The 71,733-nt window shown below is 30.9% G+C and overlaps 6 protein-coding genes, 1 non-coding gene and 1 pseudogene across 17 annotated transcripts in view; 4 read left to right on the top strand and 4 right to left on the bottom strand.

The window, feature by feature from the left end:
- LOC7493512 (L-Ala-D/L-amino acid epimerase) overlaps window positions 1–3,216 on the bottom strand; it is a 6,294-nt gene extending 3,078 nt beyond the window's left edge. For 8 of the 9 annotated variants that reach the window (XM_024582901.2, XM_052446036.1, XM_052446038.1 and 5 more), the window contains exons 1-6: window positions 2,588–3,216; window positions 1,780–1,890; window positions 1,208–1,424; window positions 689–1,022; window positions 469–530; window positions 280–352 (exon numbers count right to left, since the gene is read on the bottom strand). In XM_024582901.2, coding sequence (XP_024438669.2) covers window positions 280–352; window positions 469–530; window positions 689–1,022; window positions 1,208–1,424; window positions 1,780–1,890; window positions 2,588–3,055 — 1,265 coding nt within the window. In that variant the 5' untranslated portion in view covers window positions 3,056–3,216. The remainder of the gene's footprint in view (window positions 1–279; window positions 353–468; window positions 531–688; window positions 1,023–1,207; window positions 1,425–1,779; window positions 1,891–2,587) is intronic. The other variant, XM_052446037.1, reaches the window with a different exon arrangement.
- A 2,573-nt stretch (window positions 3,217–5,789) lies between these two features.
- On the top strand, window positions 5,790–7,361 carry LOC7493511 (reticulon-like protein B9). Its single transcript, XM_002318502.3, has 5 exons — window positions 5,790–5,975; window positions 6,313–6,493; window positions 6,605–6,746; window positions 6,864–6,933; window positions 7,048–7,361. The coding sequence occupies exons 1-5, from the start codon at window positions 5,876–5,878 to the stop codon at window positions 7,218–7,220; spliced, it is 666 nt and encodes a 221-aa protein (XP_002318538.1). The 5' UTR covers window positions 5,790–5,875; the 3' UTR covers window positions 7,221–7,361.
- Window positions 7,362–15,230: 7,869 nt separating this feature from the next.
- On the top strand, window positions 15,231–18,039 carry LOC7493510 (uncharacterized; annotated as a pseudogene).
- Window positions 16,703–16,783, top strand: TRNAL-CAG (transfer RNA leucine (anticodon CAG)). Its single transcript has one exon. It is a non-coding gene; the product is annotated as a tRNA-Leu (tRNA).
- Window positions 18,040–35,587: 17,548 nt separating the features above from the next.
- LOC7486755 (uncharacterized) lies at window positions 35,588–39,840 on the top strand. The gene is made up of 5 exons (XM_002318499.4): window positions 35,588–36,356; window positions 37,803–37,958; window positions 38,751–38,840; window positions 39,116–39,271; window positions 39,415–39,840. The coding sequence occupies exons 1-5, from the start codon at window positions 35,724–35,726 to the stop codon at window positions 39,547–39,549; spliced, it is 1,170 nt and encodes a 389-aa protein (XP_002318535.1). The 5' UTR covers window positions 35,588–35,723; the 3' UTR covers window positions 39,550–39,840.
- Window positions 39,841–41,411: 1,571 nt separating this feature from the next.
- LOC7486754 (uncharacterized) lies at window positions 41,412–46,181 on the bottom strand. 2 transcript variants are annotated; one of them, XM_006376673.3, is made up of 11 exons: window positions 45,844–46,180; window positions 45,668–45,745; window positions 45,150–45,249; window positions 44,942–45,067; window positions 44,642–44,850; window positions 44,434–44,536; window positions 43,351–43,451; window positions 43,083–43,257; window positions 42,216–42,386; window positions 42,006–42,109; window positions 41,412–41,844 (listed from the first exon to the last, which is right to left on the bottom strand). In XM_006376673.3, exons 1-11 carry the CDS (start codon window positions 46,132–46,134, stop codon window positions 41,788–41,790), a joined length of 1,515 nt encoding a protein of 504 aa, XP_006376735.1. In that variant the 5' UTR covers window positions 46,135–46,180; the 3' UTR covers window positions 41,412–41,787. The 2 variants fall into 2 exon arrangements, with proteins under 2 accessions (XP_006376735.1, XP_024437596.1); XM_024581828.2 differs by having other exon boundaries at window positions 41,412–42,109; window positions 45,844–46,181.
- A 9,940-nt stretch (window positions 46,182–56,121) lies between these two features.
- On the bottom strand, window positions 56,122–60,938 carry LOC7486753 (uncharacterized). Of its 2 annotated transcripts, none has more exons than XM_024582036.2 (5): window positions 60,713–60,938; window positions 59,781–60,629; window positions 58,806–58,914; window positions 57,455–57,590; window positions 56,122–56,511 (listed from the first exon to the last, which is right to left on the bottom strand). In XM_024582036.2, the coding sequence occupies exons 1-5, from the start codon at window positions 60,823–60,825 to the stop codon at window positions 56,492–56,494; spliced, it is 1,227 nt and encodes a 408-aa protein (XP_024437804.1). In that variant the 5' UTR covers window positions 60,826–60,938; the 3' UTR covers window positions 56,122–56,491. The 2 variants fall into 2 exon arrangements, with proteins under 2 accessions (XP_024437804.1, XP_002317900.2); XM_002317864.4 differs by having other exon boundaries at window positions 56,122–56,506.
- A 9,403-nt stretch (window positions 60,939–70,341) lies between these two features.
- LOC7493508 (uncharacterized) overlaps window positions 70,342–71,733 on the bottom strand; it is a 2,534-nt gene continuing 1,142 nt past the window's right edge. The window contains exons 1-2 of the mRNA XM_002317863.3: window positions 71,648–71,733; window positions 70,342–71,325 (exon numbers count right to left, since the gene is read on the bottom strand). The exon at window positions 71,648–71,733 is cut by the window's right edge and continues 1,142 nt beyond it. Of these exons, the coding sequence (XP_002317899.1) occupies window positions 70,509–71,325; window positions 71,648–71,733 (903 nt within the window). The 3' untranslated portion in view covers window positions 70,342–70,508. The remainder of the gene's footprint in view (window positions 71,326–71,647) is intronic.

Genomic DNA, 71,733 nt, shown 5'->3' with positions numbered 1-71,733 from the left:
ATCATATACCTGGCACTTGCTTCTAAGAGAATTTCATTGAAGGAACTAAAACTATCCATATTTTGATAGATTTTGCCAAATGCTCATATGTAACACAGCAATATTAGAGACAACTGTAAAATTGGAGACAGATAACTGACCATCATCCTCTTAACATTATCTGGATGATAATGCGATTCACTGATATTCCAAAGTATAAAACATTCTAAATATTAGTGATAAAGTATGTCACTTTTGTTCAGGTGAATTGGAGGGTCAAGATGGTAATATGAAACTTACCACAAAACATTGTCCCAGTCAAGGAAACCAGCATGCCCTTGAGCATCTGTGAATTTGTAAACAGCACCCGATACTGAACAAATCAAAAGAAAAAAAATTAAAGCACCATCAAAAACATTAATTTCAAGAATTAAAAGCTGAACATAGAAACCAAAATGATTCACATTATGTAGTTGAACAGTAAGGTACCTTCATAACCCTCAAGGACAGGATCTTCTGACAGTAAAAGGGGTGTGTCCAAATCAATGAACCTTCATAAAAGGTTTTGGAATTCAATCAACCAAAAAGAAAGTATTTAAAATTGAGTATCATGCAGCTAAAATAAGAAGCAGAAGTGATGGTCACTCGGAAAAAATAAACTAATTATGTAAATTTTTTCAACAAAGGATCATAACCACATATTTCTCACTTGAAACAGCCAAAGCCAGCAGCAAGATGACCAGCAAAGCCCATGGCTAGTCTGGTCTCAACCATTCCACCAATCATCAGATCCAATCCTGATGTCCTTGCCTCCTCAATAATTTCAAGTCCCCCAACAACACCAACTTTAGCAAGCTTAATGTTAATGACATCTGCAAGATTTCCTTTTATTATTCTCTTTGCATCAACTAAGCTACGACAACTCTCATCTGCTGCAACAGATACCCCATATTTGCCTTTTGCGATATGAGTAACATGACCAAGACCTTCCCAATCATCTCTATGAACTGGTTGTTCAAAAAGAATGGGAGTTACCCCCATTTCTGAAGAAACAAGATAATATAAATTAGTTTCACCAATCAGAGAAGCCTAAATTCTTGAAATTGAAATTAGATGAATTGTAATTATATATGTGACGGGGGAGTTCAGATATAATCCAATTATCTCCTCTTCTGATCTAGTTAGTTGATAAGCTAGCATACAGAAGTCAACATCACTAAGTAATTACTGTGCAATTCTTCAAGAACTTCAATAGCTTCCTCTGGTTTATAACCCTCATTAGCATCCAAGATAAATAAGCAATCAGGATGGACCGCACGTATAGCTTGAAGAACTTCTATGTCCTCCTTAAGGTTCTTTCCCACCTTCAACTTTAAAGTTTGGAATCCTTGTTTCCGATACTTTGAAGCCAATTCAGCAGCTTCTGCAGAAGATACAATTGGAATCTGCATATATGTAATATGTATAAGCCCACATTTCATAGCAAATGCATTAAGTATGCCAAAGCCACAAATTGCAGTACGAGTCTATTTGGCATGTGCTCCAAAATGGACATGATGCAGCAAAGATCTGTATTGCACACACCAAAACATCAAAAACCACTTCCTTTCACAACACATCAAGTAAACCAGAGAATCAGGAACAGGAGACTTAACACTCCCTTCCCCACTTTTCAGATGAGCTCAAAATGGCTTTAGAAGTGAAATGTATTATAAAAGGAAGAAAGGACATTGGTGAAATCATTAATAGCCAAAAGAATAAGCATCTATTAAGGTATAATCACCGAGAAGTGAACTGAACTGTTATATCAGTTGTTATGCTATCAGAAGCTCCACCAAATAATATCCATAAAGGTACATTGATGCTTTTAGCCACTGCATCAATCAATGCCATCTCGACTCCTGCTCTAACCTTCAATTGCAGAAGAAAGTTCAATAATCAGTAGAAATCCCTTTTATCTTAAAAATGAAGATTCTAGCAGATAAAACAGAAATGACAGTTTCTACCAGACTGTTATCAAGTGTAATTTGCAGACAAGCTTCACATATCCGCTGGATGTTTAACCAAACTTAAAACGAGTACACAGGTATCATTAAATGCATTACCAAAATTGTAATTCAACAAAAAGAACTACAACCTATCAGAAGCAGCAGGGATTACCAGACTATATAATTATGCTCCTCATGTACTACAATTCCAGCCTCTATTACTTTTCTCAAATGTTGGGAATTTTCAGCACAAGGAGATGATTATTTCAGATATGGAATGTCCATAAAAATACTCGGGAAGCTGCACCAATAACCTAGCATTATTTAGTCTCAATTTAACCACATATTTGTATTTTAACATCACCAAAGCATGGCGCAAAATTTATTTTTATTTTTTTTCATAGATTAACAAAGACATCACATAAACCCAATATAAAAAAAAATCAGGAAACCATAGAGTCCACATCCTAATTAAAAGACTCAATAAAACAAGCAGTCACCAAATTAACAAAACCATAAATAACTAATGATAAAAAATAATAAAAAAAAAAAAACCCACAGGTAGTTCAAATCCCAAATACCCAAAAGAAAAAACAACTAAAACCCTGAATTCTACTCACAGAAGCAAACTCATGTCCGGGAAGAATCTCAGAAACTCTCTCCAAAACCAAGCCCAACTTCATCGATGAACTGTTCTTCAGCAACTCACAAGCCTCTCTAGCCTTAATCATAGCAGTGGACTGATCCTCTGCAGTAACAAATGGCAATATCGGTGCCTCACCCCACCCCACACAACCATCACTCAATTCAATCCTAATTGCCACGTTCTCCACTTTGTCAAGCCTTGATGAAGCTATTGTAAAAGGTGCAATCAATGGCACATTCAATGGCCTATTTTCTGCCCTCTTAACATCCACCGCAAAAGTCTCCATCAAATCCCTAAACTCAAAGGTTGAAACTTGTTTGGGGTTTGATCCAGCCATTGCTTTAGTTGCATAAATCTTGCGAATGGGTTTAGGGGTTTTAGAGGGTTTTAGAGGTTTTGGAGTAGTTCCGAGAGAGAGACAGAGAGACCCAATTGAAAGCATTTGCAGATTTCAGGGAGGTTTTGATTAGATTTTGAAAGACGAATAGGAGGATCAACCATTGCTGTTCAAACTTCAAAGTGTTTGATGTTGAAGAGAAAGCTGAGTTGGTGGTTTTTTTTTTTAATTCAAGGAACCTTATTTTTTGCTGCTTGCTCTATCTTTGTTTCTTCTTTTTGTCGTTGGTTCATCTGTTTGTTTTACTTTTCTGTCCTGTTGCATAAAGTTTTCTTAAGTGTTTATTGTTTAGAAATCATTTCACTTTAGTCCTTCAAGTTTTCGATTCCTTGATGTTACCTCTCAATTTAATAAATTAGCATCGTATTATACCCAATTAAAGATTAAATCGTTCTTAAAGAAATGAATTACATAAGAGAGGATTATCCCATGATATAGTTCGTTCAAGATTCCATGGACCGACCTTCTAAGCTCAAAGAAATTAAGAAAAATCAAAGGCATGATGTATGAATTCAATTTTATTATTTGGGATTTTTTGTTCATATTGAGTTCCATCATACAGAATCTAGGCAGGCAGATGCTCTTTGATAAGCTTTGGTTAGGCTATAAAATGTTTGGGCATTTTTTTAGCCCGCGCTTTTTTTTTATTGGTTAAAAAGAAAATGCTTCAGCCATGCTGGTATTTTTTAAAAAAAAATATGACTTGCATTGAACTGAGAAAAAAATTAAATATAATTTAATCACATAATAAAAAAAAATAACAGTTCATGAACTAATTTAAATAAAAAAAATGATAGAAACTTGAAAAAAAAGTCACCAAGAAAAAAAAAACAAAGCTAAGATTTCATCAATCAAATAAAAAATAAAAAATAAAAAAGATATTAGCTAACCTAATAGATCATTCCAAATATACATACCACGTCATAAAATTAGGATAAATTAATAAAAACAAATCTAAAAAAACAACCAACAAACTAAGCAAGCCAATATTCATATGCGGCCTAGATCTAGTAAATGAAATAACTAAGTAGAAAGTAAACTAAAAGAGATTATCAAGTTTAATTTTAAAACAATTCAATGTTAAATGATGCAATGTAAATAAAAAATATTAATTCTAAAAAAATAATCCTAAAAAAGTCTAAGTTAATCCAGACTAACCCGCCAAACTTTCAATGTGAGTGATGAGACTAGGATAGACGAATAGAAAGAAAATTGAAGAAAATCACAAAACTCAATATCAAAAAACTCTAATCTTAAAGGATGGAACTAGAGAAGAAATTTAATTTTCAACCAATATAATGCTGAAGGATTAAATAAAAAAATATCAATTTAAAAGATTTGTTAAAGTAAATTAAACAAAGAATAACAAATAATAATAACCGAGATAAAACAAGTGATTTTTAAAATTAAAAAAAAAATTCTATAGAAACAAACAAATAAAAATAACACAACTCAATCTCCAATTAAATAAATATTGAAGTCGAAAATTGAAAAAAAAATTAACTTAAAATAAGGAGAAAAAAATAAGCAAACCTAAGCGAATCTTCTAAACCCGAGTTAATCTCTAAAATTCACAACCCATGAAATTCTAGACCCGAACTAGATCAAGAAGCTCAATTCCCAACTAATTTAATGTTGAATGATGAAATCATAAAAAAATAAATTAAAAATTTCAAAGTGAAAAAAAAATTACAATCAAAAGAATAAAGATCAAATTTGATAGTAAAAAAACTAGAGGATGAAATTGTAAAAAAAATCAATTTTAAAAATTATCTCAAATAAAATATATAGAAATAAAAAGAATAGAGACCAAACTTGAAATATAAAAAAAAATTAAAAGGGGATAAAATTGAAAAACCATTTCAAATTTATAAATATTCTAAATAAAACAAATAATAATTAAAAAAAAGAAACCAAATCTAAAGGAATAACAAATTGAATGACTAATTTTATATAAAGGGGCAAACATGAAATTTAAGGAGGTCACCAGTGCCAAACCGAATTGTCATTGGCCACAAGCGTCAACTCATCACAGAGAGGAGCCATAACGATTCAATTACCGGAATGAAATGTGGTGTTTCGTCACAAGACAGCCTCACACACATTGCTCAAAGATGGTCTACATGTTGTTGTGTACAACGCACATGTCAACAACTTTTTTTTAATAATATTTAGATTTATAAAATTATAATATTGCCTCTATACCAACCTTATAATAACAAAAAGTATAAAAATACAACAATGCTCCTTAACGGAAGCCCAAGAAAATTCATCGTTTAATAGCATTCAAGTCATTTAACTATTTTTAAAAAATTAAAAATATGAAAATGTCCCTAGACTCAAGATTAATAATTTTTTGCTTTTAAGAATAATTAAGTGATTATACTGTAAAAAACATAAAAAGACCAAGATATCCCTAATTAAATCTAAAATGACTAAGGGACCATATAAAAAGACTCGATTACCTCTAATAAACTTAGATTTTTTAGAAAAATAAAATAATAATTTTACTATTTCAATCCGAAGTAAATTAAGATTTTTTTACCTTACTTATCTCACATGTTTAGATTTTAATGTAATTAAAAAAACCGAGATGACTCTTCGCAAGTCATATTTCTTTTTTTATAATAGGAGTAGCTGCCATGCAAAGAAACCTTCAAGGCCAAGCTCCAAGCCATACCTTACTTGTTTATGTCCACCTTACTTTACCGCTAAGCTTAGAACCACTTCTATCATGCGTACCTATAAATAAGCATCTTCTGCAAATTTCATCAACACATATTTATTAATTATTTTACATGTTCGACCATAGAAAAGAAGAGCAGACAAAGAAAGTTTCGTTTTCAGCTCTAAGAATCAATAAGCATGCCGATTTATTCTTCGGATTCGGACAATGAAACAACGCCACGGACAAAGCTTTTCGGGCGGCAGAGACCAATACGATCTGTTCTAGGAGGAGGACAAGGTACAGCGTGTATATTTTTATGTGTCCACTCTAGCTTGTAGTAGGTCGATAAATTCATGTTAGATTACACAACCAAGTTGTATATATATATATATATATATATATATATATATATATATATATATATTCTCCGTTCTGCATTTACTCTATTGTTTCATAGCAAAAAGTTTGCTAATTTTGCATTTTATTACTAATTTTAATTGCCAAGCAGCCTCTTAATTTCTTGGGAGCACCGCAGAATTTGGATTATTTTTTTTACAATGATGATTGAATTCCAGATGTAGTGAATCAAGATTAGGTACATGTTTCTTATAAACTTTGCTGCTGGAATTTGCAGTTGCTGGTGTGTTACTATGGGAAAACAAAAAAGTGTCAGCAGCACTTTCTTTCGGAATGACAATATTATGGTTTCTCTTTGAGGTTGCTGAGTACAATTTTGTGACTCTCTTCAGTCACATCTCCATCACAGCAATGCTCATTGTCTTCATATGGTGCACCAGCGCAGAATTTTTCAATTGGTAGCTGTTAATCTCCCATAATTATGATTTTGCTTATAGCAGAAAGATTGTTTTCTGGATCGATCACAGATTTGCGGATTCCTCTTGGATTGAAACACAACTATTTTTCAGGAATCCTCCCGCGATCCCAAGAAGTATTTTAGACAAATCTACATTCCATGAATTTGCTCTCACCTTCCATGAAAGATTCAATCAGGCCTTGTCAAGTTTCGTTGACATTGCATGTGGAAAACAACCAGCACTCTTCTTCGTGGTAAATTTACCATTCGCTAATAATAACCATGACAACTCTAGTTTTGAAATAAATGCTTGATTGCCGAGAACACTAACACTAATTAATCTCTCTTCTCTTTTCTGCATCTGCTGCCAGGCAATATTTTGTCTCTACATATTATCTGTGATTGGAAACTATTTCACGTTCTTGAATTTCCTTTATCTATGTGAGTAAGATTGCTGGCAGCTACCTACCTGCTTAATTAAACATACGCTTGCCCATCCATGCATGATTTTGAGCTTATGGGACTAATGGATTAATTGATTTCTTGTGTATCAAGGTTTTGTTTGCTTGCAAACTCTGCCATTTCTCTATAATAAATACGAGGATGAGGTGGAGAGGTACGCTGGTAAATTGACCCGAGAAGTCAAGAAAATGTACAGAAGGTTTGATTCCAATGTTCTTAACAAGATACCAAGAGGAGTACCGGTGAAGGAGAAGAAAGGCAGATGAAATTTTATTTTAAAGATGCAAATGTGTAAGAATCGAATGTAAATGAAAAGGTGCTTAGTTTATGCATGTAGAAGCTTGTCATGCAAAGCTGATTCCATGTGTTAATATGAACAAGAATAAAATTTCAAATTGATAGGCGTAGTAGGATTTACACCGCTCATGAAAACATGAGGTAAGCCCTAAGCCCAAATTCTAGTAAGTCATGGAATGAATCAAGGGTTCAAAGCCCGCCTTTGTGGATCCAGGTCCATGCGACTCAACACTCCACTAGATCTATGATAGATGACACAATCTCCAAAAATCTAACCTTACCTCATTTGCTCATAATCAAAATAAAAGGATAGCTAATATCGGTCAGTTTTTCACTTTACATAACACTAACTATATTGTGGATTATAATAGTATAATAATTATTTTGTTATTTTAGAAAGAAAAAAAAAGAATTAGCTATTAGGGTTAATATGATATTTTTACAATGATTCATTAGTTATTTTTAGATTGATAGGGGACAAATTAGTTTTTTCATATTTTTAAAACATATGTAGTAAAATAACTAAATTACACATAAAAGCAAATTTTATTTAACTGAAAGCTAGGGCTTTTTCAAATTTTTACTTTTTAAATCACAATAAAATGACTAAATTACTCTTAAAAGTAAAAAAAAAAATTGAACTAGTATTCAAGGTTTTTTTTATAACTGCATCCTAGTTTTTTTTTTGTTATAACCAAGTTGATTGAGGAGGCAACGCATGAGGTGTTTCCCGATAGATAAACACCGCCTTTCATGAAGGTATTGAAAGCATCTCAACATCCTTTTTATAGTGGTGGGCAAACGTGTGTGCACGACGGAGTAACTATTAGGCTTCGGTGAACTTTTTTTTTTCTCTCTCTTTTCTCTCCCTTTTAAAAATTAAATGTGTTTTGTTAGTTTGTATTTCTATCAATTTTGATCCTAATTATTTTTATTATAGTTTATTTAGCTTTTAAGTTGATTTGGTTTTTCGATTTTGTCCTCCAGCATTTGATTTCATTTAATTTTTGTATCCAATTTGGTTCTTTTTTATTTTCATAACTATTGTTTTGTTTTTTTTATCATTTTCTTGATTTTTTTTATTTTTAATTTCATCCATCATTTTTTATTAGATTTAATCCTCAATATTTTGATTTCTATTTTTTTTAATCCTTTTATTAATTGATTTTCTTCAGCTCTTTCCCTAGATATTTGAATGAATGAGGATTTTTATTTGTGATTTGTTTTTGTTTTTGTTTTTGCTTGTATGGGATAATCCTGGTCTCATGACCTAGGTCACAAGTTTTGAAAATTAACCTGATTTGACTTCAATTTTTTTTAGATTCTTTTTAAAATTGATTTTTTTTTTTCAATTTTATCCTTCTACATTATGTTATTAAACCTTGATTTTCATTTTTTTTGCTTTTTTTTATATGAAGTTATCTCGATCTCGTAATGTCCTAGGTCGTGGATTAATTGATTTAACTCGGCTTGACTCTGGTTTCTTTTATGTCTTTTTAATTGATTTTTTAATCCTTTTATTAAATTATCTTCTTCAATTTTATCTCTTGATATTTGGATTATTGAAAATTCTGCTTTGTGATTTATTTATTTTTTCCTTCTATGGGATAATCCTTGTTGCATGACTTGAGTCACGAGTTTTGAAAATTAACCTGATTTAACTTCAGTCTCTTTCTAGGTTCTTTTTTAAAATTATTTTTTTTCAATTTCATCCTTCTGCATTATGTTATTAGGCCTTGATCTTCATGATTTTCTTGCTTTTATTTTTATGAAGTTAATTATCTCGATCTCATGTCCTAGGTTATGGATTAATCGAGTTAACTTGGGTTAACTTTATTTTTTATGTTTTTCAATTGATTTTTCTTTTAGTTCGCTTTTTATCATTTAGTTTACTTGAAAGTTGACCTTCATTATTTTATTCAATTTTTTTATGGGGTTATCCTGATCTCATGACCGAGCTGCGAATTCAGCGTGATAACTCGAATCATATATTTTTTTTTAAATTGATTTTTTTTTAATTTCTCCTTCAGTGTTTGATTTGCTGGTGATTGAGCTTTGAATTTTGTTTTCTCTTTTTAAGGTTATCTCGTTCTCATCTAATTTTTGTTTTGTTATCAAATAAAATTGTTGAGACATGTTAAAAATATTTAGAAAGTATCTTTTTATAATATTTGCAAGCGTTCAATTTTTTCCACTAGTCATTGTCTTTTTTTAGTTTTTTTTTATTATCATTGCCTTTTTTACCTTTAAAAATGCTAACATTACCCGAACATTTTTTTTTTTTACTTTAGGATAAATTTGTTCTGGCATGCAGCGTAGCGTGAACCATCTATCTAGTAGTCTCTAAGATGGGTCTAGGGTCTCCCACCTAGCCCACCAAGACAACGCACCTAGGATAGAATCTTGATCCTATCTCTATATAGATGGTATTTTGCATTAATGCTTCCACACCCTCCTATCATAATTAGACCCATATAATAGTGTTAAGGATAACCATACCTAGTAGATGGCCAATATGAAAACATCATTTCTACTCAATAATGCACCACCAACCATTAAGGATTGATACCTTAAATGATTGCTATTAAATCAGGTATCATAATATTTTTCTCAATGTATCCTTTTTTCCATACAAGTTGGTGTGATTCATGATTATATAAACATCCATAAACCACGAGTTAAGGCAAGTTCTACTCTGTAATTTCTAATTATAATTCTTTAGTGTATACTTTTATCATCTTATTGATTCTATATCTGCGAACAAAAACATTGTATGACCTTAAAAGCTTCATTACACTTATATCTTTATTAATTTAAGTATTGGAGGTCCCCTAAGCCCAATAAAATTTTATTTTATAAGTGATCATGATTCCTAGTAATCTCCTAGTCCAACCATCCATCTTTGACGCCTTGTTCTATTTATTGACTTTGAAAAGAACTTGATTTATTTGAGTTTCTCTTGGAACATACTCACTTATATACTTAATGTGTCCAGGAGAGTTACTAGTTTGCATCTCGTGCTATGTTTCAAGTAAAATTTTAAGTTAATTTTTAAAGTAAGAGAAGAAGGTGTCAAATTATGTTTTTTGTTTTCGTGTACCATGCTTTTACTAAACTAACAAGTGGGAAAATGTTGTTCGTGCTTAACAAAAAAAAATAAAAAAAAATATATGAAATGATAAACTGAGAAAGAATTGTTAATGTTAATTACATGCTAAAATAAAAGGCTAATTTTTCTCCTAAAAGTAACAGATAAATGAGTACACGAGTATTTAATCTCAACTTTTCTTTTTCATTAATACATTTTTATTTACTTTATCTTAGAGGTTAATTTTTTTACAAAGAATAAATAATTTTTATTTATATAAATGCATCATGAAAATATAATTTATTTATATAAAAGAAAAAAGAAAAAATCTCAAGATAAATTACAATAATATTTTTAAAACATTATAAAATTGAAAAGTAATTAAAACATAACTACTATTTTTTAAAAGCAAGTGGACTAAACACTTTTGAAAATAAGAAAGCGTATGAATTAAAATTTAAATAAAAAATTAATGCAAAGTAAAAAATACATAAAAATAAGGAGGGTGTTAATTAAAATTTAAAAAAAAAAAAAAAAAAAAGAGGTCAGACGTTATTGGGCTTAGTGGACAAGGTCCGTGCACATGTCCAATAATCCAAAAGCCCTGACCTATGAACCTAGGCTGATTTTTTTTTTACCGGATAATGCGTTGTAAGCTCCAGTTTTTTTTTATAATGGACATTAGGTCCTTCGTTGTGGCAAATGACATGTTGTCTTCTGCACTAGTTTTGTAATTCAAAAACCTTTTTTCCAGCATTTGTTTTCCACCTAAAAACACTTTAAAAACACCTTAGAAACCTTTATAAACATGCTTCCAATGTAAAACAAAAGGCTTTCAATCTCTCTAAAAATAATATAAAAAAAATTGAAAAACAAAATTTAATAGCCTTGGTCCACGTTTTCTGTCATAGTTAGGTGGGCACCACCTCCATTAAACTTATCTCAAAAAACAAATTTATTGACACCATGATTACCCTTTTAATTATCACCCTCATATTTTTCTACAACTTTATGTCTCCTCTATCAACATCTAGAAACCGAAACATAATAAAAATAAAGTTTGGAACCGAAATGTAAAATGCTAAATGAATAGGGACCAAGTAATAGGAAACCACAAACTATATGGATCAAATTTAAGTTTTTTGTATCAATATCAAAACAGCGTCAAGTTTAATTTTGAAAATTTGTATTTAATATATCACCAAGACATCTTGAGAATTGGTATTTAATTCATCACCAAGACATCTGCGAACACTTTGTATATGTGAAAAAATAAAGATAAATTAGTAATGGTCGAAACAGAAGAAAAAATAATTACACACTATTCATATGAACATTGAACACCCATAGTATATTTGTTAATGTTATTGTTAATTAATTTATAGTAATTTAGTTATTTACTAGTATATTGGCTCGTGCTCCGCAGCGGGTCAATATCAATTTTTTATTAAATGTAAAAAAATATTAAAAGTATAGAGAATATTTTAAGAGCCTTAAGTTTGGTAGGTATGTTAAACCCAAGTCTGAGCAGGTGATAATTAAAATATTGAGACTTATATTTATTTATTTTTATATAAGAAAAAACATTAAACTATCCATGAATTATCATAAACAGAAATTCAAGTTTAGAAATTATTTATAAACAACTAATCATCATAAAAATTCAATTTAACATTTTAAATCTAAAAATTCAAATCATACATTCCTAGTGAATAATTTATTTTTTATGTTTATGAATTTATTATTCATTCAATAGAAATTATATCTTCTCTTTTTTTTCTCTTTCTTCTTGTTTTCTATGCTTTAACTATATTTTTTTTAACTCAATGCCTTAATCTGGCAACCATGTTAGACCCAATCAATGAACAGGTGATAATTAAAATGTTGAGACTTATGATTTTTTTATTTTTTATAAAAAAATTTTTAATTATTCTTAAAATATCCTAAACAGAAATCCAAGTTCAGAAATTATTTATAAACAACAAATCATCATAAAAATCTAATTTAACATTTTAGTTCTAAAAATTCAAATCATATCTTCCTATTGAAACAATTTATTTTTTACGTTTATGAATTTGTTATTCCTTCAATAGAAATTCTCTCTTCTCTTTTTTTCTCTTTTTTTTTATGAATTTTTATTTTTATATTTTTTTAATCAAACTCAATGCAAAAAAATATTTATTTAATGGGTGGTCCTTTGTGATTTTTCACCTATGACAATATTATTTTATATCTTTTTTAACAATACTGGAATATATATGTGTTTAGTTTTATGATATATATTTTCATCCACAATGCACACAAAAAAGAGACGTTTATTTTTTAAGACTTGAAATAAATCACTTAGAACTCAACATTTTTATTTCATTCTTTCCTCTTTGAATATAACAAATTTATAAAATAAGTTGCATAAACAAAAAAGAGTTTGCAGTTAAGTTCTACTGCATATGAATGAAAAATCCTACTTGAATGAGGCAGTGTTTGTTTTTGCAGTCCAATTAAGCTTTTGAAAAATTTTCAATTTTCAATTTTTTGCAGTCCAATCATGTTTTTTTGGGTCTGGCAAAAAAGTCTGGTAGACCCGCACATGGGTCTGGCAACCATGCCAGACCCAACTATGGTTGTAAGACCCAAGACACTTGGATCTGACATGGTTGTCAGACTCATGATGTTTGTGGGTTTGATATTTTTGCTAGACCCAAATACCTTAGATCTGGCATGGTTGTGTCAACCAAGCTAGATCCAAGGCACTAAAGTGGCAAAGAAGAAAAGAAAAACTAGAAAAAAATCTCGTAAAAAAAATTAAAAATAAAACTACTATTATAATTTACAATAATTTTTTTTTCCATCTATAGTAATCTTTCTGTATTATTTAGCTAATGTTATAATAAGAGAATTTGTTGAGGGAGTACCTAGCTATTGTGTTGTTTCACGACGGTATCTCTTAGAATGATGCTTCGTGTAAGATTAGCATACAAGAGGTCTTAGAGGTGCATGGTTCAGAGAATGTTTCTTGATTTTTTGTCGTAATTGTTCAATCGAGAAAGTGATTTGCGGTGTATCATATTTGCAGCTTCATGGAGAACTATGAAGGTATTTATTACTTCATATAACCTTTTTTTTTTTTAATATAATTTTGGTTGTTGTTTTGAAATTTAGATAGCGGTTCAGGGGCGAAATTAAGGAGGCCGGGCAGGGCATTGGGCATATATGGAAAAATTATTTTTTTAGCTCTTTTCTTTTAATAAATTAGATTTTTTATCTTAAAAATAAAAAAATTTACCCCCTCTAAAATATTTTCTCTAATTTGACCCTCCCAAATTAAAATTCCTAGCTTCGCCCCTCACGGTAGCAATAATCTAGGTGAAAAGAATGAATGTTTGGTTGAATTTTTTTTCCAAGTTGTCAACAAGTATAATATCTTGAGAAATATTGCATTAATTGATACTATAGTAACTCCAAAGTGCTTGAAAAATATTTGCAGACTCTGAAAGATCACAAGCTTGTAGGAACTCCAAAATGACAAATCCTGCTGTGGATTAATATAGTGGTGCCACTCATAACTTCTCTGGGATATACATCTAACATTATGAGAATGGTGCTTGTATTGATGCCATAGAGTCACAATACAAGTGGGTAGGGTTAATTTATTTATTTTAATGTAATAAAAAATATGAAAGTCATAAAAAAAACCATTTAATATTGTTAATAAATATAGCTCAAAGGAATCAATATTGAAATTTATCAATGAAATTAAACCGTATGACAGTTGTTTCGATATGACCCAATCAACTTGATCAATCTAAAAGTAACACAACAGATCGGTAAAAACAAGTCTAAGAATGAAATTTAAAAAAATAATAACATTAAAAAAAACATCTCAACTCAACTTCTTGCTTAACCCGGGTTTAAAATTAAACTGAGTAAAAGTTACTCTAACGTGATTTAGTCGACTTAACTGGTCCAAAAGCAATCCAACCTACTGGTAAAAAAAATTTAAAGATGAAAATGAGAAAAAGAAATGATGAAATTGACAGGAAAAAAAATATATTAATCCGACTCCTTATCTTAACCAAGTTTAAAATTAAATTACATAAAAGTTTTTTTTAGCGTGATCTAATCGATTTGGTCAATCCAAAAGTGACCCAGATGTTGACTATTAAAGAAAATATAAGGATGAAATGAAAAAAAAATTAAAAAAAATAATAGAAGTCAGAGGAAGAAAAAAAATGTATTCTTAGTCTTTTAGAATAGTAGGGTAATGTAGAAAACCAACATTTTTTTGAGTATTTCAATGATGATGGAAGGGAACGAACCCATTTGGCGTCCACAAGCAATATATTAGTTAAAAGTATTGTTTTATTTATGGTTTAATTAGTAATAAGCTGGATATGAATAGGGCTCCACTAATGAGGCCAGTAGTTGCAACCTTCCCTAGTCAATATTACTAAAAGGCAATTTCAAAGTCTTTTTATACATAAATTACTATGAAGTAGCTAGTGAAAGTTGATGCCCATTTTGCAGGAGGACAAGTGGAGGCCACAGACCTCACTTTGAATGCACGATGAGGATTTAGCTGTCGCATATTTCTGTGGCTATTTTGCTGTGATGCTAGTTCTTGAGGCCAATAATTTTAATGCCAACAAAGAGTGGGAGGAGCATATGCAAGACCATTGTTCATGGCTTATAGTGGCTGCTGTGTTGACCCACTATCTTCTTCCTTGTTAAGATTCTCTTCGTTTGCCTGCCAACTATTTATGTAATTTACTTAGAGAATCACATAAAGCTAAATCCCAAAGTACTTCTAGTGTATAAGTACCCCTCCCTCTCCGTGCTGTGTGCTCTCAGCTCGCACTTCCCACACCTTGTATTTTTTCGCATTGAGAGATCGATGGTGAGGCCTTTGAAAGAGGTGCTCGCCGTGGTTGGAAGTGGTGGTGGTGTTCACGGTTCATGTCTAGTACTCTTGTGGGCAGTTTTGCTAACCCTCTGTCTGCTTTCAGCCATAGTCTTTTCTTGTGCTGAAGGGGTATCGAAGGACAAAACATCTGAAGCTGATTCGACCCTTTACGGTGGAGGATGCGCCGCTGGATGCGGTGCAGCCTGTGGTGGATGACAGCATTTCTTCCTTCTCCTACTACAATACAAACTTAGCTTGAAAACGTTCCGCCCTTTGACAGGCTGCAGGTGGCTTCAGCTTTTGTACACTGAAGAGGTGAATTAATTGGCTCTTCAGAAATTCAAAGCAACGGTTCTTTGCTGTCTTGTTGATGTTACAGATATATTCTGCTAATCATGGAAGACAATGTAGAACAGCATTTTGTAACCGCTTTATCCAATAATTGTAACTTTGGAATTATTCTCAATTGCATACACAAGCATCTCTCCCCAATGCAGTACAATGTACATCCACCTAGCACTGTCATAAAGTTTGTCAACGATATGCAAACAACATTTCATAAAAATTTAATTTTTTTTATTTAATATTAATTTTTTAAAAAAAAATTATGGTAATGCATTACCAAATAAAAAACACTTTGAAAAACAATTGCTACTACATTCTCAAACACCATCTAAAACCACAAAACCTTAGCCAACAACTGTGACCCCGTTTGTTTCATAGGAAGTGGTTTTCTAGAAATTACTTTCCAAACTTTTTTGTATTTATTTATCATTAAAAAATTGATCAACGGAAAATACTTTCTAGTTAAAGAAAAATTTGACTTGGTTTTCAGGAAAGTGTTTTTCATAAAAGTTATGGAAAATTCATAAATAAATTTTTATTTGTTAATTATATCATATATGATCTCTATTCTTTTTATTACTATTTATTTTTATTTGAAATAATTCATGAAATTATAATTATTTTTAATTTCATCATCTTTCAACTTTTTTATTTGTCATATTTGATTTTATTATTTTAATTATTATTTATTTTATTTGAAATAAATTATAAAATTATATTTTTTTAATTTCATCCTCCAACTTTTTTATTTATCAGATTTAGTTCTCATTCTCTTAGTAAAATTGAAAAAAAACATAAAAAATTAATAAGTTATTTCTCAGCTTATTTTCTATTTAATCAAATACTAAAAAAAAATTTCTAACTTATTTTTCATGACACTATTAAATATTTAAAAATAATTTACTTTTAAAAATTTATTTTTCAAGAAAACCACTAAAAAACCTATTTTCCTAGAAATATCTTTATAGTGCTATTTAAAATAAATAATGGATTTGAAGTTTGAACTACAATTTACGGTAATGGAGGATTATTTCTCGTTGTTTGTGGCATGGGTTAGTAACTCTATGTTGGCTAAGTAATTTAGTTATATATCGTCTATAATGAGGAAAATCAGCAATGTCAAGATGGCCGAGCTGGTCTAAGGCGCCAGTTTCAGGTACTGGTCCGAAAGGGCATGGGTTCGAATCCCATTCTTGACAATATGTTTTTTTCCGATTTATTTTATATTTTCCCTTTAACTCCTCTAAATAAAAGGATTCATAACATTTATATTATTTCTTCTGATAAACCCTAGTAATAATAAAAAACCAAATCGACATTAATCAATTGGAACCAAAGTTTTCAAGTATATTTTTATTTTCTTGCATTAATTTTTCTTTTTTTAGTAAAAGAGTTCATAAATATAAATGCAAAGTTCGGTTTCATACAACACAACTCATCCATGTATAATTTTGTTGCAAGTGAGCTAGCTAAATCATTCAATAAGAATTTGTGTGATTTGTTGGAAAAGATGATGCTATGAAGCCTACAAGAATCTGTGTAATTTAAAAAAAAGTTCATCTTATCTCCAAGCCTACAAGAATCCCCTTGGAAAGGCTCGCTTAAGTCTTGAAGTTCAGTGGCTATGAAGTGTTCAAAATTGTTGATTTATCGTTTTGGTTGAACAAATGATGAGATTCAAAATATGGTGAGTATGGGCTTGGCAATGCTGATAAAAACTTGTCCACACTCGATATGCAATTTCCACTTGTTGTGAAGAAGACATCATTAAGAGATGTGTAGAAAGAAAATAGAATTCCCAAATCTGTTGGAAATTCTCCATTATCAGAGGATGGTGGGTAGACTATGAATGGCATTAAGGCTTCTGGAGCCGAGAGACCATTCTCCATTATCAAATGCTATGAATCTTCTATCAGTGGTGCTCTAGATTTTTGTCTTGTTTATTATGCCTGTGGGAAATCTGAAGCTGAAGTCGGCAAGCTTAACCAAAGCGTCCCAAGATAAAGGAGTCAACGGTCTCTTCTTTTCCAGCATTGGCACCTATGCTTGTGGCTCCTCCAATAATCTCATCTGGAAAACCTTTAGTTCCTCTTACTCCTGGACAATCTAGCGCAAGGTTTTCACCAGCAGGATCCAGTTATCATCCGGCTGGTTCTATTGTCCCTTCATCTAATCTAAAGGGACAGAAAAATATGCTTTGGGAAGAGCGGTATCATCAATTGTAGATTTCTTTGAAAAAAATTGATGAATCTGATCTAGACGAATACGTCTAAATGCTTCAGTCATTTTCCTCGGTTGAGCTTAGCAAGCATGCTATCGAGTTGGAAAAGAGATCAATTCAACTTTCACTGGAGGAAGCAAGAAGGTGCAATGAGTTGCGATTTTAAATTTCTTAGGGAAATTCTTGAAGAATTTCAAAGCACCCTCAGCTCATCAAAGCCAATTAGAGAAATAAAAGGGATGTTTGAATACCTTGCTTTGTTATATACTCTTTGACTAAAGAAGGGTAAAAAGAGAGAGAAATGTCTGCACTTATTTTAACTAGACACCAGCAGCACCCCTCACAAACCAAAACCACCTGTGACAGTCCCTCCTCCCTTTCCAACATTTCCACACCGCCAAACCTAGCAAGCAATCCACAGCCTCTCCTCTCTCCATGGATTAACAATCAAACTCCCATCATCCAACCTCTCTCAGCTGCCATATTCCACAAACACACTGTGATCACCGTCCCCACTTTCATCCTCTCCATTCCCGCCATAGCAACCCCTCCCAAAACAGCAGCCCAAACTTTTCCCTTTTCATCATTAGACCTCTCTCTTAGTTAAGCCCATAAGCTGCCAATTCAAAACTAAAAATTACAATTTCAAATATATGAATGGATATAATCTATGTAATATACTCTTTCAAAAGAATAAGACAATCCTCTGATTCTTCCCTTGGATTTGATGTATGGTGACTTGATTTATTTAAGAAATCAAGTCAAGATTTGTGCTTTGCAAAAACACGAATTTGGACATGTATTGCGAAGCAAGATGTTGTGATTTGATGCTTTGAAGAGTATATTGATTTGTCTTCAAAGTGTTGTTGAATAACTCTTATGGAGCGTTTTAACTTGATCCAACAGAGCTTTGTTTTTTGTAGACTTCAAGCATAGATGAAGGAGGCTTGAGAACTCTTTAAGAGAGAGCTTCCTTGCTTGAAGAGAGAGAGAGAGAGAGCTTCCTTACTTAAAGAGCTTGTATTGAAGGAAATTTGTATCTCCCGGAATCCCCTTCCTTTTAGGTTGAGACCCTCTATTTATAGAGATTTGTAGGGGCTCTCAGGTCCTTTTCCAATGCCACATGACATAATTTTATTGGTTGATATTTATTGACGGGATCTTGCATTTATGACAAGATATCTTGAATATCTTATCCCAAGTGTCAACTTTTCATTGGTCAAGAAATAAATGAAGACTTATTTATTTTCCATGTCATTTATTTCAATTTTATTTTATCCTTTCTTTTAAAGAATAAAATAACACATGGTGAAATTTGATTGGTAGAAAATTTGTGTTTCTACAATAATATCTATTGCTTTCATGAATTTCCAACTCATATAGTTTTGTTTTGATGCATGGTTGGTCTATGAACAGATGAAAATCAGGAAACATCATGGCAAAATTTAAGAGCTTGATATCAAAACATAGGAAGATCAGGGTAAAAGAAGTGATGCTAGTTGTACAGCAAGCTTAACAAGCTTAACGTCATCAACGAAACAATACTAAGAGAGTGTTTGGCAGTGTAGTAGCGGTTGCTTTTCAAATAGCTTTTCGTGCCGAAATACATGCCAATGATGTTTTTTCATTTTTTAAAAATCATTTTTGACATCAGCACATCAAAACGATCCAAAAAGTACAAACCGCACTCAATTTTAGCAAAAAAAAAAATTCAAAATTTGATGAAACGCAGTTACAAACGCAATGCCAACCGGTCTCCAAGTAATGGCATGTCAAGATTGAAGCAGCCAATATATAAGCAAATTGTAAGATTTTTGTGGAGGAGATGGATGACAAGTTGATAACCCAACAAGAAGTTTTTTTTTTTCAAAGAAAAAAAAAATCAAACACAGAAATAAGCAACTAAAATAATCCATCAAATTAAAAATTACAAAACATAGCCATGAACACACTCCAAAGTCAAGTAGGATTTTGGTTTAAAAACGTAACAACCACCACAGCTTAGCTCAGAAAGACGCAAAGGAGAAAAATTTACATCTTGATGATTATGAAGCTCACCAAGCATTTTGCCTTGTATTTAAACCACATTGATTAACCTTTATCTTTTCACCTTGTTTTTGTCATTAGTTCTTGTTAGTGTGACAAGTACAGAATTTTTCCTGCAAAGCATTAGACCTGTTATTGACTCCATTTTCAGCTACTTCCTGATCATGAACAACAATGACCTTTTTGGGTGAAGAAGAAAGAGGCCATGCGTCATCATTTAACATTTCTTTTCTGGGTCATGAAAAAGTGAAGGACAGAAGCTGGAGTCCCTCATCAAGATTGTGTCCTTCTCTAATGTTTTAGAATTATAGTGCTTAACTGCTTGTTGCTACTTTGTTTTTTTCTTGCTACTTTGTTTTTTTCTTTAATGACCTATATTTAGTCATACAATTTATTATATATGGTATCGGAAGATCATCCATCTAAAGTGAGATTTATGAAATGAAGCACTAGTAATTCTATTATCTCTGTCTATGACATTCTAATACGTTGCACAGAACTACTAAGAAAAGCTAATCCTTTTCCAGTCACCAATTTTTTTGCTGCAACTCTGCACATAATAATAATAATGATCTCTTCTTTTTTTCTTTCTCCCCCCTTGTTTTCTTGTTTTTGATAAACCAATAATGCTATCTATTTAATTTAATGTCAAGTGGAGTGGTTTCTTGTCTATTGCAACCAGCTCATAAACCAAGTAGGATTTTGGTTTAGACATTTTTACAAACAGTTGACAAGCATCAATTAAACAAAAAAAAACAGATGATTAAAGCTAAACTATACAGTTACAAGATACAGAATAAGAAATTACGTAGTAACAACAACAATGGTGATAATAACAATCAAGATGTAATATGCGAAACGAGAAAAAGGAATAAATAAATAAAAATAAAAAAGAGAGGAAAGACAATGACATACAGTTCCGATAGCAAGAGCAACATCTTCGTTAGTGTGATGATCATCAACGTGAATATCAACAGTTGCTCTTACAGTTCATGAAATTAATCGAAATTTACGCAAAAAAATCTCACAACAATTAAAAAAAAAAATTGCCCTCACATGCACATAAAAAAAACTCATGCGAAGAAAGTTGCTAAGAGAGGGCATAAAATCTCACAGTAACAAGAAACTAGATCCAAAAAAAAAAAAAAAAGATTACTAACATCTAACATGAGATGGAGAAAGGGAATGCCAGTAGAAGAATCAGAAATTCCAGTTCCATCCAAACCAATAATGGTGGGCCATGAATGGTGTGAGAATTATATCTATATTATTTTTAACGCACTGATACGATCTCTATATTAACAAAGCAAAGTGTTTTTCTTTTTCATCACTATTGGAGAATATGGATGGGTATATATAAAGGAAATGACTTCTCTTTGTAATTACTTATCTGAACGACACTCTTTTAATTCAATCACAGGAGATAATTTTCTGCTATAGAAGTTCAATTCCATGCAAATTAAGTCTATCATTGCATAATTTATGGTGATGTACTTATCATTTGGACTTAATTTTGTTAGTAATTTTTGGACTTTGAATTGAAATTGAAGAGGAAATTGAGAAAAATGCTTAACTTGATTTAATTTGACTAAGTTCAAACAAATAGTCAAATTAGAAATCAATTAAGAGCGTGATTGAAGAAATAAATTGAGATTAAAAGCCAATTTGGTTTTAAAATGAAGAATTGAAGAGATTTGGACTGATACGAGAGATATGGAAACATTAGAGGGCACATTGTAATTCGGTTAAGGTGAAAATTGAGATAAATTAAGAGAAATAGTAGACAATTGACCGAAAATAAGAGGATTGGAAGTCCAAGGACCAAATCACAAAATGTGTTTAAATATAGGGATTAAGGTGAAGTCTGACATGATTTTAAATGGGAAAACTAATTCTAATTGAGGCCAAAATGATGTTGTTTTCATATTAAGTGAAACGGTGCATTTTAGCTGGGGAAAAACATGCTATGAAGATTCAAAGCAAACAACGTCGTTTTATTCCTTTAATCTGAAGATTTTCTGGGTAGAAAATGGTTGAATCTCATGCTATCTTCAAGCTTAATTTTCAATTCTAATTAATCCTATTGACAACGCAAAAACACAAGAAACATGCGCTCCAACATTTCAGCTGCAATTATGGTGCAAAGGATCTCAATTTAAACCCTTGAATCCACTCTAGAATTCATGCCAAATGCACTCCCAGACAGCCTACCTTCAAAACCATGTTTGTTCAAAATCCAGTTTTCAAACCTTTGACTCACTCCCCCAAATCCAAGCAAAATACCATGGTTTTAGCTAAGATTTCTAGCCTAATCTTGTGCCTAAAAATTGATGGATAATAAAGGTGAGGCAGCTGACAAATTTTCATAGGGGGGACGATTGAGGTGTATCAAAGGGCAGAAGTGATATCTTCAAGGCAGCTACAGAATTTGTTCTCATAATTATAGTGCATTCATTTTTCCCATCAACAAACCAGAACATTTGGCTCTGCAAAACCAAGTGTTTGTCGTTATGAATGGTTCTCATCATTAAAAATTTGTGTGATCATTCCCTTTTTTTTCACGTTTAGATAACATGATTCATATCACTATGGAATGTGGAATTAAGCATAATTGGATCTGCAGATAAGTGAAAAAATGGATGCATCGTATGGTTTTCAAAACTTCAAATTACATCCTCTATCTCAATGGGCTTCTTTCCACTTTTACAGGGAAAAAAAAATCACGTTTACAAAGTTTGTGTTCATGAGATAATATATTTGCGAATACAAGTTTTATTTGCAGAACTCATAAACTTTTTAGTCCAGCTGATGTTGTGAGAAGAAATAGATTAGAACACAAGATCGTTTGTTTAGGAGAGTTCATCACTTGGCTTGAGATTTATTAACTTATGATGTGGTGAGGGGCTAAAGGTTTGGTTTTCTAGGGTGTCGTTTGCTTTTTTTTTTCATTTTACTGTCATGAGTTTCGGCTAGTCAATATATACACATTGTCCACTAGTTAGTTTGTTTACGGCCCAAGTTTTTTTAATATATATATATATATATATATATATATATATATATATATATATATATATATATATATATATAAGCATTTGCCTTTTAGTTTTTCATTTAAAAAAATAACAATCCAAAAAATATTTTTTACATTTTAGCATTTTTGACAAAAATATTTGTTTTAGTATTTTCATAAAAAACAAAAAAAAACAAAAAAAATATTTTATATGCATATTTGTATTTAATAACAAGTTTATTAAACTCGCAAAAACTTAAGCCCAAATAAATCAACCCATTAAATCTACATACCAAAAAAAAAATTGGATACTCATGTTTCTTAAAAAAAAACAATGATAAAAATTCTTAATTTACAAGATGTTTCGAACAAAAAGAACAAATCATCTTCTAATTCTTTTTTCAACACCGATAGACCTATTTACAAAAAAATTCAAGAGTCATTGGATATTATCACCTTTACCTTTATATGAAATTGGATCATTAGCCTTTTTGCTCCTTGATTCGATTTTTCTTTGACTTTTCTTTGGTGCCATCACTTTTTAATCTTCAAGAAAAATCTAAAAAAAAGGTGTTTGGTTTGATGTAATTTGGTAAAAATTTAAGAGTATTCTCGGGCTAAGGGTTAGGGTTTATAATTTGGGAAAATCTGTTTTTATTTGAAAATGACATTTCTATTTATATTGTCAATTAATCAGTCGACCGGTTGCTTTAGATTAAGAATTGCAATCCCTGCTAAGATGAGTTGTGCACTCACACTAAGAAGTCTAAGTCAATCTGATCCTTGGTGAATTGTGCAGTTGCACTGGAGATACCAAGCTTAATCTCTGTTGTGGGAAGTTGTGTAATCGTGCTAGGGATACTAAGTCAATCTTATCCTTGGTGAGTTTAGGGTTATTGCCCTAGGAAAACCGTGTCAATTCTTGCCAAAGTGAATTGTGAATCGTATTAGGAAGACTAAGTCAATCCTATCCTTAATGAGTTTAGGGATATTGCCCTGGAGAGTCTATATCAATCCTTTTCGATATGAGTTTTGCATTCGTACTAGGAAGGCTTTAGATCATTCCCTTCCAATAAGAGTTGTGCAAAGATTTAGACCCATCCCTTCCAAAGAGAGTTGTGCAATCGCACAAGAAAAGCTTTAAATCCATCACTTCCAAGGAGAGTTGTGTAGTCGTAGTAAGGAGGTTTTAGATCCATCCCTTCCAAGAAGAATTGTGTTATCACACTAGGGAGACTTCAGAGTCATTCCATCTAAGGAGAGTTGTGCAATTGCACTAAGGAGGTCGTGTCGATCTATTTCAAGGTAAATTATGCATTCGCACTAAGGAGACTAAGTCAATCCCATCATTAAAAGGTTGTGGTGCTATTTCTCGATTCATTTCCTTCATTGGAGAGTTGATGAGAGGCTTTCAGGCATCAATTGGAGAAACTGAAAAGTCATTTTAAATAATTTATCCATATACAAGAAACTTACATTCTTATTCTCATTGGCTATGGTAGATTTTTATTTGATTAGAATGTCAAACGTGAGGGAGACCTTTTCTTTTATCTTAGATAGTTGTCAAAGATGCTTCACGTGTTTTATGGTTTGAACCAACATTCCACTTGTACTTGTTGAAAGCTTTCCAAAATCTCGAGGCTCCAACTACATTTGTGAAGTTGGTAAGCACATAACCCAAATCCTCTTATCTCATTCATTTATGAAGAAAACATACTTTGACTTAGAGCGATCAAATTACTACATAGCCTTTCTTATTCCTTATTGAAGAGTTATTGAAGCTCTGATGGAGCAGATGTGTCTTGATTATCTGCCTTTAATGGTGATAAGGGATGTTAATAACCCAATTCTAAAAGAACAATTGATGTCTTTTTTATCATTTTCCTATAAACGACTTTAATGATGATGTCCAAAAAAATCTAAGCATCATAGGAGCAAGGCTCATATGTTGGATAATCGGTTAATCTCTTGATTCTAGCAATATGTTTCATTCTTCTTATCTAAAATGATTGGTAATTGGTATATGGAAAAAGGTCTTCTTTGATGGATTTAAGGACTATTTTATGCTTAAATAAGTATCTTTTTGAGAGATAAGTCAATGATATTTTAGAGATATACTCTAAAACTATTTATACAGTAGAGGATGAAGATTGTGAGTTTTAAGCTTGAAAGATTCATAGGGTGTATTGAGAGATAAGCCCATGAGTCTTTTTATTATTATTATTGTGGAGACAAGGGGCTAGAGTACAATTTTATCCTGATATCATTAACAAGGGAAAATATCCTTGACGCATACATTAAAAATAGATAAATATATCTTACATATCATTAATGAAGGATAAGTGGCAAGTCCTTAGAAGACTTTTATACACCTAGATATTCAGAGAAATGAGTATCATTGACCTTAATATTTTATATTCAGGGTCACGAGAATAAATAAGCAAAGTCTTGTGGCCTAATATGGGTCCTAGAAAGGTCGTTAGATCTATATCCATTTAGGCTCAACATGATGTCAAGTCCAAAGATGTTAGGTGTTGCAGCTCATTAAACCCACATGTATTTGGGCTCAGCACGTAAATAAGTCTAAGGATGTTAGGTTATCACTATGTCTTTGGTCCTCTTAAACACGAGTTTTATGAAAACATATTGGTTCATCAAAATTATAATAAAAAATTACTTCCTCATTTGGAAATAGACATACTGATCCGCATAAAACGTTGTTATATGATGTTTTTTTTTATTATGTTGATTTTCTCTATTATACATGTGCGAAAAAATTAATATGATAGAGAATTTGGGTAATAGATTCATTGTTGGAAAATTATGATGAATAGAAACAACAAATAGTAAATCCAAGGCATGTATATACATTGTCTTTAGAGGGATGCATAAACAACAAGTAAAAGAATAAAAGAAAGCAAATAACCCAGCAAGGTTTAAGAGGTTAAATATTTTTTGTGATTGGTGTTGTCTGTTTCCAAAAGTGCAGCGTATATACAGGTTGATAGTTTACAACAACTAGTAAGAAAAATAAACAAGAGAAATTCAGGTTCGAGCCCTATGGTTGCTCATATGATGACTACTGGAGGCTTACATGGTCGTTAACTTCAGGGCCCGTGGGATTAGTCGAGGTGCGCACAAGCTGGCCCAGACACCCACTTTAAACTAAAAAAAATAAACAAGAGAATTAAATAGTTGTTTTGTAATAGGTAGTTGTTACAATAGTTTTTTAAAAAAGGTAGTTGTTTCAACAATTTAAAAAAGATATTTGTTACAACAATGTTTTTTTAAAAAAAGTTGTTAGAGAATTAATTCCAAGAGTTGTTAAAAATTATTTCAGGATTTTAAAAATTGTAGTTTTAGTTTAAAGGCAAAAAAAAAATTATTATCAAAGATAAAAGGTTATTAGGTATAGGTGTTGCCTCGAAGGTTTTCCTCTTGTTCGACCCAACCTTATGTGCACAAGCCTACCACCATTTTCTTGTTGGTCACTGACTCATGTTACAATTCACTATATCAACACTAAAAGAATGTTTTATTTTTTCATTGTAGGATTGACAATCCATTAGTATATGAACTCTATGTTCACAAAAAGAAAACTATGTTTTTTCAATATGGGATAAGAAACTTTTTTGATAAGAAACCTATACATCATGTTGTTGGAAGTGTCGCCACGTCCCTTTCTTATTGGCACAACACGTGTCAGTGATAATGGGATGATTTGTCACTGGTGAGGCATTTGATTTTCTTTTCTTTTCTCTCTTCTTTCTTGAAAAGTACAACTTTACTATTTTTGTTGTTGGTATTTAAACTTTAGTCCTTATTCTTTTGATTTTTAATTTTTTTTCCTTTGCCCTTTTGAAAAAGTTTTATTAGTTTTCAATTTCATCTTTCAATCTAAAATTATGGTATTATTTTTTCCAATTTGATTCTTGTTGTTTTGATTTCTATTTTTTTTCTTGGCCCTTTTGTAAAAGTTTTATTTGTTTTCAATTTCATCCTTCAATCCACATTTATGATATATTATTTTTACCAATTTGGCCCTCATTCTTTTTATTTTTTTCCTTTTATTAAAGTTATTTTTATTTTCAATTTCACCCCTTCAATCAATTTTTTTTTTTATTTTTTATGTCAATTTTGATCCTTATTCTTTTGATTTTTTTGGATCCTTTAGCTAAATTGATTTTTCTTTTCAATTTCACCTTTCAATCAAATGTAAAATTTATTTTCTATTTCAATTTTATTTTCCATTCTTTCAATTGCTATTTTTTGTTTTTAGTCTTTTTGTATAATTGAATTTTTTTTTAATTTCATCCTTTAATATTTGATTGATTGAGAATTGGGCTTCATGGTTTTTTCAAATAGGGCGCTTCGAGTCTAATGACCTAGGTCACGGGTTTGAAAAATTAAAATGAGTTGATAAATTTTTTTTCAAAAGATAGGCTTTATAATTTTCTTTATTTTTTCTATCGGATTATTTTGATCTCATGATCTAGACCTCAGGTTTGGCGGGATATATCAGGTTAGCTCAACCCTGATTATCAGGATTACATGTTTGTTATGCTAACTCGGGTTGTCCAATACCAAATTTTTTAGGTCTTTTTTTTACCTCATTTCATCATGTTATATTTAATGAATGAGTTCTGAATTGAGCTATCGTTTGTCGTCTTTTGAAAAAAATATTTTTTCTAAGTTATTGTTATCATTTTGTTTTTTTTAAAAGTAATCCATATATTGTTGTTGCTTATTTTTTATTGTAATTTATTTGATTTAATTAGATGTAGATGTATGATCTGAAACCAGATTTCTTTATACTTTTTTAAAATACACATATGACACATGAACATTATTTTTTTGTGAAAAAAAACTCAACAAAGCGTAGGTCCAAGGATAGCTATATTTTTCTAAAAGAAAAGGTCATCGGACTTTATAATAAAACAATCGATTTAAAACTCCCATAAGATGATACGAAGCTCTAATATTAATAACATGGTTAATTAAAGAATGATTAATTAGCTCGTTAATTTAATACTATCTGTTATCTAAGTTTTTTTAAAAAAAGAGACGGTCGAGGTGCGTACAAGAAAATATGCTTTTGAGACTTATGAAGCAATGTAAAATGACCTGAGATGTATAAAAATGTGTGCAATTAACAAGGAAAGAAGAGAAAACTGCCTTTTCTTTCTTTAAGTGGTTGTACAAATTAAAGCTGTTTGTGTGCCTTTTGACTTTGTTTTTCTTTGCTTCCACTCTTCCTCGTTACTTGAGTTTTTTGGGATTCTTGCATAGTAAAAAAGACTTAATAAAATAACACTGAAAAAAATATAAAAAAATAATAGAATTTAGAGATACGTACTGTGAGCCTGTTTGGGAGTGTAGTTGTGGTTGTTTTTTAAAGTATTTTTAATGTCGAAATGCATTAAAATGATATTTTTTATTTTTTAAAAATTATTTTTGAGATTAGCGCATTAAAATAATCCAAAATATACAAAATAATTTTATTTTTAGCAAAAAAAATTTGAATTTTTTAGGAACGTGATTTGCACTGCGTTTCCAAACAGCTTCTTAATTTTTTAGATTATTTATTTTAAGTTATTTTAATTATTATTTTATCAAGATTTTTTTAATAATATTAATAATGATGTTATTAAAGTTTCAACCTTTAAAATCTCCTCTTCTTCTTTTTTTTCTCCCCCCTCTTTTCTTTTTTTTTTCTTTTATTGAATATTATATTTATTAATTTTACAATTTAGAAAAGTGCAAATAACACTTACACCCTCATGAATCACAAATATTATATATAATTTTCTTGCATCATATTATTTTTCTTAATTTTCTTGCATCATATTATTTTAGCAAGTCTCTTCTATCAGCTAGAATCCCAAAAAACTCAAGTAACGAGGAAGAGTGGAAGCAAAGAAAACAAAGTCAAAAGGCACATAAACAGCTTTAATAAAGAAAGAAAAGGCAGTTTTCTCTTCTTTCCTTGTTAATTGCACACATTTTTATACATCTCAGGTCATTTTACATTGCTTCACAAGTCTTAGAAGCATACTGTCCTGTAAGCACCTCGACTGTCTCTCTCTTTTTTATTAATAATTTTTAGATAACAGATAGTATTAAATTAACGAGCTAATTAATCATTCTTTAGTTTACAGGTTCAGGAGTCGCAATATTTTTTAATTGGATGACAGCACCTTTGACACGCAATGCTCTGCCTAAATCTTTCCTTTTATTTTATATATATAACAATTGATCTTTTTTTTTTATTAATAATAATAATAATAATAATAATAATAATAATAGTGATTCATCTGTTTTGTTTGGTGGAATTTTTTCCATTTTTTTTTAACCTCGAAGCACAAAGTAAATACTAAAAATCAGTCAATTAAAAATATTTAAAATCTAAATACTGTCAATTTATAAGAAAAGGATTTAATCTTGTGAAGGAGATGAAATGTTTTATTTAACACTACCAACTCAATATTAATCAATACTACCTCTTCATCACCACCATTCCATCACTTGTATCATCCTTTTTTATTATAATAATAATAATAATAATAACATAACTATTATTTTATGATGATTCCTCTGTAAGTCTCTGTTATCACCACCATAACCATTCAAAAATCATCGGCCATCATTTTATTATTAATATAATATTATTTTATCTTATCTTATCGTTACTCTTTGATACCATTATCGATAAAACAATAATCACTATAATCATCTTAACCCTAACCATTATTTAAATAATAATTATTTTATTATTATTATCATCATCATCACCACTACCACAACAATTATCATTACCATTAATATTATTAATATTCTAAATAATACACCTATAACAATCATTAATAGAGATGACATCTTCACCGAAACTCGTTGAATACCAACCTGAATAGATAATAAATTTCTTGACTCGATCAAGTTAGGATAAAACTTGTAGTTAAAAAATCAAGTTTTTGGTACGGTATGGATAATCTCCTACTCTATCCAAACCCAACCTAAAATATATTAATAACCTTAGAGTTTTTAAAAAATACATTTATATATATACAGAAAATTAGGATTCTCTCTCTCGATCAAATGTCATTCTCTAAAATGTTCTAGAAATGGATATATATATTAACATTGTACTAAGTGTGAAAATCTGCAGAAAAAGTTAATGATTTTGTTGCTGGATATTTCCAATAGGATCAACTCTCTGCCTCTGGTGTTGATATTTTCAAATCTCCATCTTTTAAGATTTGACTCCAATCCCTTTCTTCGGTTAAAGGCTTAGCCTTTTTCTAAAATTACTACTATCTTTATCACAAAAATTATAATTTTTATTTTATTTTATTACCATCATTTATAAACTATTTATGAAAAATAATTTATTTTACAGGAAAATATATTTCTTGATACATCTAAAGAATATAAAATAACTCTTTCTCAAAAAAAAAAAAAAAAAGTTTCCCTCGAACACTTGTTTTCTACAAAATAAATATCAACTTTTTTAACCAACCATTATAGTGGGACTTTGGCCATTGATAGTGGCAAGAGGTGAGGGTTTAATATATATATATATATATATATAATCATGGTGGTTATATTAATATCCATGATTTGCGGTGAATATTAAGCTCGATTTCTCTTCCCTTCTAATGCAAACAAACCCCACCGATATCCATTGATTCGTCAAGAAAAAAGAAGAAAGAAGAAAAACTGTATGCTCACAGAGAGTATAAAGAGAAGCGAGGCACCAATAATTCTCATTCAAAACAAAAGGGCTAGCTATGAACTCGTGAACAACTTGAGGCGACAAAGGTCGAAACTTTAATTTTCAAAGACATGTCATACATTAAACAAACAACTAAAAGACATGGGATGAAACGACATTCGATACGATGTTTCCCTATTTATATTATGAACAACTCCTCTCTCTCTCTTTTCCATTTTTGTACATTTGTTTTTTATTTTTATTCTCAAGTTTTTTTTTATTTAATTTTTTTTGTGACCTAATTCCATGATATAAAGATTTAGATTAGTGTGGAATGTCAGAATTAAAAATAAAAGGATCACCATGTAAAACACGGAAAAAATACATAGTCAATCTCGAAGTTTTTAAATTTTTTATCTTGGTTTCAAAAGTTTATTTCTTTAGTTTCTAGGTTTGAGGAAGAAGAAAAAAACTCATCAAAACACAACGTGGTTAGAAGTTGGCCACAATTCTACTGTAAAAAAAAAAACCTTTGTGTTAATAGATTTTTTTTTCTCGAGAAGAGTTTATTGAGAGTGATTTTTCCCTCTAAAACAAGGCGGAAAAAGCAAATCTAGTTTAGTTTTAATTTTTTGAATTTGATTTATTTTTATTTTTCTAAGTGATTCGAGGGTGTTTTTGATGGTTTATATAGGTTTTTATAATATTTTTCAAAAAAAATAAGTTAAAGATGGATTTTTATGGCAAAACTCTCGTGATTTTAGTGTTCGGAATTTTAGACAATAACCTAGCAGGCAACCTCTTACCCGCTCCATTAAAAAAAAAAAAAAAAAAAAGGTGTGGATGCAAAAATAAATCCTAGTTGGATTCATGAACGAGTTGTGGGTCGATATCATCATTTTGATTTATTTTTGGAAAATTTGTTAGCAACGCATGCACATGTTTTTTTATGTTTTGAAAAGAATATGGTAGGACCCGCCGCCTGCCGCCTGCCGCCTGCCGGAAATCACGAACCAATTACCTAATTTAGCTTCGTTTTCAGTAGATAGAATCAAGTTCATATTTAATGAATCAATGTTTGCTATAAACAGAAGTTGGACTGTTTCTTCACGTGAAGGCCAAAATCAAAAGATTTCAAAAGTTGGACTGTAACCTGTTTTTTTCTTTCCAAAATTCCCCTAGCAATGGTAAAATTTGTAAGGATTAATAAAAGTCTTTTTTTTTTTTTTAATTCACCTACGAGCTTCTTCTTTTTTATTAGATATTTTCCAATCAACTAGTTACTCGAAATTCTCTAATCCTATCAGCATTATCCTCTTGCAAGTAATTAAAAAATTCAACACGAAATATACTAAGATGTTCATTTGCATGTTATAGAATTAATATAAAATTATTTATGATATCTCACTTAATAATAAGTTTTGGATGCATACTTTAAATTTAAATATATTTTTTTCTTGTATTAGTTAAATTTCAAGTAGAGCATTCGTTTTAGATTTTTAACTAGACAAGTACCAACATCTGCACAAATCCTTTTTTTTCTTTTTAATTACCTCGTGTAATTTTAGTTTATTAATATTATTTATAAATAATTATAGATATAATTTTTAATTACCTCAAGTAATTCTAGTTTATTTGTAGATTTAAGTATAGAAGAACGAGCTCAAGAGCTTTTAAAAACCTTTTCTTGTATAAAGAACTTGTCTTGAAGAAGATTTTTTTGTTGAAAAACTCTTAAGGAGCGTTTAGACTTGATTTAACATAACCTTGTTCTTTGTAGACTTCAAGTGTAGATGAAGAAGACTTAAGAGCCTTTGAGAAAGTTCCTTTATTTGAAGAACTTTTCTTGAAGAAAATTTTATATCTCTAAAAATTATTTTCCCTTTTATTTTGAGGGTGAATCCCTCTATTTGTAGAGACACTCAGGTTTTTTGCCAATGCCATGTATCATTATTTTATTGGTTGATTTTTATTTATAAGATCTTGTATTTATGATAAAGTATATTAAATATATCATTTGATGTGTCAACCTTCCATTAACCGAACCATTTATTTTCTATGTAATTTATTTCAATTTTATCTCATCTTTTTATGTAAAGATAAAATAAAATAAAAATAACACATAGCAAATTTTGATTGGTTATAACTTTTTTGCCTCTACAATAATACAATATAGAAAATATTTGTTGTCATGGAGAAGAGCTTTACTTTGAGAGAAATGACTTATAACTAATCTTTGCAATTTTAAATTTGGAGTTATAGCTAATCCATATATAAAAGAGGTATCTTGCAATTGACTATGTATCTTCCTCATTAAAAAAACCCAATAAATTCAAGAATTTACATGAACTTGCTTGCTATATGTTAATATGATTTGTCATGGCAAAGGACATTCATCTGTCAATTCAAGAGAGATTGTTAATGTTCTATAATATCCATTTTAGTATTTTATATATATATATATATATATATATATATATATATATATATATATATCATAATAAGAAATGGACGAATGCAGGCGTGGGAGGAGAATAATTTTATGGCTTGAGAAGGCGAGGAGTGGAGAACTTGAACTCCATCACTCTCCCATTTTCCCCCATCTTTGACTTGTAACCTCTAGAGCAAGTTCTCCTCGGAGTCCTTATCCCCACAGCTCTTCAAAATATTTCAATTTTAAGGTCAATGCACTAAACAATCTTTGATACGACCACGAAATGGTTGGTGAGGATGCGTTTCGTGTTAGGTTTAAGAAAAAGAAAGAAAGAAAGAAAGATGCTCCTCGCCTCCATCATCTCCCAAGAGCTCATGCATTTATCTATCTCATGTGGATATTGTTTATGAAATATTCATGGCTTTTTATTCCTGTTAAATATATTTTAACATATCCTCTTTTTCCATGTTATAAAGAATCAACAATTTATTTGCTCTCTAAAAATAATCAGTTTAAATTTTATAAATTTTATGACCACTAGAGACTTATATGGTTATTAACTTCAGAGCCCATGGTATTAATAAAAATATGCGCTAGCTGGTTTGAATACCCACATTAACAATTTATACCAACAGTGATTGATTCAAGTGGTTCAACACTCGTTTCTTTTAAACAAGATATCGAGTTCAAACCTTGTGAATAAAACATATTATTACTAGAAAAGCTTTAATTATCAATAGACTAACCTAGCTTGATGAGATTAATTGAGATCTAATAAACTTTTAAATACTATAATTTAAATAAAAAATAATAATTTTAGGTGTTATTATGTTTCTCTATAATGGAGTGAAAGTAGAGCACGAATGAGAAATTAAAGAGGTTAGTTGAAGTAATTCCACGCTTACTTTTCTTAAATAAGATTTCAAATTCAAATCTTATAAATAAAACAGATCATTGCCAGGAAATTTTACCTCAAATAAACACTTTTAAATACATAGAAAAAATAAAATTCCAGAGGGCCCTTTCGGGTGCTAAAATATTTCTCGAGAATGGAGTGAGAGTAGGGCCCGGAGGAGAGGGTAGAGCCCACCGAGGGATGCTTTTTACAGAAGATATCCCTCTGGAGTCAAGTTGAGAACATCTCACATGATTGGTTACAGCAAATAAAGTACAATAGAATACAAAATACATTACTAGCCATCCTCCCCGATCAGTCAATACATTTTTTGATCTTTGCGCTCCTGTGGGGACCCTTTCAAATTTCATCCACATATCTGACCCCTTGTTTTGCTGCCCATTATGCCCTCCCCCCTCACCCTCAAACTTGCATGGTCAAGGACCGTTAGGTAAAACAAATTAATCTCTTTTTAATATCTTAAAATTATCTCGATACACTATATTAAAAATAAAATATTATTTCAGAATAAAAATCATTTCGAGTTTTTTTTTGTTTGAAAAACTCGTTTTAAAAGATAGCAAGTTATAATCTAAATCAATTTGTGTGTATTGAGATTAAATTATTCTTTTTAATTTGATTAAAAGTATTCCATTAATGCCGAATTAAAAATAATCTCAAAATAAATTACTTTGTTTTTTTGAAAAAAAATTAATAGGTTCTAAATTTGTATTAGCATTGGCTACGACAAAAAGTACGCTAGCGTGTTTGGAAGTGTGTTAACAGTTGCTTTTCAAAATGTTTTTTATTTAAAAACATATTGAAATAATGATTTTTTATTTTTAAAAAATCATTTTTGACATCAGCATATCAAAAACATATTAATTTAAAGTAAAAAATAAAATAAAAAATTTTTAAATTTTTTTAAAAGCATTTTTTAATCGCAGTGCCAAACACTAGATTAACAAGAAATCCATTATAATTCCTCATGCACATGAATTTACATTTGTTTAGATATTTTAGTGCTTAGACTGAGGTTATAGTAACGATTATTTTTTAGAATAAATATATTTTAAAAATATATTAAAATAATATATTTTTTAAAAAATATTTTTAATATTAACGCACCAAAACGATTTAAAATTATATAAAAAAATTAATTTAAACTAAAAAAATTCAAAAATATTTTTTAATCATAAGACCAAACAAACTCTTAATTTTAAATTAAATTATTTTTTCATGTTATAATTTCAAAAGTCAATCATATTGTAAAAAATATGGATTGAGATGTATATATGTCTAACAATCCATATCACAGCCTCATATATTAAAGTATGATTGTAACTTTAATAGATATTTGTTGTAACTTTAAAAGATATTTTTTAAAGTAATTTTGTTTTGTTAAAATATATTAAAATAATATTTTTTTTTTATTTTTAATATTAATATATCAAGATATTCTAAGAATATAAAAAAAATTAATTTTAAAAACAATGATAAAGCAAATATCCCGACACTCCCACCAAGAAGACAATCCATAGCCCACCCCAACAAACTCTTCAATTTACTTTACTCATTAAAACAAAATACTACTCCTTTAATTCCCAAAGTCATCAAAACCATTTAATAGTATTATAAATAAATGGTAATAATTATTAATTATTAATTATTATTACCTCAAATCAAACATCCCCCACTCTCCCCTCCTTCCCCACCCTCTCTCTGTGCCAAAAATTTTATTCACTCTTATCATTCCATTTCCACAAAATTCACTTTCATTCTCCCTCTGCCTCTCTCTGATAAACAAAGCACAAAGATCATGCCAGTTTTTGCAGAGAGCAGTAGCAGCACACCAGCAGCTATAGCAGACCAAATCAAGCTAAGAAAACCCAGAAGCCAACAAGAGCTGCAACCCATTTCAACTGAAACAGATCCAAACCCACATGCTTCCAAGTCATCCAAATCCAACACAATTATCTCCTCCCTCTTCCACTCTCACTTCTCTACAACCCCACCTGACCAATCCAAGAAGAAAGGTGCCACCTTTAGAGGCCTAGGATGCACTGCTGGAGCAGCTCAGCAAGTATCGGTGCCGGCGGTGATAAGGTCATCCGCGGACTGGGAAGGGAAAAAGGTCAAGAAGAAAAAGGGCCATCCAAAAAGAAAGAAAGAGAGCTTGAAACTTTGCAGTGACAACAACAATACTAGTAATAGCAATGGTGATGTTAATGGAGATGGTAATTTTGCGAATTGTATGGTTATGCAAGATGTTTGGTGCGGACCTGGAATGGGGTTATCTGGTGCTGATGCTGTTGTTGGGTCAGTTGACTGTGTTGTGGCTAGAAGAAACGTGTCAATTGGTAGAGGAAAGATTGACGGAGGAGAGAAAATTAATCAAAGGGAAAGAGAGAGGGAGAGGGAGAGGGAGAGGGATAGAGAGAGGGAGAGGGAGGTATTGCTGTCAGCAACTCAGCATTTGTTTGTTTATTATTTGGAAGCTCATTTTTTTTCCCTCCATTCTTATGCGTATATATTTTTGCTGTTTTTTTTGAGTGATTGAGTTTGCATGTTGATTTTTTCTTATTGTATAGAAAATAGAGATTTGCCATTTCTTCTTCTTGTTCTTTCTGTTTGTCATCTTTCTAGGGCTAGTGACTTTGTGCCCCTTGGTGTTAGTGATAAAATAGGCTGCTCGATCTGGATTTGATACACAGGGGAACTGGTCATTGTTTTTCTTTTCTTTTTTTTTGTCTTTTGAAAGCTAAATGTGCTCCTTTTTTTTTCTTCTTTCCTTTTGAATTAGTTTGATTGTTGCTCAAGTATGTGTGGGGATTCTGATTCTTGGATTTGTTTTTCTTTTGTTCTTTTCCCCTTTTGGTTTCACTCTGTTCCCATTGGAACCCTCAAGCTTAAACCATTGGACTTTCCAAATTAAAATTTAGTATATTTATTGTTGTGGTATTTATTACGAATTATTTTTATTAAAGAAGGTTTTGAATGTTCCAATTGAGAGCCGATTAATTATTGGGGAACTATAATTGTTGGGGTTCATTGATTCTTTCCAGATTTCTAGTTGCTTTTTTACCACCTGAAAAGTCATATTTCTAGTTTAGAAGACAATCATTATATAATTAATTGAATTTGAATAATATCTTTCGAATTTCATGTTACTTAATTTCATTCCCCTTTTGATATTATTAGCAGGCAATTTAAGCAGTCAGTTCAATAGGATATTGAAGTTTTTGAAGGAAACAACAATAAGGACTAACCATTTGTCTCATTATGGTTTTCCAAACGTCTTTCTATTGTCTCCCAAAGAAAACAAAATCTTTATATTTGTATTCAAATTCATGGCTTGCTTGTAGAATACCAACTACTAAAAGATCTTTTCTTTTCTGGGGGCCAATCACAAGGTGAATTTGGTCAGTGAGTTGCTTCTCTCTGTAGTTTGGTGCGGTAGGTTTTAGCTTTTCTTTGTTTTGTTAATCCAGATATTGCTGTCGTATTGGAAGTCTTGATAACTTTGTTTTTAATATGAGGCTTTTTTTTTTCTTTTAGCCCTGTATTCTCTGTTTTTTTTTTAACTTGTTTTTTGTGTGTACGTCTGAATTTACGTGGTTACTTGGGTGAATGGCCAAAGCTCAAAGGTGTGGAACCCCCACATATTATTTAGGATTTTGGAGTTAGCTAGACGGAGCTTTTGATAAGTACTTTAGTATTTAATAAGAAGCTTATGACACGTACCATACTACTTTAGTACCTTGGAGGTTTTGAACATAAATCTTTTTACTTGCTCAATTTTTTTTGGTTTGTTTTTCATTCTCCACACTTAGTGATTCACTGTGTGTATTGATTTGTTCTATATTCTCTTATTATCTTTCATTAATGTTTTTGGCAGCGTCCTTGTATAGTTAGGCGGGCAGCAGTTAATCCTGAAACTCTTTCATTTCTGGATACTGATCCTGCCTTTATAACATCTCGTCCTGAGCCAGAAGTTTTTGGAACTCGGTATTATCGCCATATTCGACATCCTTCCCCAGATGGACTTGCTGAGGTGTGCCTTAACACTTACGATCTCAATTTTTGTCTTACTAATGATGGTACTCTGTTTTTTGCACAATTTTCAGCGTGCACACTGTCTTACTGCCATTTACCTGTGTTGTAGACTGTTTTGTTTTTGTGTAAGTGATAGATATTGGGAGGGGATGGGGATGACGAATTGAGAAGCAGAAAAATGATGAAGATGGAAGGGTTGTGATGTGACATTGATCTAAATAAATACTTTAAAATGGCTTGGCTTCAAAGTAAATGGCTTCAGTTATGTCCATGATCTTAAACCAAAATTTTGATATATATTCTCCACATATTCCTTGTATTTATCTTTTAGTAAATTTTTATATGTTGCTTTTTTCAACTTATTATTTTTTATTTCTCCATTTTTCAATTAATTATATTTCTGTACAGTTATTTACATACTTTTTGATTAAGTGCTTTCTAAATTCCTACATTTTTCAGAAAGCAGTGTTGTCTCATATGGAGATAGCTCTCTTGAAGTTTGTGTGAAAATCAGTACATGTTCATTACGTAACGGATCAGTGAGAGCTACACTATCATTCACCTCATAATTTTTATGGTCACTGCCATGCTATTTAGTATTGATAGTTAATCAGTCAAAGGATATTCATCACCTACCTTGTGCTATCTATTTGAAAATGGCTAAAAGAATGACATGAATTCTGTGCAGTAAGCATTTTAATTTTCGAGCCACTGTTCTTTAACCAGTGGGTTCAATTAATTTTTCTCTTAAGAGGCTCTTTAGCTGATCACCAGTGCTGGCAAATTGCAGATAATGATGCTCCAAAATAGTTTCATCATGGGAGGAAGAATGGATCGATTTAGCAACTGGAGACTAGATATTGATCACATGACATACGAGGTGCTTGGACACCATGATATGTTTTTCTTTTTCCTTTTATTTTTCTATTATGCTACTTGTTGAATGGTGAGAGTCATGGGCTCTGACTATAAAAATATAGCTTGCCTCTTGCAAGTGGCCGCTTCATGCATAAATGTTGAAGTTCTGTTCCATACACGAACTCAACTGAAATCCTTGCTTAGACAGATCCACTTACCAATTATGTTTGGCTTTGATGTCTTATTTGTATCACTCGTGTAATCATTAGAATTTTTCTGTTTTCATGGTGCAAACAGCAACTGCTCGATTTAGGTGATAGAATTGGTTATGTGAATACTGGATTGAAAGAAGATGAGATCAGCCGCTGTGTTAAGAAAATTAATCCCTCATTCATCAAGGAACTGTCATCACATTTACCCATGGTATTGGAAAAGAAGTGCAGCATTTGTCAGGTGATCTAAAACTTTGGTTTTGCCGATTCTATTTTTTTGAATTATTTGGTTCCTGTTCCTTTTTATGCCTCTTTTTCATCTGTTGTGCTTTGTTTTGATTATGTGTTTTGTTTTTGTTTTTGCTCAAATGTTTCTTTATGCAGGATGACTACGAAGAAGATGGTGAGGTGGGAAAACTTGATTGTGGACATGGCTTTCACATACAATGCATAAAGCAATGGCTTGGACAGAAAAATACCTGCCCAGTATGTAAGACAGAACCGGTGGGTCGAGGCTAGTATCTTCAAACTGCTGCCATTTACCCGTTGGTGTGTATAGATTTCATTTCCTATACGTAATCAAGCATTCATTCTTTGGCCTGAAGCTTCAACCTCCATATGCCTAGAAATCAGAGGCTCATGTTCTTTTTTTTTTTTTTTTTCCAGCAATGTCATGCTGATTGAAATTATTACCTTACTGGAATTTGATGGAAATCATTACAGTTTGATAGATGCTTGAAATGGAATGTGCTCAATTCCATAACCCTTTTATGATTATTTCTGAATGCACCAGATCCTTCTACTTATAAATTATAATTATAGTCTTCTTGGCAGCTGCGCTTATAAGCTCATAATCACAAAATTATCTGAACATATATGGAAATTAGCTGGTTCTCACTTCTTTGAATAAAAAGTTTAGACATTTGTGCACCTGTTCCCTTCTCTGGTCGTGGCTTGGCACGAGGAGATTTGTATTGAAATGGGACATGCGAGCCATGGAACCTGATCAATAAGAGGCATTGAACAGAGGGAAGTGCTATCGCGGTAAGAGTAGTATGTTGCTGCTGGAAGCCGTGAGAACCAAGTGGAGAGCCTAATCACTTTGCATGAACAAATTTGTTAAAACACGTATACTGATAAATTACGAAGAGAGAGAATACTAAATGTTTATTGTGTATATTCAGAGGGAGGTAATGCATAAACCAAATCAATTTATTTCCTCGTAGCATGGTTTGATCTCTTCTTTCGTGTATATTGAGACAATGTGCGTGGATGCGTTTATGGTTTGCTGGGAGAAGGGAGAAGAAAAGGAGAAGGCCACGGAGTATGCAATAGAATCATTTGCATTTTTTAAGAAGCAAATTCAAGGGAAGAAATCTCTCAGTTGGAATGATACATATAATTTATTTGTTTATTAGTTGTGGTTGTTTTTCAAAGTGTTTTTTATTTATAAAAATATTAAAATAATATTTTTTAATTTTTTAAAAATTATTTTTTATATCAGCGCATCAAAATGATCTAAAAATATTAAAATAATATTAATTTGAAATAAAAAAAATAAAAAAAATTAAATTTTTTTCAAAAATGTTTTTATAAAGTAAAAACAAACAAAAATAGTCAATTGTGTTTGTTTTTGCGGCTTGAAAATATTTTTGTAAAATTTTGATTTTTTTATTTTAAAAATAAATATCTCAATGTATTTCTAAAAATAACATTTTAAAAAGCTTTTTGATGAAAGGTTCAAGAACCTCTGTTTTTATGAGTTGTTTTTTCTCTTTTAAATATTGATTTGAAAAATTCTATACAATTGAATGACGGGGGCAGGAGGTTGGTGTCTAGTGTCTACTCTTCGTATCATTCAAATAAAGAAGTTTAAAATATAAGATTCTTTTCATCATGGTGCGAATAAATATGTTATATTAAAACTTTATATAACTAAACATAATTTTATTTAACACTTAATGATATTTTTAAGTTATTAGATCAATTTAGTAAATTCAAAAGAATTTGTTAAATTCATCATAAATGCTGTCCCAATATACAAAATAATTGATTAATTAAGCATGTAATGAATAATTATGAACTCGATTTATATAAAAGATCCAAGTATATCTCTTATTCAATTGTGTTAAACCATGTTTTTTTTTTTTTTAGAATTTATATTTATTAGAGAATAATATAAAATTATAAAATTTTATCTTAGATGATTATTTAACATAGTATCAGAACCTTGATAATCAAATAGTCACGAGTTCAAATTTCACCATCTCATTTTACTTTATAGAAACTAAGAACAAAATAGTGTATATAGAACTGTGCAAATTTTAAATTCAAAAACTTTCCGCTTAGATTTTTGATATAAAAGGAAACAAAACAGAGCATTGATAACGGGCGAAGAAAATATGTCGGTATTTATTAGCATTTCTTCATTAGATACCTGTCACCTACACATCTTATCTATATACAACTACAACATGCAATTGTACAAATAAAAACACACCTCTTTGATAGTTCCTTTCAGCATGCACGTTCACTCGATTACTCGTGCGGTCACATCTGCTATTTCTTGTAAGTAAATTATAAATATACATATATGATATTCAGATATAGTAGCTTGAATTCAGGTATACTATCTGCTATAGTATGTCCTCTGATTTTGTTGAGACTTGCTGGAGATTCTTCATCAGCTTGCCTCTTGCTTATCGGATAGATGATTTCATGTAGGAAAAATCTAAATAATGTTTTGCGGAAATTAAGTTATATGTCATGTTGAATGAGGAAATTGATTATGCAAGGATACACTTGACTTACAGCCTGTGGAAAAAGAAGAAAACTGCTAAGCACTCGTCATGACATAGGATTTACAGATACAAGTATGGAATGTCATATGATATAACACGTATAACCTTCTTATTAATTCTCAAAAAGCAGGTAATACCAGAACCTCCAAAAAGAAGTATAAGATTAACTCGTACCAGACGGCCTCCTCCCACTAGATCATAGTGAGCATAATGCGGACCACTTGGCTCTCCAAAAACTCTGTAAGTAACCAAATGCTTTGGAATGACCTTCACTGTTTCTGATCCATTGAAATCGTCATAGCCAGAAAGAAACGTGTATGAGAATTACTTCAAAATTTAAAGCCAACTGAAGGTGCATGTAAACCAAATGAAATAATGAGCTACCATATACAGCTTCTGGAGGACAGATGAGATCTTGATCCCCTGCAATTGCTAACACAGGGACATTAGTTTCGCCTAGATGATCCTTGTATAGGAAAGATCCACTACGGTCTCGTAATCCACCTTCTTCAAATGCTGTTGTCAGCTGCAATAGAAGCTTTGCTGGTACTGTGCCTGTGGATTATTATGATTGGATTATCTCATACGTGCTATGGAGGAAGAGATACAAGTGGAAATGCTGGCCACTATTGACATTACCAAAGGCCTAAAATTAAACAGGGAGTTATTTAAGCTAAAAAAAATACATAAATTCTCAAACTCGATAACAGCAATTTAACAAGAAGAAGAATCAGGGCCAAGACCTTAGAATATAAATTAGCTAAGATCATTTGCAAACTGGCATATGTGGATATTCGGGATATGATCAACTCAGATGATTAAACTGAAGGATTATTTGAGTAGATATAGATAGAATGAAGGAGCCGCAAGCCTCAGCATCCAGCTCTAACTTGCAAATGAAGTATATGAAACTGATAAATAGAAAAAGAAGGGGTAAACTAGGCCATTGTCTACCCCCCCAATAATATATGCACTGGGAAAACTGAATGACAATGAATTGACAAAAGGGAAAAAGCTAGAAAATTTAGTGAGGTTATTGCAACCGGCCATAGTGCTGATTTTTAAGTTAAAGATAGAAAAGTTTCCACAGCATTAGATCAAGAGTGTGATGGTGGTTCCATGAGTTATATTCAGGGAATTGATCAGAATGTCGTTCTTGGGGGTTGCAGACAGATTAATAGAAGAAACAGAACTTGGCTGTCTCTATTGATACAAAAAATTTTAAGTTAGCATACTACATTTTGTACTTACAGAAGTTGTTCAAAACAAGTTTTTCAAGCAACTCAGGATGCATCATGCCAGGAGCAGAAATTTGATGATTTAACCAAGACAATACATAAGGAGGACGAGATGCGAAAGTGTGAACAGCAGAAAGTAATACTCCAAGTGGAATAACAGGAACATTAACTGCCTTTGCAGGGTCTGCCTGTGCACCATGATGAACAAAAATTAGATCCACAATGTTTTTTTTTTCCAGTCATATAACAAGAACAGAGAAATAGACTGTCATTTCACTTACCACAGGTAAAAGCAATTTGAGTGATGATTTTGAAGACGTGTAGTCAAGTGATGATCCCAAAGTAACGACTGATGCCAACCCCGAATCCATTCCTTGAAAACCTTAAAATATAACATCATTTGAGCAAAGAAGAAAAGGATTGTTGCACACTTAAGGATACTACCCCTTAAACCAATTTGCAAGAAACCATAGCACTCTTCAATTAAACATCGTATACAATGCCACAGACAATTTGGAACTTTGTAAATTGTAAATAAGCAGTTATACTTAATAGATTATCCCGAGTTGCCAAATACAAAATGTTAAAAGCCATGGAATTACATGCATAATTCCTCAATGTTACTTACATGCTCATTCCTGCAAAACCGTAACCTAAAAACCACATGGTTAATTCCTCAATGTTGCTTACAAACTCATTCCAGCAAAACTGTAACCTAAGAACCAGAATGGTTAGCCAAGCTTTATTGACTTTCACAGGCTCATAAGTAAAACTTGTACTTAATAATTATAGCCTTCATGCATTGAATTTATATATTAAGAAAGATGCTTGAGCTTTTTTATGATCTGTCCACCTTTCTTCAAGAATCAAAATACCAAACATTGCTAATATCATAGTGATCACAAGTCTTTCAGGAACTTGCTTGGTCTTTATCATAACCCACAATGTATATAACGTATAGTGTTCAACAGGTAGATCTGTTAGAAATTTTCATAACCACAAGCACCTATTTCGACTCTTCACTAGCCTTGAGCTGATCCTGGTTTTTCCACAAGCCCTTGTATCAAACAATTATGCTCTTTGAGCAACTACTTTCTTAACAAGCCATTATGTTCATGAACATTTAGGTGGATGGACTACTCGCCCTTTGTTAGTTCTGAACTTGCTTCTATGAAATACACTAATAGCAAAATGGCAAGAAAAAGATAACTAATCATGAAGAACAAAAATATTATAAAAATCAAGCAAAATGTTTTAGAAATCTATGTCGATGTTACAAACAGGAGCACACTATCTCGCTGCATGAAAGCAATGCAGTGCACAATTGTCAGCAGAAAGATATAAGAAAGAGTATGGGATCTTACAACATCGTGACAGCAGTGCATATAGCAGAATACCGCCCATGGAGTGCCCGATTGCATGCAACTTGCCATCCTTTGGTCTGCATTCAGTCCTTATGTACCCAATCTAAGATTAAATAAATCATCATGTGAGTGTTTAAAGCTTATATTCCAATGGTTGCCAGAGACTTAGTAACAGTAAAATCATTTACACCGAAGAACTGCACATTACCACAGCTGGCAAATCATCTTTCAGGTAGTGATCAAAGTCCCAATCATACTTCTCAATGAGATCAAGTTGTTTCAGGAATTTTTCTAGTGCAGTTGAAAAGTTCTCTGAGAAGCCGAAAATCTGTGGTGCAACTGATCGCTGGCCTTCAATAATATTCACAAGCTTTTGACTTAAATCCCTAATTTGGCATGCAATGACAGAGTTTCTCCCTGCTTATAAAAGAACTTGTAAATATTCTCCCATATCATTAAGCATCGAACATAAAAGCACTGGATATAAAGTAAATATTCTTTGAATAACCTTCATCAAAGTATCCCAAGAACCTTTCAGATAAGCGCACAAGAGTTTCCGACAACTTTGATTGTGATTTCTTGGATTTAGATACAATTTCTGTTATTTCCCCTTCAACCGAAGAAACCTCAGAATCTGCTCAAGAAACCGTCTTAAATATTGAACACAATCCTAGTGAAATTCAGCTCTGCTTCAATTGCATTAAGAGGCTGCTTACCTTCCCCATGGTCACCCACCAATGCACTCAAACCAGTTCCTCTAACTTCAAGAGTCCATGTATCAAATCCTTGATTAGACATGGAGCGAGCAAATGATGACTGAAAAGAATCACTCATTATCATCACTAGACTTAAAAAACAGGGAAAAACGAATGACAAAAGAAATGCTCAGCTGAAAACCGATGACAGATGGAAGCATAAACCTTTCCCTCTTATATTTATAACAAAACACAAAAGAAATTGTTGTCCACATACTTAAGTTACCCCATAATTTGCATATTTGAGAAAAACAACTCCAACCCAGTAGTTTTCAAAAGAAACCCAAGTGAGTTTGATCCTCATAAACTTTTTCCATGAATATTTACCACAATAACATCTCTCAAAAATAAAAGAAAAGGAGAGGTGAACCCATTAACATAAACAAAAGAAAAGGAGAGGTGAACCCTTTAACATAAACAAAAGAAAGGGCAAAGCTGCACGAACAATAACAAAAACTAAAACAGAAAAAGAGGGTCACCTCAGGAGAGAGATCATATCCAATAGCATTAGTTCCAACCCCAGATAACAGCAGCAGCGGATGGTTCCTTGGCTTTGCCTATGAATCGAAACACATGATCAAACAATTCAAAAAAAAAAAAAAATTCTTTCGTTGAACAATACAAATGCATCCGCAGCCAATGCCAATACCAATACCTTTGGAGAGGGTAAGTAACGCCATAGAGCGAGTTTCCATTCAGAATCAGAAACGGTGACATAGTGGAGCTCATCTGCCGTACATGCATCAGGCTTCTTGTTGTTCTTCTCTGCATTTTTCGTCACAGCCAACCCTTTTCCTGGTCTTGTTATATTCCTAGCTGATGAACCGATCCGTAAGATGTTAGGTCTCGGGTCGGATGGAGCAGAGTTCTTGAGGTGATAGAGGGCTGCGACACCGGCAATTCTGGTGGCGGGTCGGATATCCAGTTGGAAAACAGCCATTGCCATTTTATTGTTATTTTGCCAAAAAAATAAAAACTGCTTTATGTTTTTCAGGTTTTGTGTATTACATTTATTTATATAATAATAATAATAATAGTGTAGGTGACATGCCATGATGGATGGCAGATGGTCTAGTTGGACCATATTAATATTTTTCCTTTGGGAGTAGATATTTTCCTGTCCCCTCCCCTGTGACTATAGTATTTACAGATTTTGCTGCCGTTGGGGAGTATGTTCCAAACGAAAGTTTACAAAAATTCATTTTTTTTCTATTTAAAATTTTTTTAATGTTATTTTATATATTAATATCAAAAATAAATTTTAAAATATAAAATAATTTTATTTTAATAAATTAAAAAATATACTTTAAAAAATAATCACTAATTCTAAACACACCGGTTTCGGTTTGGGCATATCCAAATGTTGATGTCTTGATGAAAACAATGACACGTGGTATATGACGTGGCAAGAAGCTGGACACCGATAAGATTAGATCTGCCCCCAAACTTCGGGGAGAAGAAAAGATTTTATTGTTCAAGGGTTTGGCATTTTATATATTTGGACAGTGCCAAGGATTTGGCTTTGGACACGTGGCGAGTGGGTGGACAAAGATAACAATTAACGTGTTTCCATTAGATTACCTCGTAATTTCTATGTTCACATACAATACTTGGCTGCTTCATGTCTTATCTTATAATATAGTTATTAATTATTAATTAATTAACAAAGATTTAAAGAGGTTTATTTCTATCATACATCCCCTCACAAAATACTATTCATTATAATACTTTTTTAATATATATTTTTTAATTTTATCTTTTAACATTTGATTTATTGAAAATTATTAAGATTTGTTTTTTTTAATTGATATTTTTTTGAATTTCATCTTTTAATATTGAAAATTGAAAATTTATTCTAATAAATAAATTATGAATGAGTGAGAAATTAATCTCATAGAACTATTGGTTTTTCTACTCAAAGAACTATTGGTTTTTCTAGATTTAATTCTTGATTTATGATGGCTAATCAAATGTTAATAATGATGAGAATTAATTCTTATTAATTATTTAACATTTAGCTTTTAAAATTCATTATCTTCCTTACCTTATTTTAAGTGTTTTTCTTCTTCTTTTTATGTTTTGATTTTCCTCTCAAATCTAGAACTTAAATTCATGTTCTTGAGAGATATTTAAGTTGCATAACACCTCATTTAAAAATGCATTTGAACCAAGGTGTTATTGTTGAAATCTTGAAAAAAAATATTGCTAACATTCTAGTTGCATAAGTTAGGAGCAATAAAGTTTTAAAGACAAATAATTCATTATTGACAACAAGAAAATATTTATTATTTTAAAGTGCTTCAACAAGTAAATACACTTATTCTTTTAATTTAAGCACAATTAATTTTATTATTAATATGTATGCTAGGGTTTTTGATTTTGTATCAATTGTAAATTTGAATATATGCTTAGTATGTATGCTAGTATTCTGTTATTATTTTTGTGTTGAACGCATGTTTACCATTAATTATACTTTTGCATGCTTATAGATTTAAACTTGTATGAACTCTAGGCTTTCATTAAAACTTTCTTATGTTTAGCATGCTTTGTTATGATAAATTAAATTTCATTTTTTTTTAGTTTATCTTGTGGGAAAAAGATTATTATAAAATTAATAATATAGATTAATTGTGAAAAAGGTTTTTGGCATCTTTAAAATTAAGTTTTTTTTTAACTTTGTTTTAAGTTGCTATATTCTCACATATAGATTTTTTTTTATATATACTTTACTATATAACCTTTTGGCATGTTCTGATTTTTGTTTTGTTTACTTTTGGAAGGTTGCAATATATCTTTGTTTTAAAATTATAATTTATCTTTTAAAATTATTTTTTTATGTTATTTGGATGGTTTGATGCACGTTACAAATCTTATTGATATATAATTTTTCAATAAGTGAATCATTAATTTGTTTATGATATTTTATGTTATTTTATTTGTACTCTATAAGATTGAAATCAAAGTTATTTAGTTGGTTTTGTTCACACATATATTTCTAGTCATATATACAAAAAGTTAATACAACAAAGAGATACGATTTAGGAAGTTTTGTCTAAAAAAACTAGATTTTAAATGGATTTTTTTGTGATCCTCCAATCTTTCCTGAGAATTTACTTAATGAATCTCATGAGAATTCACACGATATCCACTTTATAGTTTATATTTATCAATAAATATTGTACTCATTATTTAACAATTTTTATCAAAGAATCATCTAAATTTAATAACTTAAGTTGTTAGAGATGAAATTTTAAGATATAATTTATATTGTTTAAACCTACCAAATAGTTTAAAAAGAATGATTTTTAAAGACATACATGGCATAACATAAGTAATCAACCCTTCATATCTTTTATTTTAATATAAATAAAATACTTGTATTTATGGAATAAGGGAAATGATCTAGTTTTATGAGGTGAGTTTCCAATTTGTCATTATATCTTTAATTGTGTGAATTTAATTTCTCAATAAAATTATAAAATATTCTAAAAGGCGTGGAGAAAATACTGTTGGTTTCCCATGCCTTTCACTTTTCCCATTATTAATATATTCTATTATTATAATTATTATATTATATTATATTATAACATATACTAAGCCTTTCACTTTCCCCATTATTAATATATTATATTATTTTAATTATTATATTATATTATAACATATACTAAAAAGTAAATGAAACGCTAAACTATTTTTTTTTTAATTTTTTTAGTTTTTTTTCTTTTAATAATTTTTTTTGTTTGATTTAGTTTGTTAATGTTAATTTTTTTTATTTAGTTATCAGACTTTCATGACATGAATCCCGGGTTTGATGGGTTAATGTGATTTGACGAATTAACTTGATTTTTTTTTCTTTTTAATTAATTTTTTTTGTTTAGTTTAGTTTGTTAATGTTAAATTTCTTTCTATTTAATTATCAGACTTTTACGACACGTGTCCCGGGCTTGATGGGTTAACTTCATTTGACGAGTTAACCCAGTTAATTCTGGGTAAACTCGTCAATTTTTTTTCTATTTAGTTATCAAAATTTCATGACGCGAATTGTAGAGAACGACTGGTGTGGGCTGAAATTAACAATGGTTTTGATATTAGAGGCTTCTATTTCATCATAATTTTTTTTTTCGTTTTATGCCTTTCACTGTGGATTGCACAGTGCAGTTCACGGTGAAAAGGCTGATGCTTTCTTTTTTTTTTCTTTTTAATTAATTTTTTTATTTAGTTTATTAATATTAATTTTTTTTTCTATTTAGTTATTAGACTTTCATAACATGGATCTTAGGTTTGACGGGTTAAGCCAATTAATTTAGATTTTCTTTTTCTTTTTCTTCATTTGTTTTTCTCTTCTTATAAGTTTTTTTCTTTTATTTTTTTTTAATTAATTTTTTTAATTTAGTTCATTAATATTATTTTTTTTCTATTTAATTATCGGCTGATGCCTTTAATTTTTCTTTTTTTTCTTTTTTGCCATTTTTATGCCTTTGACTGTGGATTGCACTGTGTAGTCCACAGTGAAAAGACTGATGTTTTTTGTTTGTTTTTATTTTTTTTCCTTTTTAATTAATTTTTTTCATTTAATTTAGTTAGTTAATGTTCAATTTTTTTCTATTTAGTTATCAAACTTTCATGATACGGATCCCGGGGTTGACGGGTTAACCCAATTAATTTTGGGTAACCCATCAATTTTTTTTTCTATTTAGTTATCAAAATTTCATGACAAGAATCCAAGGTTTGACGGGTTAACTTGCTTTGAAGGATTGACCCAGTTAATTCGAATTTTTTTCTTTTTCTTCGTTAGTTTTTTTCTTTATGTTGGTTTTTTTTCTTTTTAATTAATTAATTTATTTATCATATTTTTATGACACGACCTTTCAACTATACCCATATCCAAAGCTATTATGTTTGGTATTACAGTCATACCCACTTAAACTTGGGTCATGCAAGTTTAATCTTATTATTAATATTATAAATATTACTCTTAGGTCAGATGTTGCAGCCAAATCCAAGACTCTTGGTTATGCTTTACAGAAATACCTAATATTTTTATATCTTAATTTTTTTGATATTTTTTATGTAAAAAAAAATTAACTCACGGCATCGCACGGGTCATATAACTAGTATCTTTCTCCAATGCGTCCTTTGTTTATTTTTCCAATGAAAACTAATAAAAATGTCAAATTGACTTGCATATAATGTATTTTTATGTTAAAAGCACCCCGTACTCTGAATAAGGCAAGTACCCATCTATCCTTATGATGTTTTTTAATAAGTCCTTGTATATATATGTTTTTAATTTTCATTTAGATCTCAAATATGTCCTTTTAACATAATCAAATATTCATATTAATAAGTCTATGCATGTTAAATATACTTTATAATTATTTTTAAAATTATCCTCTTAATAAATTAAAAATGCGAGATAAATCCATAAGATTTTTTTTGTTTTTCATAAGTTTAGTTAATACATGACAAATAAACATGTTGGAAATAAATATTAAATCCTAGTAATATATGTTTGTCTCATGTTTTTAAAATAATACAAGTTTTATATAATAAAAAATTAATTGAAATTTGGTATGTCATTTAAATTAACTGAATTTTTTTTAGTGAATTTCATATGACTTATAAGTTTAATTTTTATATAAAACAGCCCCTCTTAGATATCTTAACTAATTTTTAAGGACATAATTGATATATATATATATATATATATATATATATATATATATATATATATATATATATATATATATATATATATTAAGACTTATTGGATGTAGCCTTCAAAATATAAGGATATATGCTATTTACCCTATTCATAGTAAAGGGTAATTCTGGTATTAAAATATATCATGTGCAAGTCATGTGATTTTTCTAAAAATAGACAGAAAGACAAATTAGAGAAAAGTTCTTCATTTGAGGATTAAATTGTCAATTAGAGATATAAGAATACATAATTAAAATTTGTCAGTTATATAAAGAGAGACTACGGAATTTTCTCTATCAGATATTTAAAGAATGAAAAATAGACAATTAAATAAATCAGGTTCATCACATGTCCTTTACTAAGAAAGGCCCCTGTTTTCCCATGTATGGTAGATTTAAGAATATTATTAAAAAGAACTCAAAACCCATAAACCACAAATTATAAAAAAACAAAAATTAATCACTAAATTAAACAATATATTTAACCAATTGAACCCTAATTTTAAAAAAATCTAAAATAATAATTGAAATTAATTAGATACATTTAATTGAAATTGAATTAAAAAAATAAAAAAAACAACTAAAATTAAAGAATATTGTTCTCATGTGAAAACAATTCCACAACAACATCCATACAATTATTAAGAATATAAAAATAAAAAAAAATGCAAAAAAAAAAAAACAACAAAACAAATTCTTACCTTAATTTCATTATGGATTTCGGTTGAGAAGAGAAAGAAAAAGCAAATTACAGAAAAAAAATAGAGGAGATACATTAATTGACAAAGAAAAGTAAAAAAACGAGAAGAGAAGAAGACATACCTGACAAGCGTGGAGAAGAAAAAGAGAGAAGAGAAGAGAAGGACTTCAGAAGTTGAGAAGGAGAGAGAGAAGAGAAAGAAAGAGAGAGAAACACAGAGGAAGAGAGAAAAGAGAGAAGAAGAGAGAAATGTGTCTGATATGATTTTAGGGATTTTTGATCTTTTAATTTGGGATGTTTTACCAACGACTTATCGACTGAAAATTAAATATTATTATTTTTAATTTTCTGTTGGTGTTTCTGTCTATAACAACTAATTGAAATTTTTAATTTTATCGAGTATTTTCAGAAACCCTCAAATATCACCAATGATTTTTTATTTTGTCAGTAAATCCGTATGTAACAAATAATAATTAAAAATGACATTGAAAATTAAACAGTTTCATTGCTCTCTAAAATATACCGACGGACTTAATTCATCAATGATACCATATGAATTGAACACAATGAACAATGCCATGGAGACGTGAACAATTCCAATGCTTTCTGGAATATACCGACAACAACCATCCATCGGTGATCCCGTATGTATACTCTAATAATTATCGATAACTTTCCCGTCAGAAAATTAAATATTAATATTTTTAATTTTTCCATCGATGATACCATATGTAATGGACAACATGAACAGTGTAACAGAGGTGAAAAGTTCTAATGCTCTTTAGAATATACTGACAAAGTTAATCCATCGGTAATACCTTCTTTATTGAACACAATGAACAATGCAATAGAGAGGTGAAAAGTTCCAATGTTCTATGGAATATATTAATAGACTTAATTCGTCAGTGATACTCTCTTTATTGAACACAATGAAAAGTGAAATTTAGAGGTAAAAAGTTCCAATACTCTTTGGAATGTATCGAAAGACTTAATCTATTGGGGATACCCTCTGTATTGAACATAATAAACAATGCAATTGAGAGGGGAACAATTCTAAGCTCTTTGGAATATACTAACAAACTTAATCCGCCAGTGATACACTCTATATTGAACACAATGAACAATGCAATTGAGAGGTGAAAAACTCCAATGATCTCTATAATATACCGACAACTTTAATTCATCAGTGTATCTGTTGGTATTAAGTATCTCAAGAAATAAAAATAATTAAACAGTCTTTACACGTGTTCTGAATTACTTGGAAAATTCTTAATCTTGTAGTTAAAAGATTTAGGATTCAGTCAACTATGAGTTTTTGGACAATAAAAATTAATGATGTTGCCTACAAGAAATTCAACAATCTATCAGTTATGATAATATAAAAGATAAATTAAGTAATAACATGTGGAGTATTATACTTATTAAATAAAAGGTCTTAGTTCATCGGAGTTAAATAACACATAATTATGTACTTGTCCGAATTCTATTTCTGTCAAATATCTTCTCCTCACAATATTTTTTGGTATGGTTCATCCAGGATGGAAGTATATTGACAAGTTCCTACTTGAAGGCACTTCCCCACCATTGTCATACCTTGGAATGCGGTTGATTCTTATTCTCAAGTGAGGCTCGAAATTGTACGAAATAAAAGTTGAAATCTCTTCAACAATATAAGCCTCGCATATCGAAACCTCAACATGCACCTTGATTTTTACTTTTCTCTTAAGGTTAAACAAGTACCTGCATGAAATTAAATAAATATTTTGAATTTTTTTAAAAAGAAAATAGAATTTTAATTACGATGCATGTGTAATCCATAACCTCTCGACTAGATACATCCATCTATATTGGATTAGGCCTCCAACTTTTGCCTCAAACGGTAGATGTATAGGTAGATACTCAATTGAGTCGGAAAATGATAAAGGGAATATCATCTCAAGTTAGCAAACTATCTGTACAATATTCATTTCAAGCCCCTTCATATGTTGTGTTTGCAACTTGTTGTAGCATATATCTTTAAAGAAGTGATTGATCTCCGTGAATACATTTCATATCCCTTTTAGCAATAAATCCCGGTAAGCTAGTGGAATAAGTGTTTGTATAAACACGTGGTAGTCATGACTCTTCATTGATATGTTCGAAGCATGTCCATTTGAAAAACACAGACTCTTAAGCTATTGGTAGACAAATAATTGTACATTTTTGTCTAAGACAAAACTAGTTTTGGGCTTTATGACTTCTGACTCATCATAAATCAACTCCATATTTTTACAGTGACACAACAAAGATATATCTATTCTAGCCTTGATGTTGTCTTTTACTTTCCTTTTTCACATCCATAATCGTGTTAAAAATATTTTCAAACACGCTATTTTCAATGTGCATGACATCAAAGTTATGTCAAAGAAAATTAGTACTCTAATAAGGAAGCTCCCAGAAAATACTTCGCTTTACCTAATTATGGGTCAAATCAAAACCAGAAAACTTCTATTTACTGGGTTAAAAACCAATCATAATGTAATCATAATTCGACACCACGTCGTACAATTCTTCACCTAATGATAGTGGCGGTGCAACATCCCTTTAAAATCTGACAACAAAGAAGTCAATTCTATTCTTTTTGTACTTGTGATCCATTGCCAAGAACCACTGATTACAATAAAAAAAAGATATTTTACCACTATTTATTAACGTGAAGGCCTTGTTATTTTCCATACAGTATGAATATGTTAGTTTTACATGCGTGCTCTAACAAAAAACCATTCCATACGTAGGAAAATCATTGATAGTCCACATCAAAGCTACCTTCATCTAAAATTTTGTTTTCTCGAAACATTATATGTCAAAGCCTTGGATAACCATAATTCCTTCAACTCATCAATCAACAGATGAAGATAAACATCTATATTCTGAATCGGACTATTAGGATCGGGTATGACCATAGATAAAAACATGAACTCCGACCTCATACATATCCTCGGTGCCAAGTTATAAACCGCGAGTATTGCCGATCAACAAGAATAAGGAGCAACAAATAACTTGAATGGAATGAATTTGTCTGTACATAACCCAAGATGCATGTTTCTCGATTCCACTGAAGACTGAGGATGCACCCTATTAAAATGTTTCCAAGCTTCACCATCGAAAGAGTGCACCATCACTCTATCCACCATATTATATAAATGATGCCATGCTATGTGCTTAGTAGTTTTTGGTGATATGAATAACCTTTGCAGTGTAGGTGTGATTGAGAAGTATCTAAATTTTCTATATGCGACAAGAGTCCTTCCCTTGCCAATTCTAGATATATAACGAGCATGCTCACATATTCTGCACTCGGTTACCTCTGTATTTTCAAGGTATAATATGCAGAAGTTTGGACATATGTCAATGTTCTTGTATCATAGGCCGAGAGGTTTCATTATGGATTTAGTAGCATAAAAGTTCTCTTTCAGTCTATTCTCTTAAAATTAAATGCTTTTTGCCCACTTGACAATTATGTCACAACCAACCTCACTCAACTCATGATCTGACTTAATAGTGAACACTTGTGCAACAACCAATAATTTACTATGATTTATGCACCATAATGGTTCGTCAGAGTCTTTCAAAAGATAAAAAAACTTGGTCACGTCTACATTAAATTCTTCATCTACGATTAGACACTAACCAACATAACCCTGATTCATCCTCATTTAATTTATAACCATATTCTTATAAGGATTACTATTGTCATTTACAACTTCATGCAATTGCTAGAACTAAAAATTGACCCCACTATCCTTTCTACCATGGTCTTGTGAGGAACATATGGTTCTCCGTGTGCAAACCAATACATATATCTCTCAATGAATCTTTTTTTGTAAAAGATGCATCGTTACAACATTTGGATCGAGAAATTTTTTATTTTTGCACCTCTTACATGGACATATAATACCACCTCCATTAATTTTTCTCGGATTAGATAATGCGTAATTAATAAAACCCTGAACCCCTTTACAATAATTCATTTTACGCAACCCTTCGGGTGAATCTTGATATATCAATTACTTATATCATATCTATATAGAATATTGATAACAACATGTATTAATTATGGAATATTTTTGTTGGTGTTTATCAATGGATACTGCAAGGGCATATTTAGTCGAAAAAATTCACCGTAATCTACTGACAAAAAATTTCATCGATGTGTTCGTTTGTATTTGCTAATTTTTTAGTATTGTAGATTTACAATGAAAACAATTTCTAGAAAAATATCTTTTTATGTAAAACATTTTCCAAAACAAATTTTATTAATTTGGTTTTTTACAAAATGAATTAATCTAAGTTTCTTTTGTTTGGAAAAAAATCACCTTTCATTTTTATTTTATTTAAATTCGAATAAATAAATCATTCTAGAAATATAAATATTAATTTCTTATCCTAAGTTTTTAAATTTATTTTACATTCAAATTGTTTTAATTATTTAGTTACTATTTCAGCTGAACAACAATTGTTAGTGTGAAAATATATTTAATCATATTAATATTTATGTAACACTTTAATATAAATTTAGAATTAAACAAGTAGATTAAATTAGTTAACTTAGAATTTCAATCTTAAATTGCAAAATCCTCCTAGACAAACATAAAAGCATCAAACACCGAACATATTATTGGATGATCCTGCGTGCTCAACTCGTATCGAATCTGAGGTCCGGAAAGATATCATAATTCAGCCGAAAAAAGAGTTAATAGCAACGGTAAATTACCACGCCGAAATTCTTTTCATTTCATCAACTATAACTTGTCCTACTTCCTTTTGGTTGATGATTCAACCAAGGAAAGAATATGTTGTGCAATCTGTGCAGAGGCATCAGGCTTTGCAGCTCTCAGGGCCCTTTCTGACATCTCTGCTCTCAAAGCATCATCGTCTGTACTAGCAACCACACGACAAACTCATTAAATACAAAAGAACAAATCAACTTCAGCAACAAGAGAATTTCGAGAGCAGCTAAGTGAGATCTTGCCTTCCAAGAGCACGAAGAATATTAAAAGAAAACATAAAAATGATTTTGTAACATCCATCTTAATTGTCAATGAAGTTAGCATATTTCAAGAAATCACTAACTCAGAGAGAAATTGCATAGTATCAATAGACCTAGTCAGGAAGAATCTATCAGTTAACTGTTTGAAGTTTATTGCACACCAACGAATGATCTTACTTGATACCAAAAACTTTTGTAGTTTTCCGGCAATTATAGTTTTAATGCGCCTCCATTATCTTGTTGCTCAGTGATTTCTCCCCCAAGGCCATTTCTTTAAGAATATTTTAAAGTTATCTATCAACATCTCAAGGAAAGAGCAGACAATTACCCTTACTATCATTCTGGGTTGTGGCTGATTCAAATATATATATTATGCTCAAATCATACATAAAAAGAACATGAAATTCGTTGTAGCTAACTAACAAATGTCTTTCATATATTTATAAGTGATAAAAAATTACGAGGCTGAACAACTAACAACTTGGAAGCTATCGAGGAAAATTAGCAGTATCATGAATTTGTATCGACTGCATCAGAAAATGCTGGGACTAAGTTGTTTAAGCCTTAAGTTGAAGTTATATCATGAAAACAAAGGAATATTCTGTCATAGCAAAATTTATAATACTGCAAAGCACAGTACAACATCATAAATAAAACCCTCATAGCATGCAAACTGTAGTGCATCAGATAAGGGGAAATTCAGATTACACTAAAAAGTGGCCTCTTGCTATTAAATTATGCAAAGTGCTTTTTAGAGCAGGATGGTAAAATAACACTATGGACTCGCATATATTGATACAACTATCATCACTAAGAGCAACGAATCAAATATACCTAATATCTCTTCAATTGCAGTTCCCAGAGTTGTAGAATCAAGTTCATCTTCAGTTATAACCCTTGTTCCTGCTACATCTGCCATCAGAGAAGCATTTTTGAACTGATGTCCTTCTGCTACATCTGGTGATGGTATCTACAAAGAAGAAAATGCTTCTCATATGTAGTTCTTGAGATACAAATTAAACTCAGGGTGCCACAGAGTGCAGACAATTGAATCAGGAGTCATAAATAGAGAATTTGGTAGCACATTGCTACCAAGTGGTGAAAGCAATGCCAACATAGCTGCATATTAGTGTACGCGTGGAGACATTCTGGAACAGCATATATAAACAACAAAATTGAACCCCTCAAATCATAAATGTCCATAATTTCGTACTAAATTTTCATCATACACTTCTTTCTAACCTTTAGGTTGCTGTGTTAACATGTCTTTGTCTGCTGCTCATTATTATACAACATGAACCTTGTTCAATTACATGATGAAATTATATCAAATACCTAGGGTCTGTAGATCATTTGTTAAAAACCATGTCAGATATCCATTTTAATTTCTTAAAATCATGTATCTGTACATTTAACTGGATGCAATTTGAACGAGAATAATGCTTCTGGTTTTGGATTCTCGAAGACATGAACAGAATAAACCGTTACAAGGCCGTGGATTTAACTAATTTAATCACACACAAGAAACATAAATTAAACAGAGAATTAGTTGAAAAGAGGGCAAGGACTACAATCAGAGGACATACTGCATTTCTCATGTGACTGCTAAACCGTTTGTTAATTCATCCAGTTCCTTTCTAATTCAACAAGTTTAGAAATTGTTAATTTCTAAACAGTTTGCTGGCTGGTATTCTTGTAAAGTTATGACAGAATACCATACCACATGTCTGCATGTCTTCTCCAACATAGCTCCTAGTTTGACAGATCATTGTTGTTAAGCATATATTTCTCAGAATAATGCAATTATGAAATGTGTTTATTATCCGACAATGGTTTTCATCTTATGGTTTCTATCAGTATCACTGCAACAGAAAATGTAAGGATTGGAAAAATTTGCTAGTGCCTTTTTGAATGTCTACTAATTCGTCTCATATCCAAATATGTAAAGTTTGAAAAACAAATGCTCATCAGTGTAAATTCAAAACAGAAAAAAACCATTTTGTTTCATAGAGGCCATAGCTAAGCAAAGTAACCTACTCTACTAATTCTCAGTCTTGATAAGCTGCGTAATCTAGCAATTTTGAAAAGTTTCAAACTATTACACTATTCACTAAAGCAGAGAATAAAGCCTTATTCCACCAAAGTTTTCTCAAAAAAGAAAAGGAAAGAAAATTTCCCTATTTACCAGAATAGCAGATTTTCCAGTGGCCAAGATCTCAGAGCAAGTCATTGCACCTGCTCTAGAAACAATAAGGTCTGCAGCAGCATATGCCAAATCCATTGAATGCAAGAACCTGTATAATTTCATAACTACATCAGATTCAAGAGAACACAAATCTGCATGATAAATTGACTGAGAACACAACATGAGACCAGTGCTCTGAGATTCAATGATGAATAATAGTCAAAACCATATTTGACAAGCTTATTCAGATTCCAGAAAAATTTGAAGGCAATGATATAAATTTATCAACAAAAATCATAACAGAATAGCATATTAATACAACTTCCTGACCAATTGAAGCGAATAAACTACATTTACACCTAATAGAACTTCGAGGAAACAGATAAAAGGGCCTATTGACTTACAGTAGGAAAGAACGACTGATAAATTAAGCATGCATTCAAATAACTAGACTCGTAGTCATTATTTAATCTCCTTTGGGTTCAGTATAGCTGAGGCACTTTAATTCACAAATTCTCCTAATTTGAGGGCTGTAGTGACATCAATTTTGTTCAGGGAAACATGCCAGGGGTCAACTTATTTATCTCATCATCTATTTCCTATCTATCTTTTCTTTATGTTTATGCGATTCCTTTCTTTAATTTAGCAGGACTGGACGTGTTTCATTTTTTTTTTTCTGTTAGACAAAGTCAACAAGCAGAGGCCAGCTCATTTGGGTCATGGAGGTAGGTTTATCACCTGAGAATAGGCAACATACTGCTAATAAACAATAAGTTCCTTCCCATTGCAACTGGATTTTGCAAAAGCACAAGAATATGCATTTGAGAACATAAAATTTCTAAAGATGCCCTTTGTTATAAAATTTAAAACTATAACGAAAAACACAGTGAGCCATTATCATCACAAAAACGAGAACCAACATCTTAGAGATTTAAATCCATCAACCCATTCATAGAAAGAATGACTGGAACTTACGGCTTCAAAACCAAGTTTGAATGATTTCTAACAAGGCTCTCCATCTCATTATAAGACTCCACACCAGTTTGCCATATAATATACCAATCCTTATGCTCCAATAACATTTGACTATAAACATTCAGCAAAGCAATGTTAATAGCATTAGCCCCCAAAGACCCTCCAAGCACTAAAATGACCTTAGCCTCCTCCCCAGCCATTGGAAAGAACTCCAGCCTTGCCACTGCCCTGGAAACAAACTGCCTCAATGACACCCTCACAGGATTCCCAGTCACCACACAGTTATGCTTTTTTGGAAAACACTCAATTGTTGAATTATAAGACAAAAAAACTAAGTGAGAAAAATATGAAAGAACATAATTTGCAATACCCGGAACAGAATTCTGTTCATGAATAACAATCTTGGTTCTTTGTAATAAAGCAGCAAGGCAAGTAGGGAAAGAAACATAACCCCCTGTGCCTATAACAACATGGGGATCAAATTCTTTAAGTAGCTTAAAGCTATGGATTATTGAATGGATCAAATGGATGGGAAGGGTAAGATTTTCAAGGGAAACGAGAGGCCTGAAAAGTTTTACTGGAGGGATGGAAGTGAAAGGGTAGCCTGCAGAAGGGATGGAAGTGCTTTCCATGCTATTTGGAGTTCCTATGAAGAGGATTTCAATGTTGGGGTTTGATACTCTGAGCTCATCAGCTATTGCAACAGCTGGAATTATGTGGCCACCTGTTCCCCCGGCTGCCAACACTACCCTGAGGTTGTTCTTGGTAGGGGTTCTAGGTTCTTGTGGGGTGATTTGGTGATCATTTGTTGATTCCTTTATTGATAGGCAGCATAAGATCTTGAAAGACCTGAAACAACAACAACAATAACTATAACCAATAAACAAGAAACAAACTTGTATATCAGTAGAAAGAGAAATACTAGTACTTGCCTGTGTTTGGTGGAGAGCGAGAGGAGAGAAGGGGAGGAGGAGGAGGAGGAGGAGGAGGGGCAAGATGGTATAAAGGCAAGTTGGTGGAGGTGGTGATGAGGGATAGTGGCCATTGGAGAGGGAAGCTAAGGTGCATTAGTGATTTTCTTGTTTTTTAGCACTGAAATGTGAAGGTGGGAGACCGAGTAGCTGAGAGAAAAATTGTGCCTTGTGTGTAACTAAAGTGGCAGCCGGCAGGGACAGCATGGACCTATAAGAAAATTTTTTTCCGACAACTTAAATATTTTTTAATATTTTCAGAATATGCATGAGAAAAAAAATAGAAGAAATAAAAAAAATAAAAAAATCAAGAAAATAAAAAAAATAACCCTTTCCTTACAAACCCTTTTTCTTCTAGACCCCGTTTGTTTGCTGGAAAGTGATTTTTTTTTGGAAAGTGAATTCCGGGAAAGTATTTTCCGATGTTTGGTAGTATAATAAAAAATAAGTTGGAAAATACTTTCCAGTGTTTGATTATGTTATGAAAAATGAACTGGAAAATAACTTATTAATGTTTTATTTTTTTCAAGCTTATTAAAATAATGAGGAACAAATCTTACAAATTAAAAAGTTGAATGAGAATGAAATTGAAAAAAAATATAATTTCATAAATTATATCAGATAAAATAAATAATAATCAAAATAATAGAGATCAAATAAAAAATAAAAAAATTGAAAGATGAAGAAATTAAAATAATAATAATTAACATTTCATAAATTATTTCAAATAAAATAAGTAACAATCAAAAGAATGAGGACCAAATTTGATAGATAAAAAATTTCAATAAAAAAATGATAAGGAAAAAGCAAATAACAATTATAAAAATAAGGACCAAAGTTAATATAAAAATTAAATTTTAAGAGATGAAATTAAAAAATAAATATTCAAAACAAAATATATATAGCAATCAAAAGTTTGAGGATCAAATTTGATATAATCAGCAAATAATGACATTTCTAAATTTTTAATTTTCCAGGAAAATACTTTTCTGAAAACCAAGCCAAATTTTCCTTTGACTGAAAAGTGTTTTCCGTTGATCAACTTTCCTAATGGCAAACAAACACATGAAAGTTTGGAAAGTGGTTTCCCGGAAACCACTTTCCGGAAAACAAACACAGCCAAAAGGGAAAACACTTTCCTGAAAACCAAGTCAAATTTTCCTTTTGACTGGAAAGTGTTTTCCGTTAACCAGAAAGTGTTTTTCTTTGACCGGAAAGTGTTTTCCGTTGACCACCTTTCCTAATGGCAAACAAACACAGGAAAGTTTGGAAAGTCCGGGAAACAAACATGGCCCTAATCTCCTTATCAACAAAGATAGATCAATTTTTGTTTTTTTCCTTCTCTTCCTTTTCTTTTCCTTTCCACATAATTGAAACATGCTCTCTTTCCAACTTAATCGACGAGTGTTTGATTTTTTTAACACTAAACATGATTGATTTGTTTCTATATATTTTATTTGTTGATGTTGATAGATTTTTTTTCATTCCCCGTGCAAGTTCTATGCATATGTCATGTTATTGTTTGTCTTAGGGGTTGGTGCTGCTCTTGATGTTCTTTTTGTGGCCTAGGAATCTACATATAAAATGCATGTGTGAGAAAAAAAAAAGATCACTTTCTCTCTATTATTTCTTTTTTGATTGGCTTTTATTTTAGTTTGATTGCTTTGTGATTGTTTTACGAGTTTTGATTACCTGAGAATTGTTGGGATTTAGGTATAATGTTGTAAGTTCTTTTGCAGTTTTTTTTGTTGTTGTTCTTATACTATGTTATTTTTTTTTATTTGAGTTTTGTGCTTTGCAGGATTGTGTCCTTTATAGAATTCTGACACAGGTCTTAAGAAGAAATATTGGAAAGAAGAGAGGCTAAAGAGAAAATAAAAGTTTTATCTAGGGTTATTATTGTTGCAGGAGCATGAAAAATGAAAAAAAAAAAACTTGGTTGTCATTCGGCTATGTTTCCAAGACAAAAAAAAAAGAGGAAAAAATGAAGCTAAAATCACTATGCAAATTATTATTATTTTTTTTATCTAATTATTTTTGGCAAATTTGATGTCGTGGGTTTTGTCATGGAGATTGATTGTTCTTTTTATTATTATTATTATTATTAATGTTTTAGCCAACAAAAACAAAAAAAAAGCTCACCTTAATCTTTCCATCCCTTTTTTTCTCATGGAGGGTTTTTGTTTTTTTAGGTTTGACTTGCTTTTCAAACTTTTTTCATGAAAAAACATTAAATTGATTTTTCAAGTATTTTTCAATAATTTTGATTGTTTGTGTAACAAAAATTTATATGAAAAAACATAATCTTGATGCATTTTTAATTGAAAAGAATTTTTGAAAAACACCTTGCAATGCATTACCAAATACATATAAAATATTTAGATAAAAGACAAAATAAAAGGTTGTTAAAGAGTCATCATTTTTTTATTGATTATAAATGAAAATTCAATTAATCAAATTATTATGATTTCACTATATATGGTTGGTTAGCAGATAAAAATTAGCAGCTATTATAAGTTACCTTGCATTATAATATGAATGAACACCGTGATGTGATTTTAGTTTAAATTAAAGGAAAGTCATGGTCAAAATGTTGGAATTGAAAGGAAATGAAAAATCAATACAAAAACTTTTCAGATATTTTTCTGTAAGAATTGATTTTACAAAATGATATTCAAGATTAACTAAGAATACAATCTAAGACCTAATTTATAAACTTTTTTTACCACTGTAAACACCTAACAACAATAGTAAAAAAACTATAACCATGACTTAAACATAGAAGCTAAAAGTTATGGCTCAAAACCCAGCTGTAAATTACTATTGAAATCAGAAACTAAATCTTCAATTTAGTCTACATTTCTAGCTACACACTATTCTAGATCTTGCTGGAAATCAACAAGTCAGCATTTCCAACTACACATTTTCAGTTACACACAATTCTTTTCCTCTTTGAATGACTTGTCCTCAAGTGTGTTGGAATAATATGGCATAAGGTGTTTCACATTGAATGCATTTGAGTTGTTAAAATGAGCTGATAGCTGTATAGTATAAGCAATATGATTAATTTTTGCCAAGATCTTGCATAAGCCTATCTTTCGATGAGCTAACTTTGAGTAAGACCACGAGGATGCATTTCTTTGGTTAACACCTCCTAAACAAAATTCTCTTCTTTTAAAAAATAGGTTGTCTTTTATGTTGGTCTGTAAAAGCTTTATATTTTGCATTAGACTACTAAATATTCTCTTTAACTTGAGTGTGGACAACTTGTATAAATTCTATAATATTTCTTTCCCTTGCATTTCTTTCCTGATAGTTGGTAATGGATTGAACAAGACCCACGAGGATGCTTTTTTTGGTCAACACCACCCAAATCAAATCCATTTCTTTAAAAACAACTTATCTTTTATATTGGTTAGTGGATACTTTATATTTTTGGACAACTTAATTTTCTCTTTACCTTGAGTGTGGAAAACTTGTATAAATTTTATAAAATTTCTTGCTCTTGCATTTTCTTTCTTGAAAATTGATAGTTGGGTCAAATTAAGAACAATTAGAGGTTTTTTACAATAGACCACTTCAAAACAAAAAGAATTGGCGGTTCTATTTAGAGAAGAATTGTTGGCAAATTCAGTCAAAGGTATGATGTTCTCCCAATTCCTAGGATTCTTACCAATTAAGCTTCTTAACAAGTTGTTAAGACTCCAATTAACAACTTCAGTTTAACCATCAATTTAAAGATGAAATAAAGTGTTAAAACTCAAGTTAGCGCCAATCATTTACTATATGGTGCATAAAAAATGAGCTAAAAATTTAGCATCCCAATTTAAAACTATAGAAAGTGGAACTCCATGTAGCTTATAGACTCTTTAAATATAAATAATAACCATATGTGACACATTTAAAGGCTTATTGCAAGGAATAAATGAACTAATTTTTAAAATCTATCCACCACCACCATAATAGAGTCATACTTTCTTTAAGTTAGTGAAATACAAAAAACAAAGGCCATGCTCACACACTCTTAAGAGCTTTTAACATAGGTGAAGGTAGGTACAAATTTGCATTACTCGTTGTCCCTTTTAGTTTTTGACAAAAAACACACCTTTAGACATGCTTAATTACATTCCTTATCATACTAGACAAAAAATAATCATGTTAGAGTAATTCCAGGGTCTTCTTGAAACTAAACTGTGTTAAATTATATTGTTCACTAAGCAATAACAAGGTCTTCTTTAAACTAAAATGTCTTAAATTATGTTTTACTAAGCAATAACTCCCTTATAGAACATCGAGGCACATATAATCTTACCTTTTTAAAAATGAACCCATCATTCAAACAAAACTCAGAATTGATAATAATTTATCTCCTTGATATATCATGATAAATAGAACTAGGATAAGGGTCATTTAAGTAATAATTCTTGAATTCTTAAAACCCAACCATGTTAGCTTGTATCTCCATCAATAGATTAGCCGAATGAATCATGCCATTGACTATTTTGTTATTTATCCTCACCACGTGCTTTAATAAAAAGGTTAATTAGAGCATGCTTCTTGTTTAAGGTCTATTAGCTAGTTAGATACTTAAAGGTTTTATCATCATTGTGAATCATAAACTTTTTGTAGGCTAAATAGTAGTTCCAATACTTGATGGCTTGGACTACAGCATAAAAATCAAATCATAAGTGAGATATTTGAGTTTTATCTCATTCAATTTCTCACTAAAAAAGGCTATATGTTGCCTATATTAGCTAAGCACAACCTGAATGATGACTCCCGAAGCATAATAATCATCTTCAAGCACTTTATCAAAACTGAGTAGAGCAAGAATAAGAGTTTTAATTAGCTTTTTCTTCAATAACTTAAAATTGGTTTGTACTTCTTATGTCTAAACAAAGAACCTTTGTTTGAGATAATTAGTAATAGGGGCTGCAATGATACTAAAATAATGAAAGAACCTTTTATAAAAGGTTGTAAGCCCATAAACTTATGAATACTTGAAGGAATTGGCCAATCAAGAATAGCTTGCACCTTACCTTCATCCATGAGTATTACATGTGATAAAACGACATAACACAAAAATACAACCTTATCCACACCAAAACTATATTTTTTAAGATTCCTATAAAACTTTTCTTACCTTAAAATCTAAAAAGATGTTATAAATTATGCATATAATCCTTCAAACAATGGCTATATACGTGTATATCATTAAAATACACCACTATATAAACCTTCAAAAGAGATTTTAACATTTGGACCATAACTCTCATGAAAGTGCTAGGTGCATTTGACAATCTAAAAGACATCACAAGCCATTCAAACAACCCATGATGTGTTTTGTAAGTTATTTTCCATTCATCCTCTAGTCAAATTCCAATTTAATAATAACCATTTTGTAGATCAATTTTGAAGAAGGTTTTAAATTCCACCAAACAATCTAACATATTTTTAAACATTATAATTGGAAAACATTATTTGATAATAATCTTATCAATGACTCTACTATCAACACACATACACCATGAATAATTATTTTTTAGTGTTAAGAGAACGAGAATGACACAAGGACTAATGTTAGGTATTATATAGCATATATTAAAAATTTCTTGCATTTTCTTCTCTAGCTCTTTCTTTTCTTTATAAGCCATTTTATAGGTTGCCTTGTTGGGGAAAACTTTATCGGGCACCAAATTAATGGCATGCTGACTATCTCTCACCATTTTCACCGAAAACAGCTGTTGATTTATCTTCATTACAAGTAATTCTAGTTACCATAACCTTGGGAATTATGGCCAGAATATAACCTCACTCTTACATTTTCTCTATAAAAATTTTGGAAACCAATAATGAAGTCATTGAATTAGGTCTCACCATTTCCTTCATAAGAAATAAGGTGAATCTTTGATTTCCCTTATTAAGAGTATAGGTGTTGTGTTTTTCATCATGAATTGTCTATCTATCATATTGTTAAGGTCGTATAAGAAGTATATAACATGCATCAATGGGTATAATTTCAAACCATACTTCATCCATATACCTCTTTCTAATACAAAAAGACACTAAACATCTCTTTGTAACCTTTACTTCATTTCTTTTCTTAAACCAAGTTAATTTATAAATGTGTGGGTTAGAAGTTGGTAAGTTTAACTTGTCAGCTACTTCTATTGAAACCATATTCTCACAACTTCACTCATCAATCAACATATTACAAACCTTACCACTAATAAAACATGTGGTGTATAACACATTAGATCTCAACTAGTCTTTATTATTGTCACTTCAAAGAGTAAGAATAATTTTTCTCAACATTATCATCATCCCTTCTTCCCCTTCTAAATCACTTCTAAGCTTTTTATTAATAGGTTTATCAATGATAGTAGTATTTTTAAACTCAAATTCTTCCACTTGTTCAACTACTAAAAACTTTTTTCTACAATTAGATAACTTGTAGCCTAGTTTCCTATATTTAAAGCAACTAAAATTATATTTTTAGAATTGCTTTACATACCCAAATTTAATGTATTAGGTTGCTTAGCTACTATATAAGGCATCCAGGTCTATTATTCACCTTTTGGATACAACTCCTTTCTAAAGTTAAAGGTATTTTCCACTTTGAATTTACTAAAACTTTATTGTCTAGATTTGGAAGAACTTGCTTATTTTTGTACAAATCTTGAATAACTCTTAATCTGTTATTTTTCTATAAGCATCGTTTTATTTTATGCTTTTAATACACTCCACAAGCTTTACAAGATAATAACATCTTGAATTGACGGCTTTAATCCACTAAAATAACAATAAACTTTTCACTGCTCATTTTCACTCAAATAAACTCTTGAGATGAGTTGATAGAATAAATTGGTATCCTCTACTAGACTTCCAACTTATTTAAGGTTGTGCCAGCTTTTGTAAAGGGTTTGAGTGTAGTTAAAAATAAAAAATTACTCACCTAATTTTTTCTTCATCTTCACCTAATTATTAAGTTTACCCTTGCCACTCCATTGGCGAGAGACTTGCAAATTTTCCTTTTAAGTTGAAGCACTTCCCTTAAGGAGAATAACAATAAGCTTAACTTTTCTTTCATCAACTACATTATAGTAGTAAAAAACATTTTTTACTGTGTTTAATCAATCTAGAAAATCATTCAAACTCAAACTTTCTTGGAATTTTGGAAGTTAAACCTTTATGCTTTATTCAAGTTGTGGATCAAAACTACTAATATTAGGTCTGCTAGGTTGTGTTGTACCAAAATAATTCTCAAACTAGAAGTGAGAATCCTTTAATTCATAATCAATCTTATTATAAAAGATCATTTGTTGTGCAAGGGTTATAAAGAATTCAATTTTCCTTTGGAATTTAGAAATCTCATTAATTCTATCATTATTTTATTGTTGTCCACCATTCCTTCCCACTAGAGGGTTGACATTAACTCCTTTCCAAGCACCCTCTTGATCCTTTTTTCTCCACCTTTCATCCTTTTCTTCTTTATGTTACTTTAAGCTTAAAATATTGAACAAAAAGAATGTAGTACAAGTGATTAAACCTATAATGATCACAATAGTACAATGATACCAAAAACTAATAGAATCTAGTGACTGAATCTGTCTACAACAGATCTAATTTATATGAGGAGTCTAGATGTGAGTTCTGGAATATTGAATGGAAAGAAATCAATGAATTCCAGGGATCAAATAATCGAAGGAGTAATGAGAAAAAAAAGGACTATAACTTGCTTTGATATCAAATTATGTGATTCTAGTTTAGATCAAATGCAAGTTAAAAGTAAAAATATTGGAATTGAAAAATAGTGAAGAACAAATACAGAAAATGTAGAGAGAAACTCTTCTCTAACAATTGATTTTACAAAATAATAAACTTTCATACATTTATAAACATTCAACAATAATAATAAAAATTACAACCATGACTTAGACATAAAAGTCAAATGTTATACCTAGTTGCAAATTCTTGCTGGGAATCATAAACTAAATCTTCAATTTAGTATGCATTTCTTGCTGGAAGTCAACATTTTCAATTGCATATTTCCAACTACACCACGTCTTCATCAAATATATTATATGGTTGGTTAGTAAAGTAAATTGAATGAACAAATAAATTTTGAAATCCTATTAATTTAAAAAACTAGCTCAGATTTTAATCAAATAAATTTGGATTAAAAGATTTGTTCAAGTCCATTTAAATTTGTCGGACAATGTTTCATTAGATAATAAAACATATTCTCAGATTATTTTGTATATTAATCAAAATTAATTTTTTTTCTATAACAATATAAAATATTCACAATCTATATTAGCCTGATATATTTAGAAAAAAAAATAACTTTTTTTTTAAATAGTAGCTTTAAGAGTTCACTTTTTAAATAAGAACATACCTTTTAATTATCTAAAATTATAAAGAAGACACAAAATAAAAGGGAAATAATGTATATTTTAATGAATAATAACTTTCAATACTCTCCTTCCTATATTATTGTTGTGTGATAATGACCCGTTACTAGTTGTAATTAATTAAAGATTTGTATATATACGGAATCTATTTGGGTAAAATTGTTGTTTACATAATCTCTTTTTTTTTCTTTTTTTTTTTCTCTTTCACAACACAAGTTTTTGTTTTTGTTTTTTTTTATTATTATTATCAATTGCATTTTACCCATTTCAAGTTCTTGGAAAAATAGTTTTGTATAAAATAGAAAAATAACAGTAAAGCAACAAGACATAATGTTGGAAATGACTAATCTATTATTAAGGATATCAGGCTACTAATTGTTTCTTGATAACCTATGGCTCTTGTATTAAGTGAGGGTAGGTTATTTGATAATTAATCACGTTCCACATGGCATTTATTTATTTATTTATTTATTTTTAATATTACAATAACTTGCCATGCACCCCCCAAGTAGGCCTAACACCAACGTTTGTCTTCTAGTACTGAAAATCTGCGTAGCGTGTATATGATGCAGAATAATTAGGGGTCAACAGCTTAAATAATGAAAAACTGACAGCAAGTAGTATTTAATTCCAAGGCCAGACAACCAAGAGAGATGCAATGGCAATTTCTAGGGTTTCCCAAGTGGCCGTACCACACTACTCTCCATAGTTATTAGACCTGGCTAAGAGATTAGATCACATGTGAGGCCGGTTAATTTGTTCAACATTTTTTTAATTTTTTCTAAAAACAAGTAAAATTAAATTTTGCCTGATCTAGACTAGAGGCTGGATCTCGCCGGCCAAGCTAGATTTAGTAACTGTGCTCCTCTCCCCTTGATGGCTTAGACCAAAGCAAACAAATTTTGGTTTAAATCCAGTTTATATCAGTAGCAAGACTGTTTACTGCTTCAACTGCTTACAAACGTTTGCTAATAATGATGGGAAAAACTTAAAAGCACATGATCTCACAGGAACATGTGGAGTAGTAGTCTGAGATTCAATTATCATGGAGTTTGATAGTGGTTTTGGGAAAAGGGAAATCCCAAATCGAGTCAAGGCTTTTTTCAATGATGGAACAAACAAAACAATTATTTCAAAGAAGAACAATTTATTTGATGTATGTTGTTCTCAAAGAGAAGAAACACGACGATTTATGCAGGACTTCTTACTATCTTGAGAAAAAAGATTTCCATTTTCTATTACAAAGGGTAGCATAATTAAGCTTATTATACCTATAACTTATTGCTGAGACGACAACCATTTGCACCTGTAAATAAAGCTGTTTACGTATGGCCTAATAAGATTTATTGTGGCTGCGAGGTTCCGATGTTCTGCTGCATTGTGTTGTTTGTTGGTATCCGTGTTGAATCATCTGCTAATGCTACGACTGTAGCTGGGTTCATGGATTGGTACTGAGGAGAACCTTGAGTACTAGGGGTGTAGTAGAATTGGTCATGTGTAGAATTTGCATATTCAGAATAAGCATAATTAGTAGCAGCAGCATTAATGGATTGAGTTGGATGTTGCATTTGAGAATAACCCATGTATGATTGCTGGAACTGATTGGCCGGGACATGGACTAATGGAGGAGTTGATGGCATCACTGTTCTGTACACAGTTGCAGCCATTTCAGGCTTAGCTGAGGTAGATACTGTCTTTGCAGGGTAAATGGGTGGATGTGGGTCCCTGTAAGTTGCAGTGGAAGGTGTTGCAGGGCGGCTCGTGGTTGCAACAGTAGCAGTGTCAACCATGTTAGTTTGCATAGACATGTATGGTTGTGGTTGAGTAACCTGCATTAAGTATACAGGATATTGGTGATCCATTGGAAGATGAGGCTGTTGTGACGGAGGAGCGTAAATTGGGTAGTAAGATGTCATTGGCATTGGAGTTGTGGTGAAATGTGTGCTGCCTCCTACAAATTGTTGCTGCTGCTGCTGCTGATCAGGCAACGTGTATCCAGAACCTTGGACTTGTTGCATTTGGATTTGAGAGCTTGGGATTGGAATATCACCTTTTGTATCAGGGCTAGAAGGACCTCTGTTGTCTCTGGGTGCTGCATGAGCTTGATCTTGATAATACATGGGCTTTGAAAGAGAGCTTGCAGACGCAATACTACTATCACTGCACAGTCAGATCATCAATCGAATGAAGCTGTTTTGGAAACTACCATTTCATTTTCAACACCAAAAGAAAGAAAGAAAAAATGTAAGACATATTTAATATCAACTGTTTTCTGTTTCTATGAAAGCCTTTCGAGATTTGTTATGATAAATTAATCTTCTACAATGAACATTTTCTGTGAAACCACAATGAACAATGCCGGTGAAGCAAGTTGAGCATCCATCATATTTATGCACTTATAATTTGTAAGGAACAAATTAAACTAGTTCTTAACTGAGGACCACTGTAAACAGTAAAAGCAAAGAGAAATATGGAAAGATACCTTGCAACTGAATCTGGTGAAGGCAAGTTGTAACAGGTACCGGTCTTGTGTGGCACGGGCTGCAGTACAGGAAGTGGTGGTTTGCG

This window comes from Populus trichocarpa, chromosome 12 (assembly GCF_000002775.5).
Source record: "Populus trichocarpa isolate Nisqually-1 chromosome 12, P.trichocarpa_v4.1, whole genome shotgun sequence".
Lineage (NCBI taxonomy): Eukaryota > Viridiplantae > Streptophyta > Magnoliopsida > Malpighiales > Salicaceae > Populus > Populus trichocarpa.
Note: the sequence above shows the minus strand (reverse complement) of the source record. Positions and strands in the feature narration are given on the sequence as shown.

What these genes read in the sequence shown, in the direction of transcription:
- LOC7486754 (XM_024581828.2), bottom strand. Translation starts at nt 46,134, where the DNA reads ATGGCAATGGCTGTTTTCCAACTGGATATCCGACCCGCCACCAGAATT. An exon ending in GGTGGGTGACCATGGGGAAG is followed by an intron (nt 45,068 to 45,149) that starts GTAAGCAGCCTC and finishes TTTCTTGAGCAG; the next exon opens with ATTCTGAGGTTTCTTCGGTT. An exon ending in CTTGGGATACTTTGATGAAG is followed by an intron (nt 44,851 to 44,941) that starts GTTATTCAAAGA and finishes TTTTATAAGCAG; the next exon opens with GGAGAAACTCTGTCATTGCA.
- LOC7486753 (XM_002317864.4), bottom strand. Translation starts at nt 60,825, where the DNA reads ATGGCCACTATCCCTCATCACCACCTCCACCAACTTGCCTTTATACCA. An exon ending in TCGCTCTCCACCAAACACAG is followed by an intron (nt 60,630 to 60,712) that starts GCAAGTACTAGT and finishes TTGTTGTTTCAG; the next exon opens with GTCTTTCAAGATCTTATGCT. An exon ending in CTGGAAAATCTGCTATTCTG is followed by an intron (nt 57,591 to 58,805) that starts GTAAATAGGGAA and finishes TCTTCTTTGTAG; the next exon opens with ATACCATCACCAGATGTAGC.
- LOC7486755 (XM_002318499.4), top strand. Translation starts at nt 35,724, where the DNA reads ATGCCAGTTTTTGCAGAGAGCAGTAGCAGCACACCAGCAGCTATAGCA. An exon ending in CCCCAGATGGACTTGCTGAG is followed by an intron (nt 37,959 to 38,750) that starts GTGTGCCTTAAC and finishes GGCAAATTGCAG; the next exon opens with ATAATGATGCTCCAAAATAG. An exon ending in AGAAGTGCAGCATTTGTCAG is followed by an intron (nt 39,272 to 39,414) that starts GTGATCTAAAAC and finishes TTCTTTATGCAG; the next exon opens with GATGACTACGAAGAAGATGG.
- LOC7493511 (XM_002318502.3), top strand. Translation starts at nt 5,876, where the DNA reads ATGCCGATTTATTCTTCGGATTCGGACAATGAAACAACGCCACGGACA. An exon ending in TGTTCTAGGAGGAGGACAAG is followed by an intron (nt 5,976 to 6,312) that starts GTACAGCGTGTA and finishes TGGAATTTGCAG; the next exon opens with TTGCTGGTGTGTTACTATGG. An exon ending in AACCAGCACTCTTCTTCGTG is followed by an intron (nt 6,747 to 6,863) that starts GTAAATTTACCA and finishes ATCTGCTGCCAG; the next exon opens with GCAATATTTTGTCTCTACAT.